This window comes from Malus sylvestris, chromosome 9, assembly GCF_916048215.2.
Source record: "Malus sylvestris chromosome 9, drMalSylv7.2, whole genome shotgun sequence".
Lineage (NCBI taxonomy): Eukaryota > Viridiplantae > Streptophyta > Magnoliopsida > Rosales > Rosaceae > Malus > Malus sylvestris.
Window position 1 is genome coordinate 16,903,333 of NC_062268.1, and position 70,853 is coordinate 16,974,185.

At 39.0% G+C, this 70,853-nt stretch overlaps 6 protein-coding genes across 8 annotated transcripts; 3 read left to right on the plus strand and 3 right to left on the minus strand.

Moving 5' to 3' along the window:
* Positions 1-585: 585 nt before the first annotated feature.
* On the plus strand, positions 586-6,464 carry LOC126634361 (beta-galactosidase 17). The gene is made up of 19 exons (XM_050304869.1): positions 586-821; positions 1,202-1,312; positions 1,830-2,025; positions 2,328-2,416; positions 2,805-2,885; positions 3,076-3,170; positions 3,408-3,478; positions 3,596-3,686; positions 3,753-3,870; positions 3,954-4,049; positions 4,139-4,187; positions 4,297-4,475; positions 4,578-4,652; positions 4,810-4,959; positions 5,081-5,131; positions 5,280-5,451; positions 5,574-5,719; positions 5,826-5,891; positions 6,052-6,464. Exons 1-19 carry the CDS (start codon positions 669-671, stop codon positions 6,154-6,156), a joined length of 2,094 nt encoding a protein of 697 aa, XP_050160826.1. The 5' UTR covers positions 586-668; the 3' UTR covers positions 6,157-6,464.
* Positions 6,372-7,654, minus strand: LOC126634366 (uncharacterized). 2 transcript variants are annotated; one of them, XM_050304877.1, is made up of 3 exons: positions 7,507-7,644; positions 6,998-7,099; positions 6,372-6,728 (listed from the first exon to the last, which is right to left on the minus strand). In XM_050304877.1, exon 3 carries the CDS (start codon positions 6,711-6,713, stop codon positions 6,534-6,536), a length of 180 nt encoding a protein of 59 aa, XP_050160834.1. In that variant the 5' UTR covers positions 6,714-6,728; positions 6,998-7,099; positions 7,507-7,644; the 3' UTR covers positions 6,372-6,533. The 2 variants fall into 2 exon arrangements, with proteins under 2 accessions (XP_050160834.1, XP_050160833.1); XM_050304876.1 differs by lacking the exon at positions 6,998-7,099 and having other exon boundaries at positions 7,507-7,654.
* Positions 7,655-7,683: 29 nt separating this feature from the next.
* On the plus strand, positions 7,684-9,500 carry LOC126634365 (mediator of RNA polymerase II transcription subunit 9-like). Its single transcript, XM_050304875.1, has 6 exons — positions 7,684-8,154; positions 8,284-8,346; positions 8,464-8,544; positions 8,807-8,865; positions 8,979-9,049; positions 9,280-9,500. Exons 1-5 carry the CDS (start codon positions 7,774-7,776, stop codon positions 9,034-9,036), a joined length of 642 nt encoding a protein of 213 aa, XP_050160832.1. The 5' UTR covers positions 7,684-7,773; the 3' UTR covers positions 9,037-9,049; positions 9,280-9,500.
* An 815-nt stretch (positions 9,501-10,315) lies between these two features.
* LOC126634363 (LOB domain-containing protein 22-like) lies at positions 10,316-11,475 on the plus strand. The gene has a single exon (XM_050304872.1). The coding sequence runs from the start codon at positions 10,384-10,386 to the stop codon at positions 11,251-11,253; it is 870 nt and encodes a 289-aa protein (XP_050160829.1). The 5' UTR covers positions 10,316-10,383; the 3' UTR covers positions 11,254-11,475.
* Positions 11,476-19,637: 8,162 nt separating this feature from the next.
* Positions 19,638-25,056, minus strand: LOC126634362 (chaperonin CPN60-like 2, mitochondrial). The gene is made up of 17 exons (XM_050304871.1): positions 24,890-25,056; positions 24,350-24,481; positions 23,910-24,069; positions 23,611-23,786; positions 23,089-23,184; positions 22,877-22,981; positions 22,410-22,496; positions 22,202-22,291; positions 21,871-21,951; positions 21,721-21,789; positions 21,572-21,649; positions 21,185-21,280; positions 21,010-21,109; positions 20,824-20,927; positions 20,623-20,728; positions 20,124-20,202; positions 19,638-20,033 (listed from the first exon to the last, which is right to left on the minus strand). The coding sequence occupies exons 1-17, from the start codon at positions 24,947-24,949 to the stop codon at positions 19,928-19,930; spliced, it is 1,725 nt and encodes a 574-aa protein (XP_050160828.1). The 5' UTR covers positions 24,950-25,056; the 3' UTR covers positions 19,638-19,927.
* A 29,979-nt stretch (positions 25,057-55,035) lies between these two features.
* Positions 55,036-57,992, minus strand: LOC126634364 (NDR1/HIN1-like protein 13). Of its 2 annotated transcripts, none has more exons than XM_050304874.1 (2): positions 57,018-57,992; positions 55,036-55,503 (listed from the first exon to the last, which is right to left on the minus strand). In XM_050304874.1, the coding sequence occupies exon 1, from the start codon at positions 57,825-57,827 to the stop codon at positions 57,063-57,065; it is 765 nt and encodes a 254-aa protein (XP_050160831.1). In that variant the 5' UTR covers positions 57,828-57,992; the 3' UTR covers positions 55,036-55,503; positions 57,018-57,062. The 2 variants fall into 2 exon arrangements, with proteins under 2 accessions (XP_050160831.1, XP_050160830.1); XM_050304873.1 differs by having other exon boundaries at positions 55,036-55,673.
* Positions 57,993-70,853: the final 12,861 nt, after the last annotated feature.

Consider the following 70,853-nt stretch of genomic DNA (forward strand, 5'->3'; position numbering starts at 1 on the left):
CACCTTTTTAATTTTCAACCGTCGGATCGGATGAATTGAAGAAGATTAACAGATAAAAATTATTAAAGGATGTGTGAGAAGTAAAATAAAGTGTGTGGATAGCACACCCCTATAAAATATCATTTGCAACAAAATTCCAAAGGACAAAAAGATTAGTTGAAATGTCAAGTAAACGGCATTTCACAGCAAACATAAAAGATCCACAATAAAAAAGAATAAGGCTTTTCTTTTGTCCAATAAAAGAAGTATGTGCTATCTACGTACCCCATTTTACTTCTCACATACCCTTGATAATTTATAACCGTTGATCTTCTTCAATTCATCTGATTTGATGGTCGAAAATTAAAAAGGTATGTGAGAAGTAAAATAGGGTGTGTGGATATCACACCTCTAAAAGAATTCATAGGGGACATGAGGATCCTCTTCAGATTCTCTTTGTAAGAATATTAGAAATTCTCAAATCATGTCCGTTTATCATATATTGTGCGGTTAATTCCATCATGAATTACTGATGTGGAGCATTAGCGGTTAAGGTAAGTTGACTGTTGACACACTTGACAGTTAAGTGAAACATGTGAGAGAAGACAGACCCAGTTGTCCACCAATAGGTAATGAAGTAGTATAAGAAGAAGAATCATAGCTCAGCGTCAAGCTCCAAATTGTCAACAATGGTGAGGAGGAGAAGCACGACGCTCACCTGGTTTTTCCTCATCTTTCTCTCTCTAATAGCCTTTGGCATCTTTGTCCCTGTCTTTGCTCTTCTACCTCCTCTTTCTTCCCACTCTCCCCACCAACTGCAGCACCATCCCAGCTCCAAAAGGGTAAGTCTTTTCAAAATTTTCTGGTATTTTATGAAAGTTGAAAAATTGAGTCGAAATAGATTCTGGATTTTGATTTCTGGGTCTGTTTGGTTTTTGGGTTAAAAGGAAAGTGCATTTAAAGTTTGAACCGATTGACAATCCAAGCACATGTTTGCCCAATTGGGTTGAATTTTTTCCACTTGAAGTTTTGAAACTATAAATACGACTTTTGAGATTGAGATTTTACTTTTTGAACTGTGTTTCAGCTACCCAATAGAGGGATGATAGTAAGAATCTCCTGGTTGTATGTTTAGCAAAAAAATTAAAAAACAAAAAATTTCCGGGTGACAGTTGATCATCTAGTGATTGAGGACTGAGGACTTTGGTTGATTCTTTTTCAGAATCAGGATCATGCCAGAAAGTTTGAAATTTCAGAGGACAAGTTCTGGAAAGATGGTCAGCCTTTCCAGATCATTGGGGGTGACTTGCATTATTTCCGGGTTCTTCCTGAGGTATTAATCTTAATTATGTCCTGGTGGCTTTCCTGCATATGTTATTTGATCTTATACTGCAAAGAAATATCTGCTTGCCAATGAATCCTAGTAAATCATGTCCCTGAATGTATGAACAAGTTGTGAAATCTCTAGAGTTTTTTTCTGAAAATTTTCATTTGAGAGAGAAAACTGTAGTGGGAAGCAATGAGATAAATAAAATCTGTGTTGTTCTCCTCCTTAAAATCACTAAGTTATAGTACTACAAGGTGAAATCTACAGGCATATACATTGTATTACATGAGCTAAACAGTGGAACATGGATTAAAAAGTCCATGAATCGAAGACGACTTCAGAAAAAATTCTAGGTGAACCTAGTCGTGGATCATATTCCACGGATGCACTACTTAATTGAAGCATTAAATGCACATTAAGTTGAAAAAGCATCTCGATCATAGGCCGTTCCATATATTTATGTTTAGTGAAGGCTTTCTTCTATTGGTGTGGTGATCTGGGACATTATATTTTATTAATGCAGTACTGGGAAGATAGGTTGTTGAGAGCAAAGGCATTGGGATTAAATACGATTCAAACTTATGTTCCCTGGAACCTACATGAACCAAGAGCTGGTATTTTGGATTTTGACGGTATTACTGATTTGGTTGCATTTCTCAAACTCTCCCAGAAGCTGGGTATTCTTGTAATGCTTCGACCTGGACCATATATATGTGCAGGTCAGTAGTGACTAACTGTGTCAGATTTAGGTTAAATATATACATGCCCTCTGCCCCTGTGTTACCCTACTATGCATCTTGTTACTGGAGTGTTTCTTGTATGGAACCTAAATGGAATCCTTTAATTGGTCTTTTAATTCATAGCTCTAACTGTTCTACTGCCACGCTTGAATGTCTGAAAATTATTCGAATATTTCAGTCCCTGTTGTTTTTGCATTTGTTAATCATTTAGTTGCCATTAATTTTGGTGTTAGTGATGATATAACCAAACTGGTGATAATAATTTTGTGCTTATATTGCAGAGTGGGATTTGGGAGGTTTCCCTCCTTGGTTACTTTCCATCAATCCAGCTCCCAGACTACGATCATCAGATCCCACTTTCCTTCGGTTGGTATGTTTTCCTTTTGGATTATCTTTATGTACTATTTAGAATGCATTGGTCTAGTCTAGTGAATGTAAGTTTTCATTAAAAGGTACTGTCTTCTGAATTCTGGTGATTTCAGTTTGATATTCAAGTACTTACCAAAATAAACAAATAATGAAATAAAAAGAAATCGTAATTGCTACTTTTTACTAGATTCTATCCTCTTATGGTTTTATTCTTAGTTTCCGATTTGTTTCTTTGTTTTTGTTCCCGCATTGTAACCCTGTGGCACATTTCAGTAAACTTATTACTCATCAAAAGAATCTTTGTGCACCATATCTTTGATCATTTCTCTTGGTGCAAATGTCTGATAATTCTTCATGGTTTTGATATGGGACTCAATGTGAACTTTAAGGTTGATACATGGTGGGGAATCCTGCTTCCAAAGGTAGCTCCCCTTCTTTATGGAAGTGGAGGTCCTGTTATAATGGTTCAGGTATGTGGATCTTTAATTTTCGGCTTGGCCTTTCTCCATGATGCTTAACAGATAGCATTACTTTGATCTTTATATCATCTTAGAGGTGTCTTAGTTATAGTTAAAAGTTGTCAAATTTGATTCAAAATCTTTGATACTTTGAGATGGTATTCTTGGAAAGTTACAGTAAAATAGTATTTTTTTCTGACAGATTGAAAATGAATTTGGATCATATGGGGACGACAATGCTTATCTTCACCACTTGGTGTCAGTGGCTAGAAAGCACCTTGGGGAAGATGCAATTTTGTAAGTCATTCAGCTTTATGTTCATTGTTCTTCAGAGATGTGTTTTATTGCTATTTTGATGTGTATGCCACAGAGCAGTCATGATTCATTCATGGTGTTTGCTAATTTTGTCTATAAATATGACCTAGTTTTAAGTTTTAACCGTTATCCAACTATTTGGATTCCAATTTCCAACTAAAATATACGAAAGAAAGGTGCTATAATTACACCACTTATAGAAAATGGAATGGTTTTTAGGTATACTACGGATGGAGGTTCTAGGGAAACACTTGAGAAAGGAACAATTCGTGGAGATGCTGTCTTTTCAGGTAAATTCAACTTCAACGTAAACTATTACACATTATACACCTTGGTGCATATAGCTTGATCATTAGTTTATCATTATTGTGTGTGTTCTGCTTATAACCTGACCTTTATTTTTGCAGCTGTTGACTTCACTACTGGTGATGATCCTTGGCCTATATTTGAGTTGCAAAAGGAGTTCAATGCCCCTGGGAAATCACCACCACTTTCTTCGTAAGTTTCATGTTGGTCAAATAATTTCATTGGCGTCAGTCAAAATGTTCATAATGTTTGCATCAGAGAGTTTTACACAGGCTGGCTTACACATTGGGGAGAGAAGAATGCGCAGACTGATGCTGCTTTTACAGCAGCTGCCTTGAAAAAGATTTTGGAAAGAAATGGTTCTGCAGTGCTTTATGTATGTTCTAAAAGTCATAGTTTTCCTTCTTTCAATTATATCTTTATGGCAAAGCTCGTTAACTTTAAAATTTTAAATTCCAGATGGCACATGGGGGAACAAACTTTGGGTTTTATAATGGAGCAAATACTGGTTCAGACGAGTCTGATTACAAGCCCGACCTCACTTCCTATGATTATGTGAGGAAGATTTTTCTTCTTTGTTGTAACTTGATATTAATTTGAGCTACAAACTATAAACTCAAAACTGAAACACCTTATTTTCCCAGGATGCACCGATCAGGGAATCTGGGGATGTAAACAATGCAAAATTCAAAGGTATCGCTGCAAGCTGTAAATTCGTTGATACAAGAGTGAAATCCTCTTGCTATGTGATACTGAAAATTTGCAACAAGATTGCTTATCATAAATGTTGTACTGCTTTCAGCAATTAGGAGGGTCGTAGAGCAACACAGTTTAGGATCTATCCCTGCAGTTCCAGCCGATAATGAGAAGAAAGCATATGGATCCATTCACGTAACTAAAACAGGGACTTTATTTGATATGATCCACTACTTTGATGTGGTTGAATCCGAGAGCCCAATATCTATGGAGTCAGCGGGACAGGTATGTAAAATTATGTCTTTGTAGCTTTATACTTGTTTGCAATTGCTCATGGTGATCATGTGATATAATTATTACACTGAGATGAATGCTTCTTATTTTCAGATGTTCGGATTTATGTTATACGTGACTGAGTATGCTGCAAAAGACAATGGTGGCGGAGTTGTATCCATACCAAAGGTGCAGCTTTCCCTTACTATATAAAGTTAATTACCTGTTCATTACTGTAGACATTACAATTATTCAGAGTCCAAGCCACACATCTATCTACCATATGTTGAGTGTGTATAAAATAGCCAACAATGTTTTACTAATTTTTTCGGGTTTGAACTTGCAGGTGCACGACAGAGCCCAAGTTTTTGTAATGTGCTCTTCTGAAGATGGTCATGGAAGACCAAAATATGTTGGCACTTTTGAAAGATGGTCAAATCAACCTCTAACCCTTCCTAATACGAAATGTCACTCTAACATCAGCTTATTTGTGTTGGTACTTGAATATCGTCTCTATTTGTTTTTCTGTTCATTCGTACTTTCATTTCTTAATGTCAAATATGCCTCAGCAGATTTTTCCCCCTAATTTGATATATTCTGTTCTTCTGTTCTTATAGGTTGAAAACATGGGCCGTCTAAATTATGGACCATATATCTTTGACAGGAAGGTAAAGTCAGTACTCAATTGTACCATTTGGCATCTAACTGAAGTCTAGAATTGCAGTTCTGTCAGTTTATCTCTTGACATCTGAAAAGCAAGGTGCTTCCTAGCGTAATTGACGATATTTGACTGGTATTTCGTACTCTCTTTTTCAGGGTATTCTATCTCCTGTTTATCTTGACGGGAGAATTCTCCGAAGATGGAAAATGCATTTGATACCTATAGGAAACCTGAATGAGGTTCCTAAAATCAATCCCATAATTCAGGCTTCACATTCTGGAGTCATTACTATGTCAGCACGCAAAAGATTAAAACCGAAAAAGTCTGGTATGGTCCCAAATACATTCTCCATGTTCTTTCCCATACAATGTTGCAAAACCACGACATAAGCTAGGTCACAATTGTAATCAAGAGAAACAATGATTAAAAACATTTGCTTTCCTTTTCAGGGAATGATTCGAACGTGCCAGCATTCTATGCTGGATATATTTCTATCAGCAAAGAGGACGAAATCAAAGATACATTCATATCATTGAGTGGCTGGGGGAAAGGGATAGTAACTATTAACAATTTCAACATCGGAAGATTTTGGCCGGTAAAACAATGCTTTCATTTCCCTTGTCGTACAAATTTTCCTGTGTGTTGGTTACAGAACATTAATTCTTTCTCTTTAAGATTTTGAAATATGTTTCATTTTGCAGTTAAAGGGACCGCAGTGTAACCTCTATGTTCCCGCTCCTGTCCTTCATCGTGGGAATAATGTTGTGGTATGAGATCCAAAAGTTATTAATCTGTCACTTATTTTGAACTGAGTTTTCTTCTTCTGTTTCCAGTGGCTGCAACAAAAAAACATTTCGTTTCTCCTATTTTTTTTCAGTGCTTACTTCGGCTTGAACATCCACTTGTTTCTGTTTTACGATTGCACAGGTCATATTTGAGTTAGAGTCCCCAAACCCGGAGCTTGTGGTACGCTTTGTTGATCAGCCAGACTTCACTTGTGGTCAAGGGAAATCGAATGTGCATCAGCTTTAGTGCCACTGTTAACATGAGATGTTCGTGTATGAAAACATGGAGAACCGGACTGTAGATCTCCATTTAGAAATGCTGATCATTCGGAAAATTTTACTACAGTGTTTGTCAATAATAATTAACAGAGTGGCAGTGTACACGGTTTCTTGTTCGGTAGGAAAAAACGAGAAAATAAAAGAAACCTGTGTTGTACAGATTGTATGTGGAGTAAATTGAGATTAATTAGGAAGTCATCTCGTTTATTTCAAGTGTTTCAACATTGTCTTACATTCAAAAATTCCAAATCAAATGCAGCAAATCTGTTCCCGCGACGCACCAGGACAGCCAACACTAATGCTACAGAAATTACAGATTACATCTAAAGAAAAAACTCATTCCGTTTACTTCTTCGCATCGTCTTGTCTTGTTCCTACAGCTGCAGTTGCTGCTGCTGTCATGGCAGCTGCCGCCACACCCACCTTGGCACCACCGGCAGCCTTGACTGCACCAGCTACTTTGGCAAATGCAGCTATCCCTCCCACTAACATAGCTCTCAAGGCAACTGTTGGTTTTACTGCCATATCTTATCCCGCTACCTGCAAATTTCCATCGGTATTAGACTCTTTCTTGTTGGGCCAAAGCAAACCTCAACTTAAAAATTATGCATTCCACACCAGGAATTGATAAATGACGATGATCATGCATTACACCGTATACTCCTGCTATAAATTTAGCAGCAATCACAGATTACGCAGCACCGCATCTGAAACTGAAGGGGGCATATGCTTCAAATGGTTCTCATGTCCTACATGAATGCACGATAACCGAATGCGTCTCCCAAATGGAAATCTCTATAAATGCTAACCTTCTGCAGAATTTCATTTCATGGACCTCCTACTCCTAGAAAATATTCTCATCATACGAAATTCTTAGACGAGGCGTTTTCAGCAACACAAAAGCCTTCAAACTAGTTGAAACAAAATGGTAAAGAGTCCATCAACATACAACTTTCGCAGGCATGGAGTTTGTTGCAGACTGCAATTTACTTGGCGCAATGTTGCAGCATAACATGTATAGCTCAATGCAAAATATCACATAAGAAAATAATAAAAAAATCACAGAGAAATCGAATGGGTCAACAGACAGCATTTCTCCTTGCAACAATTTCCCATCTTTCAATCAGACTCCTAACCTCAGAAAGTAGGTGTCTTTTGCATAAAGCAATCAAATCACAAATACCCAGATGGTAATTTCACATATCATCATAAAATTTCATCACCCAAAATCACAAAATTCCCAATACCAACATCGCAGACATGCATTCATCCATACATACTTGCATACATACATACATGATGGAGGTAGAAAACGAACCTCCCAAAGAAAAGAAGCTCGATTCCTGCGCAAGTTAAAAACTTTTTATTGTCTGCAAGGAAAATTTGGGGAAGATAGAAATCCAAACGCTGCCCCGCCTTTTATATAAATCCCAACTCGTCGGAAACTAGAATTGGGGTCTGCAACTCTTCACAAGGGCAATGCCCTCAGTCCTCTCTCCTACAAACGACGTAGTTTCTGCACCGGGCTGCATTTGGGCTAAAGGCCCAATCTTTATCGGCCCAATTAGTCATATAATCGTACGACATGTCGAACCGTACCAGGTTCCTTCTTGTTCGATTCAATCTCTGCTGTCTGCAGTGCACAAATCAAAGTTCAAACCTTTTTCCATTTCCGGAGAATCTGTACGGCGGAGAGAGAATGGAACATTCGTACTCCGGTGGCGGCGGCGGAGGAGGAGGAAGCTGGAATATGATTCCAAGCGTGCCGACTCACAGTAACCCCTCTACGCCGTCGAGCCAGGACCATATGTACCTCCATCATCAGCAGCAGCAACAGCAACAGCAGTTTCAACAGCAGCAGCAGCAGCAGCGTCTTCTTCTTCAACAACAACAGCAGCAGCAGCAACAGCAACAACAGCAGCAGCAGCATCACCAGTCGCTCGCCTCACATTTCCATCTCTTCCATGTACCCAAATTCAAAAACCCTAACATTTATATATATATATATATATGTATGTATGTACGTACAATCATACATGCTTATTGGTTTTGAATTTTTGCTTAGTTTTGTTGGGTTTGGTTTGGTATAATGCAGTTGGTGGAGAAATTAGCTGACACGATCGAGAATGGAACTAGGGATCAGCAGTCTGATGCATTGGTATTATTTTGTAATTGGGGTTTTTATTTGAATATTTTTTTTTGTTAGAGTTGTTATTTTGAAGTTTTGTGATGAATTTAGGGCTGAATTTATGAGTTGTGTTGTGGGTTCTGATAGGTTAGCGATCTGAAGAACCATTTTGAGAAGTGCCAGCAGCTGCTCAACTCCATATCTGGATCGATCGGCACCAAGGCTATGGTAATTGAGTTGTTTTGATTGTTTGGTTGCAGAATAATCAATGGGGTATGACATTGTTTAGTGTGATAGTTTTATGTGTAATGTGGTCTTGCTTAAGGTATCCGGCATGTTATGTTGTCAGTCCATTTGGTTCATGAATTTAAACATGGCCAATGATTCGGGTTAATAATTTGGTAGCGGAACATGCCACACTATATAGCATGGTAGCATTTTCTTAGTATTGGAGTGGAAGGTTGAAGATTTGTGTGGCTTTTGGTTGTAGACGGTTGAGGGACAGAAGCGAAAGTTGGAAGAAAGGGAGCAATCGTTGCATCAGAGGAGGTGTGTACACTCGAGTGCTCTGTTGGATGTACTAAGACTACGTAAATATATTGGTTTCTTGATTCAATTATATGACATGTTGCTTTTGTTCTTGTTATCGAATTGAATTCCAGGGACTTGATGACCAAGTACAGAAAATCTGTTGAAGACCTCCTCAAGTCTGAGCCGTAGCTGTTTGTGAATTGTAAAGCCATCTTTCCTTCCTTCTAAAAGTAGAACCCGTAATTTTTTTTTCCTTGGCATTTGGCGCCTTGCTGTTTCAGAATTTCGATCAAGTAACTATATATATGCTCTTTGCTGTTTCTGACTTCACCCGTCTCAGAAATCAGAATAAGGAATTGCGTGTTTATTGTTTACGATCTCCAAAGCGTTATGGAACAAGCTACTTACCACCATTTTGAAACATGAATTCAGGTCACAACTGCCGAAATTCTAGAGGAAGCATGGGCGAGCTTTGGATAGTTTTTGTTTTCTGGTGTACTATATGTTCATTAGTTATTGAGCAGATTTTTAAAGTTATTGTTGTACATTGAGGCTGATTTCTGTATCTGATTTTAGCTGCTGAGGTGTTGTCATTTCTTCTGCTCTTTGTATCTATAGACAATTTCATGGAACGAGATGGAGGTTTACTGACACTTTTTGGTTCCTTCGTAAGCTATCAAATCTCCTGCCGTTGTTTTTGTGCACGTTTTAGGCCGATGATACTCGAATCACGAACATAAATCCCAGACTTTTAGTCTAAAACCTCATGTCAAAATTCTCCCTCACGGTGCCAACGTTGATGTGAAATGCATTACAAAACATACGCAAAACTTGCCCTAATCTCTCTTCTTTTTCGCATTGTGTACTGTCAAACCCAAGCCGATTATAATTTCACTCGAGTTTGCTACTTTGTTCATCAGACCGGAGACCTGGACTGACTCCTGTGCACACTCCTCTAAGCTCTGAACTTAACATACATTGCGCATGGAGAAATTCTTATGTGTGGCCGCGCATAAACACCCACACCCGCACCCTCACAAGGGGTTAGACCATGTGCGAAACGTGTAGTAATATTTTCGATACCTCAACGCTTATTAACTCGTTGATCATAAGTTTTATTGAAATTAAGATTACTTGCTTGCACATATTGTGTGATAGTTCTGATTTGTGCAATGCTTATCTGGTTTTACCCAAAAAACAGACCAACAACCTCTCTCTATTTTTGGCTAATGATCAGATTAAGACACCAACCTAAATTAATCACATTTCATTAGCCAAAAATATCAAAAACTTCCCAACAGAAACCGTTAAGATCTATGCCCTTCTGTCTCTCTTATGTGTCCACCTTTCCTCTCATCTCTCCCCATCCCTCATTCCCCCATCCCTCTTCATTTCCATTGAGAAAATAAGGGAAACCCCCAGAAAAAAAAGCCTCATCAAGAAAAAAAACCGCCTCTACCACCCCCGCCGGAAACGCATCCGATTCCAACAGCACCAACAACGCATCAACCCCCCAAAAAAGCAAAGAAATTTATCATGAGTAGTAGTAGCCATAGCCATAAACACACTCATCACATTTCCACGACAACAACCACAACACCACCAACCAAAGGCAACGCCAACGCCAACACGCAGGCTTGCGCTGCGTGCAAATACCAGCGCAGAAAGTGCGCCTCCGACTGCATTCTAGCCCCCTACTTTCCCCACGACCGCCAGCGCCAGTTCCTCAACGCTCACAAGCTCTTCGGTGTCAGCAACATCAAGAAAATCATCAAACACCTTGACCAGCCGGACAAGGACGATGCCATGCGCACCATCATCTTCCAGTCTGACGTTCGCGCCAACGACCCTGTTGGCGGTTGCTACAGAATCATTCGTGAGCTGCAGCGCTTGATCGAGTACAACAAGGCCGAGCTCGACATTGTTCTTCACCAGCTAGCCATATGCAGAGCACAGGCACAACAAGTTCATCAACAACAACACCAAAACCAGATTCCAATAGGGCATTTTTATTACATTCAACAACCTCAGCCTCCTCACCATGCAGTTGCACTGCAACAAGAACAACAACAACAACAAGTGCCTTATGTGCTTGTTCAAAACAATACGAATAGCAACAACAATAGTGACATTACTAATGGGGACCCACATCCATATCCACATCAGCATTTGCATGAAGACTTGAGCATGTGGGCCATGCAGGATTCTGTCTCTTGCTTGGGTATCAAGCAATGTGGTGGTGGGATGAATGGGATTACCAATGTATGTGAGGATTTGAAGCCGTTCGTTGATCAGATTGCTTGTGGTGACGATCATGAGAGAAATAATGGGGAGGTGATCGATATTAATGGTGATCATCAACAAAGGTTCTTAGTGACAAACACAGAATTACTCATGTCATCCTAATGTTTTTTATTTATTTATTCAGTTTTTATTTTTAAATTGAGGTAGATAGTTGGGTTAGGTTTGAGGGTAAAGTTGTTTTACCACTTGAGCTAGAAATCCCTAGTTGCCCCACACGATAAGAATTTCTTATTCATCCTCACATATTTTACCAGTTGTTGAGCTCGCACAGAACCAATCATCTTTTTTTAGCTCAATTCTTTTAATTAATTAGTATTTTTCCTATTGGTGTTATTAAGTTTGGTAAACGGATATGAGAACGCACAATTTCCCCCATAAAGAAATTTTTAATTTTGTAGAATAAGACCATGTCCAATGCTTAAGGGTCTAAACCCAAAATTTAGGACATCTAAAAACAGATTTTGGCCCTCCAAACAATGGGAAAATTAAACCAACACTACTTAAACATTACAGATCTCAGTTAAATTTTTGTTGCATTGTGCCACCTACGGCTAACTTCATCAATTTTTCCATTCATAAAGTTGCATGTGATTTACGCATGAATGTTCAAACTAAGTTGGTACCGATATTCTAGACATTAATAAAAAGGTCAAGTGCGAATCACTCACAACTTTTTGGACGAAAGAATAGATGGAGTTAGGCTTTTAGGTGGCATACCGCAACAACATAACAAATTAATGGACTAGTTTTCTTTGTTGGGGGTGGCAAATTGCAACAATGCATATAGTATGGTCACATTGATATTGATAGTATAACTGAAGTTTCCAAGAATAACGCAATCCAATTTATCATTTGGAAATGTTTACATTTGTAGCCAGCTATGTTGAATCATTCTCTTATTGAGCAAATAACCCTCACTCTCCATCTGAAGCGCCAAGTCTTGAAGGATACCTCAAATCAACTCAAAGCCTACTTGCATAGTGTCCCCTGCCGAGAACATAAAGAACTTATCGTTTCACCTTGATCCAACTCGCCCCGGATGTTTTTCAACCCTTTTGTCTTCGCTGAGATCCTCAACTTTGATGACTCCTCCCATCTCCCGCTAGCAGCATAAATAATCGACAGCATAATGTAGCTCCTGGTCATTTCAAAGTTCATAGTGATAACGTTGATGGCGATTTCTTCTGCAATATCTGTATTCTTGTGCATCCTACAAGAATTAAGGACACCAAAAACACAAGCATTGGGTTCCATTGATATGTTTTTCACAATGTGGCTTCCTTCCTGCAATAACCCACCACGGTCGAGACCTTGCACGCGTAGTGTTCCATTTGGGGTTGCAAATTTTTGGAAGCTTCCATTTTATAACCCTATTGTTGTACAATTTCTCGCTCCGCCACTATCATAGACAAAGAAAACATATACGATAACTGATAACTTTGATTGGAAAAATTGTTTCGTTTTCCTTCCAGGCATACACCTGAAGACGGGGGAACATTAAAAGACCAGCGTAAAACATTCGCGTAATAACTTTCATTAGGGAAATTGTTTCAAACTCACACGTACACAACTTGTACTATAGAACATGGGATTAAACATTTTAAATTTTTTTAAGCATATTCCACCAACACCAACTCACTAGACAGCAATCATGTGTACAGTAATGGTAGCACCAATCATGTATAGAATCCAATTATGTGTACAAAAGGAACCTCAAGTGTGTACGTAAATGGTAACAGAAATCATTGTACAATAGTTACTGGAAAACTGGCATAAGGTTACTTTGTGGGGCTGCCTGTAATATAGTTGACTCTGTTATGTTATCGTATGATTTCTACTACGAACTATCTTACCGTTCAATGGCTCACTCTACACAGTAAGCACAAACCAGTAGCGGCCGCTTGACAACCCGTTCCGCTTCTCAAGTACAAGAATTTGAGAAAATATTTGTACCAAAAGGTCTTTTTAAGAACACATCAACCAAAAGAAAGCAAAAATCAGAAATGGCTTTATATAATTTGAAAAATTTGAAAATAGATAAATCCATGGAGATTAATGGAGTTCCACATACTCCATTTGAATTTTGGATGAAATCATTAGAAATCTTCTGGGAGAGACCTGATTTCCTAAAGCCTAAAAAAACACTATAAAATCCCTCCAAATCCATTAAAATCTTGCATCTTTTAAAATACTTTAACATCCAATCAAACGAACACATGAAGTTTCATAAACTACTTCAAATCCATAACAAATACACTCAGATTTCTATTGAGTTTTATAAAGTCTTTCAAACTCTTGATTGAATATATATCCCTGGACTTCCATGAATTCATTTAAGATCTTGATGAAATACATGTAGATTTGTTAACTCTTTTAAAATCATTTAAACTCCTAATCGAATACACCCTTAAAGTACAAAAACTGAGTAATAATTCTAAACTTAGCGAGCATCGACTGATTGGGGCGCTTCACCCTTGCAGGGGCAGATTCATAGAGGGACCGGGGTGGTCTCAGGACCATCGAGGTCTGGGAAAAAACATCGATTAAGGTCCTTCGAGGACTCTCCAAATGTTTGGCAGGAAGGACCGTTCTAGTACCAGGGCTATATGTTCTACATGCAGTCTAAGCAATTTTATTTGTATTGTTAAATGCCACGTAGTTATGGAGCTTATAGTCTAAGCAGTTTCATTCAATGAGGGTGAATGAGTTGCAGGCTTACAGCATACACCTCGTGAGAAAGAAGACCCATATAAAACCTTCATTATTCATTTGAACGTCGTAGTTTCTTGGTTTGTCATACTAATTTTAATGAAATGGTACGTTTATGTTTGAGCTTTTTAACACAATGATTACGACAAAAGAATAAATAAAAAATAAAACACATGGAATCCCACTTTACCTTGACCAACTAAGTTAAGTGATAAAGCCCTAGTTAATAAGTTCATTTTAATTAAATATACAACAATAACAACAACAAAACGTTATCCCACTAATAGAGAAAACTTCTTTAATACCACAAAATCCTAATATAGAACAACTATCTTCATTTGACCAAAAAAAAGAACAACTATCTTCATTTCTTTTTAAACACACAAAAAAAAAAAAAAAAAAAAAAAAAAAAAAACAAAAAAAACAAAAAACAAAAAAAAAAACCCTCTTGTTTTTTTTCACCCATAAAATGTAGAGTAGCTATTATGTGCTCAAAATTTGAGGAACAGATTTTTCTAATGACCTTGCTGTGCTAAAAAGATGTTTAGTATATAAACTTTGTAATTACTATCTTTGATCCTTTTACATTGGTACCCATGACCTTAAAATTTTGCATTTGTCACTGCCCTTGGCGTTTTTGGTTGCCAGAAAACGCAGGAAACGGAGAAGAAGGGAACAGGGGGAAGGAAGAAAAAGGAATTAGCGCTATAACGGTGCGCATTGGTTTTCCCTTTGCCGCTTTTATTCTTTTTTTTTCCCTCCTCTCACATCTTACTTTTGTTCTTTTCTCCCTTTCTCAGTGGAATTAAGTTCTATATAGGAGTTAGCTTTGTTTTGTGGAAAGGAAACTAACCTACAAGAAACTAATATAGATATATAGATATATAGATATATAGATATACAGATATATAGATATATATCTATAGGTGTTTGTATTCTCAACGAGCTCACCATCAACCTCGTCGAGTATTTTGCTTTGGATGTACGTCTTCAATTGATCTTGAGTTTGTTTATTGCTGTGTAGTGTAGTTGTTCTAGGTGATTTCAGCAACCGAGATGAAAGAAATAGATTCGGCAACCCGAAAAACTAAGGGAAGCAGACCAGAAAAAGTGACGTGCCCAGCAACGCTGAGACAGCCTACTGCCGAGGGAGTTGGGTCTAAGAGGTTCAATGCCCCAAAATGTGATTTGGAAGCATCATTCAACAATGAAGCTTGTACACAAAATTGAGTAGTTGGAGCTGTGTTTAGGTTGGACTTAGGAGTCCCGTTTGATTTGTTGTGTTTCTCTTTTGGTTGTTCTATTAGGTTAATTTTATCATGTAACTTTTTTTCATTTGTAATAAGAGGAAATCAGTTCTATGAATAAAAGTTCTAACGGTTTAGCAAAAACAAAAGTTTTACTTGTTATTTTATGTAATGGTTATTCTGTAATTATGTTAAATTTTACCCGTCAACAAGTTTGGCCTCGTATGACAAATGTATCATTACATGAACCATACTTGTGAAAAAATGCCGGTTGATGTATTTGCTCTAGCCAACATAGGATGTACACAATAAGTTCGATCATATCATCCACTTCTCATTGTTGGGGGACTTTTAGGTCGAGGTGGATTTGGGCTTTGAAAATATCCTCTTGTCTTACTTAGTGCGGATTCGTGACAAGTCCCGGAATATCTCGAAAGAGATAGCTTGTCTTAGGAAATTTCCCGGTAATATCAACGGCTCGAAGATAGCATGATTGATCAAGATAATGACTTACTCAAGCGAAGCGTCGTGTGGAAGCTAGAAGATTATAAGTTTACATGAGAGAGAAAGGGTTTGCATGGTTGCATGGCATTCTTAGCTGCATGATTTAGGATTCTCGGGGTGATAGTAAGGCTTCTAATGGTTCAGATGTTTGATGGAAGGTTGTGGGAATCACTAAGGTTGCATGAATGGTGATTCTTGAGACTTGGAGTGTGCTTCTGGGCTAAATGAAACTCTCTCGGCTTCTTCCTAGGTGGTTTTCTCTCACTACGTTATCTCTATTTCTCCATGCGTTACTCCAATCCATCCTCTAATGGCTTATCTCCCTCCTTTTGTAGATGAAGGATTTTTCTTTAGGCTTCAAAGGAATTTCCTTTTGTGGCTTGGTCTTCCCTTTCTTTCTATTATTCCCATTTTGGTGTAAGATAGCTGCACTATTGAGACCTGCATTTTTCTTCTTCTCAAGACATGGCTTTCTCAGGGCGGCCTTCCGCAGATGCTACTTCTGGTAGCGTGCCTCATGTCTTTCGGGCGTTGGTTGTGTGAAACCCCATCCCAAATTTAGTGTATTTTCATATTAACGGACTTATGAAATTACCATTATGCCCTTGAGTTGACTTTGTTTGACCATCTTTTCGAAACGCGTAGTTTTAATCTTATTAAATGATTCTTAATGTCTTTATCGCCACGAACGTGTAGGCGCAAAGGGTCCACATGATTCCTTCCTTTCCCTCCCCATGACCCTCTCTTTCTTATTTTCTAGAAAGCAACACTTTCTCTATCTCTCACAACACTTTCATCTCTTTCCCTCTCTACACTTTCAAGTCTCTCTCAAACCACCCTTTCCGAGGGCTTTTCACACAAACAAACCACACAACAACAACATCAACATCCCCACCATCATCTTAGTGAACTCAGATTCAAACGAGAACTCTCTAAACCCTCCCAAACTTGCTGCATAGTGCTTGTACTGTTCACCGAGTTTTCCGACGAGTTTCCATGTTCTCCGGCGAAGGTAAGCCTTGAATCTTATCCAAAAATTGTAGATCGTGTCTTGGTGTATGTTTGGAAGTAGTTTCGAGAAGTTTTGTTGATGTTTAGACGTAGGAATCTCATAAGGAAAGCTTCCCTGGCAAGCATCACCACTTTCGAGGCAATTTTTGGCTAAACTACGACGAGTTAGCATCGTGCAAAGTACCATTTTCTTCGTCTCGTTGAATACTATAACTTTTGTTTTTGAATCACTTGATTTGGTTGAGTATCGAAGAAGTTATGGGCGTTTGAAGTTCTACCCAGAAACAAACTAACCCGACCCGATAACCCTTAAACCCAGACCCAAACCCAAGTTGAAAACCGACCCAACCTTGCTGCCCAACCCATATATCTTTGGGCCAAGCTTCTAAGCCCAGGCCTAAGCCCAAAACCCCAAGCCCAAACCTAGTCGAAGCCCAGATCCCAGTCGGCGCGTGGAGCACACGTGCCTCCATGGGAGGTACTATGCTCCACCGCCGTCCCCGGCAACGCTAGCGACTTTTTCGGCCAACTTTTTGACAACCTAAATCGGCACGTGCGACTTCACGTGGCCGTCAGAGCAGCCACCCCGTGGCGGCACGTGGGGGGTACCCGAGGTCCCCTTTATGTTTTTCGATTTCCTGAATCCGTTTATGATGTCCATTTTTCGAAATTCAATCGTTATGATAAAGTTTTATTAATTGGACCCTTTATGTGCTTAGTTGCGTTTATTAGCGGTGTTTCCGTCCTTCTTAATTTGCACAGCTCTTCGACGACGGAGTATCTGTGAGTGGACCCTTTAAAAATGCATGATTTTACTATTAGAAATGCATACATGAAAAACATGATTTATGGATACATTTTATGAAACGTTTATGAGTAAATTGGTTTCACGCTTTACGAATTATCATGCTTTATCGACTTTACGTTATTCATGGTATGTATGATTGATGACTATATACTATGAACATGATTTATGATATGATGTTTGAGCTACTGAGCTCCGTTGAGATATACATACTTATACTTTGGAAAGATTATGTTCAATGATTTTTGTGCTTATGTAGTGGTTACTCATATGTCCTACATACGAGAGAATGTCTTGCCTACGGGCGAATGATTTGCCTAGTAGTGAATGTCCTGCCTACAAGCATATGTCCTACCAATAGGCGAATGTCCTGCCTATGGGCGTATATCTTGTCTACGAGGCCATCCTGATGTCCCTTGGACATCAGGATCGGGGCTTGTTAGGTTGGCTGTGCAGGCTGGGAAGGGAAAGTTAGCATTAAATGCCTGACTTGTTGGGCTTAACATGCATTTAATGCAAGAACCTAGTTTAGTCCTAACTAAAGGAGTTGGCTTGCTAGGGAAATGGGTAAACTAGGCTAATTCTCTCTCAATGAGGCATGCGTGAGATACAAAGGGTATGGGCTTGGATCATTGGGCTCCTAAGCAGCCCAAAGTCTTCCATGACCCTGATTTCACGTAGGCTCAATAATCTTCCGTAACCATCCACACCACAATCCACTTGACAAGCCCTAAATATGTGACTTGGGCTTAAGCATGGCAATGACTAGCATGAGAAGCATGGCGTGATGAATAGGTATAAGCATGACATGAGTATTCGGCTTAATTATCGTGGCATGGCATGTTTGTAAATATATTCCTCGTCAATCCCGTGCCTTGGCATGTATTTAGGCTTGAATGTAAGTTTTGCATGACAATTGGGCCTTGAGACTCGTTTGGATTGGTGTGTGACATTTTTAAGCCTTAACACTCACTTTCGCAACGTTTTGGCACGTAGTTGCTAGAAGAACTGAGACAAATATACAACCGTCTCAACCACATCGTGGTCCAAGTAGGGCCGAATTCCAATCAGAAAGAGCCATTGCAATAAGACATGATAATCATGACTCTTCAAACTCGACAATGTCCTAGCGTTCGAAGCTTCACTGTTGCCTAAAACTTTCTTACAAGTTCCTCTATAATGTTGTTGTGACACTAAAATCTTAATAAAATAATTGAGTTGTGTAGCCGACAGTGTTTTAAAAAACTCACCCCAAGGCGCGCTTAGGCGGCCTTGGAGGTGGGTGAGAAAAATCGCCTCTGTTTTGTGGGAGTGGGCGAAAACTTGCCTAGGCTTCGTAGGGGGCGACTGGGTGGCCGGGGCGTGCCTGAGGCATTCAATTGGCGTCCGCTTTTTCTTTTTGGAGTTGCCCATATCTGAAATTTTCTGATCAGAGGGTCGTCTGTCTAAAGAAGATGAAGAAGTTGCAGTCTTCCAACAAAGAAGATGAAGTCGTGAGCGCTTTTTTTTTTTCCTTTTTTAATATTTTTTTCTTTTTAAGTTTAAAATGACCTTACTTTGTTGACATTTATTTTCCCACCATCTTCCTTTATGTTCACTTTTTGTTTTATATATTATTTTTTTTCTCAAATTCAAAATAGATAAGCATCTTTTAGTTTCAGTTTTTTTTTTTTTTTAATTTTTTTTTAAGATAAAGAAGCATATATTTTTTATTTTTTTTAACGTTATATTATTTAAAAGGAAAACTAATGAAAATAGCTTGAAAACTTTGAGTCTTAACGATAAGGACAAAATAAAGGGTAAAGTGAATAGTACCAGATTTGACTTTTTAGTGTAAAAATGTGATTTTTCGTTAAAGTGAACAATACCGCGAGCTTTTTGTTAAAATTCCCTTATTTAAAAGATACATTATCTTATCCTTTTTTTTTTTAAGACTACATACTTTATTCAAATATTCCACTCTATTTGTTTGATTGTTGATTAATTTGATTGCTTGGTTAAACTTGTTTGTGATGTGAGTTCAATTTGTTTGTGACATGTGCACTTTTGAATAACAATGAATATTTATTTTACAAAGTATTATATTTTTATATATTATATATAATTGTGTATAATATATATTAATCAAATTTAGGTCTCATGAGACCTCACGTCTTAAGGCTTTCGCCTAGGAGAGACTATTTATGAGACGCCTCGTCCACGCCTCCGCCTTTTAAAACATTGGTATCCGAGTACTATTATCTTTTAAAATTATACTCTATTGAATTTCCACAGTACAATTTTATTCCTAGTTCTCAAAAAATAGATGACAGAAGTCCCCAGATACTGTAAAAACAACAATTCATGTTTGACAAATTTTCTAAATACACCGGAATACGCATACATACTCCGACACTCAGAACCATTCAGTCCAACTCTTGGACCGGATCTAACTGGCGTATTCCGGTGTATTGTAACCAGACCAAGTTACCACCACTAGATTTGAGAATCTCATCTACGATCAATATCCCCCCAAAGCATCCATATCAGGGACACGGCTAGGAGGTTTCTTCTGATCTGGATTGTCCACCACGGCAGCCTCCGTTGTCGTCAATAGCAACGAGACGCTGCAATAGAGGACACATACTGGTTTGAGATACAAGAACACCGCATGATTAAAGCTTTTTATTTATCACAAAACCGACTACTGATTTCACCTGGCAGCGTCTACCAAGGCGGTTCTGATGACTTTTAGAGGATCTATGATTCCAGCCTTCACCATGTCAACATATTCGCCTATTCACAAGCACAGTGATTAAGTGACGGGGATAACAGCAGAGAACGTTTAGAACAGCCAAAAATACGGAAAAAATGCGTACACTGAAACTTTGATAAGCTACCACCAAAAAACATAAAGAAAAATAAAAACGAAGGCGAGTATTGGAAGCTGGAAGTTATTTTCTGATGAGTACTGTCATGGATGTATAACATATTTAAAATTTTATCCACCTCTAATTGGGAGGAAAGTGTTTAAGAGCACCTCAACTTAGCCAACTAAAGCTTGAATCCTCCATATTACTCAATTGAACCAAATAAGAACGTTATCAATATACTTTGTAGGCCAATACAGCTCAATCACAGTGAATAAATGTCATAAAGTTAGCAAAAACATTAGTTTAGAAATAAATGAAAACAAAAAGGAGGAATAAAACAAACCTTTGGCAGCATCGTAACCCATTTTAAGATCATCTTGTTCCAACAATTTACCAAGAACAAGTGCACCATCAAAACCAGCATTCGAAACTATAGTGAACGTGGGCGCCTGTTTAAAGTAAACGATGATACACGAGGTCATTAAAACAACCTAAAATAAGCCCCCAAAAAATTAATGCCAAGTGATATAGTCGATCAGTAAACCTTAAGAGCATTCTGGATTATTTGTACTCCTCTTCTTTGGTCTTCATTTTGCATGTGAAGGTTCTCCAAAGATTTTGTAGCATACAAGAGAGCAACACCGCCCCCTAAATATAACAATCATATGGTTTTATTCTGCTGGGATATATGAGAATATATTTAACCAACAAACTGCGAAAATCAACCAACCTGGCACTATTCCCTCTTCCACGGCTGCTCTTGTAGCATTCAAAGCATCGGTTACCCTATCTTTCCTCTCCCCAACCTCTGCCTCGCTGACCCCTCCAACCTGTTAAGAAAAAGATATACTAGCGTGTGAGAGCATAAAACACACGAGTGCAATTCATAAAGGTGAATAACTTACCTTGAAGACGGCAACTCCACCAGATAGCTTTGATAGCCGCTCCTGTGCTTTCTCCTTGTCAAACATGGCATCACTCTTGTCCATTGCTGTTCTCAACTGTAAAAAAAATATATGCGATGTTTAGACTGCTCAAAAACATTTGATGGAGTTTCACTAATTTATGGGTCGACATTATCACTAATAGAGTTAAGCAGCTCCCCAAAATAGCACAACTTAACACATTCAATATTTTTATTGACGATTTCAGAATGTATAATACAAGAAACATGGGCTTTTTGCAAAGAAAAAGCTTGAATAACAAATCTGGAAAATCTTCATATGATTAACATATCAAAAGATGTTTGACTGACAACATTACAAAGCAGAATCTATGTGATTCAGATATACCTCCTCACATCTTTCTTCAATCAGCTTCTTATCCCCTCCTCCATGTAGAATGATTGTGTCATCAAGAGAGACAGTCACCTGTTAAAAATTTGGTCATGATGTGCAAGACATACAAGTGAAGCATGACAAGAGGTGAGGTGAATGCAAACCTTTTTTGCATAGCCAAGCGTTTCATATTTGACTTTGTCAAGAGTCAAACCACGATCTTCACTGACAACCTGCATAACGAGTACATAAATACACTATTACAACCTACAAGTCAATGTTTATATAATTTAACGTTTTGAATACTTTATTACCTCTCCCCCAGTAAAAACGGCGAGATCATCTAAACTAGCTCTCCTGTTTTCCCCAAAACCGGGAGCTTTGATGGCACAAACCTGCATATTCCACTAGTTACAATTGTGCATGTTGACATAAAAAGGTATACAATTTGTGTTAAAACATCATGCTGATAAGAAAAACTCAAATAGTTATGTCCAACTGCAACAGTACAAAAGAAATGTCTATGTACATCGGGATACATCTAATTACCTAGCCAATTGATAATTGAAATTGAAAATAAGAACACGCATACTTCATGTATTATCCAAAACATGATGAACTTTGTACGGGAAGTCTAAGGCATACCTTAACTCCAGCATGATGTTTGTTGAGTATAAGCATAGCAAGTGGATCACCTTCGACATCCTCGGCCACAATAAGAAGTGGTCTATTTTTCTGTTTAAAATTGGATACAAGGAGGTATAAGAGATGACGATCTTTATCTACAAATTTCAAATGATTATTCGCTTACCGTTGTGGATAAAAGGTAAACAATCAGAAAATGGAAACTTACATTTACTGCCAGCTCTAGTATTTTCACAAGTGAATTCAGGTCTGAAATTTTCTTCTCACAAATGAGGATCAGTGCATTTTCCAGTTCCTGCAGCATAAAAATTATGGTTTCCCAATTGCAGGTCAAATCAAATTATGGGTGAAGACGGAAGAAGAAAGCATATACTGTCTATGAAATTCACATTGAGTAACCCTAACACTATGAGATAAACCTCCAACTCAATAAAGATGGCAACCCATAAATAAAGGGACTATGAGACCAGGACCCTACATTAAAAGGTCGTACCAGGACCATACATTAATTACAGGAATAATAGGATAAAGGTTGAGATGTTTGCAGCTTCTCTGGTGCTCAGGGGAATAAAAAGATAATTTACTTTCGAAAGAATAAACAGACATGTGATGATGTTGTCCTATGATTAGGAGCTAACCATTACGTGAAGTAGAGTTACAAAGATTTAAACTTACACATTTCTGAGTCTTTGGGTCGGTGATAAAATAAGGAGAAATATAACCTCTGCCTAGCTTCATCCCTTCCACCACTTCCAATTCATTATCCAAAGTGTTCCCATCCTACGAAAATAAGCAAATTAGAGGAACAGCCTAACAAACACTTAACACGTTTGTCAAACAAAATAATTATGTTATTATAAATAAAATAAAAATAAAAAGATGCTCACAGCAACAGTAATGACTCCTTCCTTCCCAACTTTTTCCATTGCTTTTGCTATCAGTTCTCCAATCTCTTGTTCACCATTTGCAGAAATAGTTGCAACCTAATTCATAACATATTCAAACACAAATGTCCAATGAAAAGATTCAGTGCAACTTATTTATCATATCAAAATCTAGTCACATCAATGAACAAACATGCATAAGAACACTGAAAACCATCCACCTATGTACTAACTGGTATTCAATAGAAAAACAATTAAGATCCTCAGCATGCCTCAAAAGTTCACTCTGCCCTCATAATGCTATGGACTGTTGGAAAGAAACATCGTACGAGAGAAAATGTGGGCAAGAAGACTAGATAAAGAACACTACTTTCACAAACTTATAGGCAGAAGATTCAATCAATTACGAAAACAAAGAGGTTTATGAAGTATATCCCATTTATTCCCTGCCCTCAATTCAGAATAGTAAGGTCTATAAAGTATGACTTAGCAATTCAACATTTTTTATCCAAGAACCCACATCACCTGTGTAATCTCATCCGGTGTGCTTATCATCAATGCTCTGCTTTTCAGATCGGTAACAACAGCATCAACTGCCGCATTGATACCAATGCGCAAATCCATTGCATTTACCCCAGCAGCTATTGACTTGCAACCTTCTATGAGAATTGCCTGGGTCAGGACAGTTGCACAAGTCGTACCTGCAATCAGATGGTTAACACCATGCCATGAAGTTGAGGGATTTTCAAAATGGAAGCAACATTTGTTCTTCAAAGTCAATAATTTAGAACATGTATCGAGGCTTTCAATTGAGAAATAAGTACCATCTCCTGCAGCAGTATTAGTAGCTTTAGCAACCTGTTTCACAAGATCTGCACCCACATTCTTGTACTTCCCCTCGAAACTAATGCTTTTTGCAACAGTAACCCCATCCTTGGTGACCTTGGGATCCTTATGAGTGTTCTCAATAATCACATAGCGACCCTAAATCAATCAGCCAGCAAGAAATAGAAGATAAAACCTTAGTGAGTGTACCATTTCGTTCACTTTTATTGAAACAAATCAAAGGCACATGTAGGACTAAAGGGATTCCAAATCAACGTTTCGCTACTTTGAGATTTTCGTTCCCACCGTTGCTCCTTGTACTTGCAACTTATATACTAGTAAAGAAATTTCTTATACATTGAGGTCTGCTGGTAGACATTCTAGTAATGAAGTATGACAACATAACCACACAAAAAATTTAAGAATCATAATCCAATACCTTTGGTCCCATTGTAACTTTGACAGCCTCGGCAACCTCAGAGACACCTTGCAACAAAGCGGCACGAGCCCCAACCCCGAAACTGATATCTTTTGCCACATAATTCCTATTGCTTATAACCCTACTGCCCACCTTTCCAATTCATAACATCATCCAACAAAAACAAAAAGTTTATGAACATCAATTAACAAAGCCTTCTAGAACAGTACAGTAAATAAAGAAAACGTCAAAATTTTGAATTCTTTCATTTTGATTCGCTCCATTCAATTAATGACCAAATGATCCGTTTGGTTGCTAAGAAAATGCAGGAAAAGAAGAAATCAAACTGAAGTTATAAACTTTGTGGCCAAATTTCATAACCCAGAAACCAAAAGTATAGCATGAACACTAAAAATGCAACATTTTTTCTCAGCAAACTTTCCCAGCAACCAAACGGTGTTTTAAGAAAAAGAAAGAAATGAAAAGCAAACGATACGAAACGGAGAAGGAATGGAAAATTGAAATCTTGTGAGAAAATAAAAGAGAATGGGGTGCAGGTACCAGTTTCCTGGAAGTAGAGGAAGCGACGGAGGAAGCTAATTTTGAAGCTATTCGATACATGGTCGGAAGGAACTGCACTTCTGCAGAGAAACTGAGTTGAGTAAGGGGTTCTTCAGTCTCTTTGGGTTTGAAAGTGAGGGGATTTAGTAGGGTTTTAGCCTTTTAGGATGATGAGTCAATATGGGTTTGGGCTGGTCATTGAGCTTTGTAACCCTTTTTTCAAAGGAGTATTTGGCCTTTAGGAAAGAATAAAATTACAAAGAAAACCTACCAGCCAGCTAAAATTATAAGCCATGCCATTTAGTTTACAGTCTAGAGGTATTCTTCTTCAGTTGTAGATGAGAGATTTTAGGTTCGATTTTCACCAAAGGTGAATTTGAACCACATTATTATGGCTAGCCTAGTGTGACGCTTAACCCACTCATCTACTCCCTCAATGTAAATAATATTGTTTGTTCAAAAAAAAAAAATTTATAAGTCTCATTACTACGCTAATATTTTCTCTTTTTTTTTTTAATATAAACAATATTATCTACACTATGGGTGGGGGAATGAGCTAAGCTGGCAATAGGCTGGCCACGTAATAATTTGGTTCGAATTTGTCTTTAACGAGAAATGAACCTAAGATCTCTCACTTACAAGTGAAAAGTGAAGAGAATTGTCACTAGATGGTAGTAGTAAGTGAAGAGAAATAATTTGGTTCAAACATACGATGTTATACTCGCCTTAATAGCAAGATTTGTAACCATACACCATTAGTGGAGAAGCGTTACCCCACGTCCGCAAATTCATTCACTACAAAATTAGACCTCATATAGGTATGATGAAACGAGATGGCCTGGAATCTACTGTTAGTCGTGAGTCAATATTAGGAAAAAAGGAATGTAAATAGTAGGAGTCCTTTATTAGGTAGGTTTGTTTATAAGCTTTATTATTTGTTTCCTTGTTGAACAATGATTGTACATGTATATATTTCAAAAGAAGTAATACAAGAAACTATCCCGTGAAATTCTATTTGGTATCGAGAAAATAAAGATGATTTGAAGTGTACTTTCTGTGGACAAACCCGTCATACTGAGGATACATGCTTTGCTAAGCATGGGGTGCCTGATTGGTTCCCAGAATTGAAGAAAAAATTGCGTGCCAAGGAGCGTGGAGCAGTAGGGTCCAGTGGAGGCCGTGCCTCCCTTGCTGCGGCTACACCAACAGTACAGGAAGCCGTGCCTAGCCCTAGTGACTCTAGTCAAAATTTGTTGACTCGTACTCGGGGTGACTCGTCTTCCAACACAGGTATCTCGGGACGTGTTCTCTTAGCCTCCGAAATTCAGGACCATACAGGTTGGATTCTGGACTCTGGGGCAACGGATCATATGACATATGATTAAAAATATGTTTCAATACATGACTACATCTCACAAGAAAAACATAACAACTGCCATTGGTACTTTGGCACCCGTGTGTGGTGCAGGCACCGTGCATCTCACCCCGTCACTTCCCTTACATCATTGCTTGCTTGTTCCTTCTTTAACTCATCAATTATTATCCATACCACAGGTTACTGAACAATTAGATTGTGTTGTTCTAATGTATTCGTCCTTTTGTCTACTTCAGGATATTCAGACCAAGGAGATAATTGGGCGTGGCACTAAGAGAGAGGGGTTGTACTATGTGGACGACGTCGTTCCTGGCAGAGCTAATGCCGTTCGAGTGTCCCAGTCTAGTAATTTACAAGAAGTGTGGTTGCTGCATCGTCGGTTAGGGCATGCATCTTTTGGGTATTTACGGCATATGTTGCCTAGTCTATTTAGTGGAATAAATGAATCAGACTTACATTGTGAAGTATGTATTCTTGCTAAAAGCCATCGTGCTTCGTTTCCTCCTAGTATGAATAAAAGAGTTTTACCATTTGAACTTGTGCACTCTGATGTTTGGGGACCTTCTCCTGTTGTTACTTCTTCTGGGATTAAGTGGTTTGTTACATTTGTGGATGATTGCACTCGTATGACGTGGCTATATGTGTTAAAAAATAAAAGTGATGTTGGTATGGTATTTCGATCTTTTTCTCAGATGATTGGAACACAATACTCGCATGTGGTTAAAGTTCTCCGTTCTGATAATGGTGGTGAGTATCTTAATCTTGAGTTGTCGAAGTTTCTTGGTGATCACGGCATTCTCCATGAAACAACTTGTCCCCATACTCCACAACAAAATGGGGTGGCTGAAAGGAAAAATCGCCATATCTTAGAAACGGCACGTGCTCTACTTCTAGGAGCATCTGTTCCTAAGGTTTTTTGGCCTGAAGCTGTCACTTATGCTGTCTATGTGATTAATCGTATGCCCTATCGGGTGGTTGATTTTCGCACCCCTCTTCAAGTCCTCACTCAACATGTTCCAGTGGTGTCTACTAATACTCTCACCCCTCGGGTATTTGGGTGTGTGGCGTATGTGCATATTCAAAAGATTCATCGTACTAAGTTGGATCCAAGTGCTCTCCGATGTGTGTTTGTTGGTTTCTCCTCTCACCAAAAAGGGTATAAATGTTATCACCCTGAGACTCGTCATATGTATGTTACCATGGATGTGACCTTTTTTGAGTCGGAGTTGTTTTATGCTCCCGTATCTTCATCTTCAGATCACCAGGGGGAGAGCACTAGTAGTGATCTGGAATGGTTGGATCTAGACAGAAACACTATGGTAGAGATCACACCTGCTGTGACTCAGGAGAATGATACTATAGCAGAGATTTCAAGTGTTGCAGTACCATCAGAACAACCACTACAGTCACTTGCCGAGAACCGTATGAAGTCACGGCAACCACCTGCCGAGAGCAGTATGGAGTCGCAGCAACAGCTTGCCGATTTTGATGATGTACCCCTCTCTCTCTCTAGCTATACAGTGCTGCCCAATGAATCTTCTCTGGATATACCTGAGGTAAGTATTGTGGATGATTATGTAACTAGTGCAAGTAATGATGTAAATACTTATAAGCTGCCACCGAGACAAAATCGAGGTGTGCCACCTGACAGGTTTTCTCCGGAAGGTAAAGTGAAGTATCCAATAGCTAACTATGTCTCATGCAATGGTCTTGCACCAGAGCGCAAGACCTTGGTGGACAATATGGAGTCTATTCGAGTACCAACCCGTGTGGATGAGGCTCTAAAGGATCCAAAGTGGGCAAAAGCAATGGATGAGGAAATGTTGGCATTACAGAAGAATAATACATGGGAGGTGACGTCTTTACCAGAAGGAAAAAAACCAGTGGGATGTCGGTGGGTGTTTACTGTCAAATACAAAGCCGATGGATCGATAGACAGGTACAAAGCAAGGTTGGTAGCTAAAGGATACACCCAAACATATGGGGTAGATTATCAAGAAACGTTCTCTCCGGTTGCCAAGATGAATACGGTACGTGTCTTGATATCTTTAGCTGCTAATATGGACTGGCCATTAAAACAGTTTGATGTGAAAAATGCTTTCCTCCATGGGAACTTGGAGGAAGAAGTATATATGGATTTTCCTCCTGGGTACAGTGCTGGTAGGAATACCGGAGTTTGTCGGTTGCGTAAGTCTCTTTATGGACTTAAGCAATCACCTCGTGCGTGGTTTGATAGGTTTACTCAAGTTATGAAAAAGATTGGGTATTATCAGAGTCATTCTGATCATACATTATTTGTTAAACGAAGACAGGGAAAAGTGACAGCCTTAATTATCTATGTAGATGACATGATCATCACTGGAGATGATTTTGATGAGATTTCAAAGTTGCAGGGTAATCTTGCGGCTGAGTTTGAAATGAAGAACCTAGGGGATTTGAAGTATTTTCTTGGAGTTGAAGTTGCTCGATCTTCGAAAGGTATTTTCTTGTCACAACGTAAGTATGTTTTGGATTTGTTAAAAGAAACTGGTATGCTGGGATGTAAACCAGTAGATACTCCTATTGTTGAAAAACATCATCTATGTTTGGATCCGAATCAGAAATCAGTTGATAAAGGGAGATATCAGAGACTTGTAGGGAGATTAATTTATTTGGCTCATACACGACCAGATATTGCCTATGCAGTGAGTGTAGTGAGTCAATTTATGCATTCACCGAGTGAAGATCATATGGCTGCTGTTATGCGTATCTTAGCATATTTGAAGTCTGCACCTGGAAAAGGAGTTTTATATTAGAAGCACGAACATTTGAGGGTTGAGGGGTTCACAGATGCTGATTGGGCAGGAAGTGTGAGTGACAGAAGGTCTACTTCGGGATACTTTACTTTTGTAGGAGGAAATTTGGTTACATGGCGAAGTAAAAAACAGAAGGTGGTGTCTAGATCCTCAGCTGAGGCTGAGTATAGAGGGATGGCTCACGGCATTTGCTAGATTCTCTGGCTTCAAAAACTTCTTGGGGGACTTGGGTTTAAGCCTAAGGAGACCATGAGACTATATTGTGATAATAAGTCAGCGAGAGATATAGCTGATAATCCGGTACAGCATGATAGGACAAAACATGTGGAAGTTGATCGACACTTTATTAAAGAGAAACTTGAGAGGAAAATTGTGTCAATACCATTTGTGAATTAAGAGGAGCAACTTGCAGATGTTCTAACTCATGCGGTATGTAGTCGAAAGTTTGATGACTCACTTGTCAAGTTGGGCATGTGTGATATCTATGCACCAACTTGAGGGGGAGTGTTAGTCGTGAGTCAATATTAGGAAAAAAGGAATGTAAATAGTAGGAGTCCTTTATTAGGTAGGTTTGTTTATAAGCTTTATTATTTGTTTCCTTGTTGAACAATGATTGTACATGTATATATTTCAAAAGAAGTAATACAAGAAACTATCCCGTGAAATTCTATTTCTACAAGCAAGCTTGTGGATGTTATACACTAGGGTGCTCAAACACTAGGGGTTGGTAATGGTCCCGTTAAACACAAAGGGACCTTGAGCAGTCTCCCTCCACTGAGTAAATGAACCCTTTAAAAGAGCCGCTTGAAGACCATCAACTAGGACTTGCTCTTCTGCAACAAGAATATTTGAAATATTTGATTTGTCCATCCTCCGCGGAGTAATTGCAGGGAATACCACTTGAACTAGAACCACAAATGCAGAAATTAGCTTGGTGAGAAGTAAACAACTGAACCATTAAAATTCAGCTTCACCTTGTGTCCGTCTGGAGGCCTCCAACTAACGAGGACAAGTATTTTCTGAGATAATTTAAAACCAAATGCCACTTAGTACTACGGTTTAGTGATATTCATCTTTACCTGTAAGTGAGAGGTCTTAGGTTCGATTCTCGTGTAAAGGCGAATTTGAACCACATTATTATTATTCCATTATGAGGCTTAACTCACTCTTCCACCCCCTTAGAGTAGATAATATTGTTTGTTAAAAAAAAAACAAAAGCTAAATAACATTGTTCTATCGCCATTTCCTTAAATGTAGGTACAATTTAATTTACTAATGGGGTTTTTTTTCTTCAAGCGAGTGTTACCTCATGCAAGAAGAGATTAGAAATGCACTTCGCATTACAAAAATATAAAAAAGAATCTAAAAATTATTACTTAAATTTAAAGGACTGGTTGTAAGTCTAATGAGAGATGCACACTTGTTTAGCATGTGCATGATAGATTGAGATCATTAGAGTTTATGTATAACAATACTTGTTGGTTATTAAAGAATGTATAAAAACTAAAATATAACCTAAAGAAGTCCCGGTGCAATTGGTGTTAACCATTCTGATATGGATGCTTTGGATATTAGTGATAAGGGTTATCAAATTGATGACTTTGATAAGGATTACATGATTGGAAGTATCCTTATCAAAGACCACTGTTTACATTATAAATAAAGGGTCCCTACTCTCGCACAATACGCGCAAACAGAAATATCAAGCCTCATTGATTGACAGTGCATACAGATAGTGTTGAGAGGAGAATAACCTTTATTTTTTGCTACTATGACTTCACAAGGTTAGTGGTTAATGATATGTTGAGTTCTTTTGTTTCTGCTATATTTAAACTTACATTTGGTATCAGAGCTATCGCATATCTCTTTAACCTTATGTCAAAAGCATGAAGACCAAATCTTGTGCAGGTTACAAATTGACAATGGATTAATAAGAATGGTTTGATGTGTATCAGCTAAAGCTTTTCACACATTAAAACTATGCCCTAATCTTGTCATCAATATTTGCATTTAATGTTAATAACTGAATGATGATTATCTAAAGAAAATTGTTGCTCAGGTTCTGAATATTAAATGGCATAATATTCGTACATTCTTGATTGAATAAAAAACCATGTTATCTAAATCACAAAGACTTGTTAATATGGCTACAGAATATCCAATCTTGATTACGAAAGTATTATGATTAAGTTCTTCGTTCACAGTCTTCTTCAATCCAAAGAGTTGAAGGTTGTGACATGGTTTTGGGGTATAAAGATTAATCATGCATGTGTTGTGATTCAGTGATGAACCCTAGCTCCATGAGTCTCAACACGGTGGAACCACTTAGTAGAATGAACTACAAAAATTGGAAGCAGGACTTGGAGATTGTGTTGGGAGTCATGGATATGGATGTTGCATTGAGAACAGATGAGCCTCTCATGCCAGCTGAAGGATGCTCTTCGAACCAAAGGTCCAAGTATGAGAAGTGGCAAAAATCCAACAAGATCTCTCTCATGATCATTAAGAGATCCATGACTCATGTCATGCATGATGGATTTCCAGAGGCCACGAATGCTAATGAGTTCTTGAAATTAATTGAAGAGAAGTACAAAGAGTTTGATGAAACCGAGACAGACAACTTAATGAATTCACTCACAACTTTGAGGTATGATGGCATTGAAAGTGTACGTGAGTATATTCTGAATTTGATTGATATTGCTAGGAAGTTGAAGGCTTTGGAGGTACCTATATCTAAAACCTTTTTAGTGCTTGTCGATGCTGCCAAAGGATACAATGCCAAAAATGTTCCTTCTCCCCCTAAGAGGACTTTCAAACCTAATAACCTATCGGTTTTCAAATGCTCTTTTTGTAAAAAGTTTGGTCACATGAAGATAAAGTGCCCTAAGTATAAGGCGTGGCTATCAAAACAAGGAGCCAAGAAAGGTAAAAATATTTTTTCTTGTTTTGCAAATAATTTAATTGATATGCCTAGTGATGCTTGGTGGCTTGACTCTGACTCTTCTGTTCATGGTACGAACTCATTGTCGGACTTCATAACAAATAGAATTCCAACTAAAGATGAAGTCAAAGTGTCTGTTGGCAATGGAAGAAGAGTTGAAGTCAAGGTTATAGGCACCGTTAGGCTTAAGTTTGATTTTGGTTTTTATTTAGATTTGGAAAATGTCGTTTATTTACCTTCTATGAAAAGGAAGTTAGTTTCAATTTCAAGACTAGTATTATTGGGTTTTTATTTTACTATAAATAAGATTGGCTTCAACGTTTTTTATAATTCTTCCCATGTTTGCACTGGTTCACTAGTTGATGGGATGTTTAAGTTTAAATTAAAACTTGATCAAATTGTTTTAAACGTGGAAGACCAAAAATTTATTCCACAACAATCTTCAAATTTTGGAATAAAAGGCTTTGTCACATTTCAAAAGGAAGAATGGAAATTTTGGTTAAAAATGAAATCTTGCTTTCGTTAAACTTTGAAGATTTTGATTTTTGTGTGGAGTGTGTCAAAGGAAAATTAACCAAGTCTAGAAAAGAGGGATCAACTAGTAGTAATCAAATTTTGGAAATTATTCATACGGATATTTGTGGTCATTTTCCAACAAAAACCATTGAAGGAAACAAGTATTTTATCACCTTCATTGACGATTGTTCTAGGTTTTGTTATGTATACTTAATTTCTGAAAAATCTATGGCACTTGAGTATTTTAAAATTTATAAAAATGAAGTTGAAAACCAATTAGAAAGGAAAATAAAGATTGTAAGGTCCGATAGGGGAGGGAAATACTATGGCAGGTAGGCATCCAGGGCCTTTTGCCATTATTACAAAATAACGGGATTGTTGCCTAATATACTACCCTAGGAACCCTTGAGCAAAATGGGGTGGCGGAGAGAAGAAATAGGACATTACTTGATATGGTGATAAGTATGATATGCAAGGTAAACTTGCCAGAATTTCTATGGGGCAAGGCTTTGAAAACTGCAAGTTATGTCCTTAATAGAGTTCCTACAAAATTAGTGGAAGGAACACTGTTTGAATTGTGGGCAGGGAGGAAGCCCAGTTTGAACCATCTCCACGTCTGGGGATGCAAGGCAAAGGTGAAGATTTACAACCCAAATGCCAAGAAGCTAGATGCCAAAACCATAAGTTGTTATTTTGTGGGGTATGTAGATAGATCAAATGGGGATCGCTTTTATTGTCCTAATCACAGTAGCAAGATTGTTGAGACTGGAAGGGCCATATTCTTCAAGCATTTACAAGAAGAAGATCCTGTAATATATTTGAAGGGTTTTATTCTCGAGGAGATAGCCACCAATAAAACTAATGTTGAGAAACTTGGACCACAAACAATAATGATCGACATCACTGGGTAAGCAGAAGAAGAAAGAGACATTGATGATCATGAAGCAGTAATTACAAGTGAAGTGGAAGAATTTCAAAATGAACATGTTCAAGATGATGTTGTAGCAAATAATGTTGATGGATGCACAAATGGGAATAAGCAGCAGCCCATTCAAACCTTAATCCTAGTGCAGCATGTTGACATTGCTTTGAGAAAGTCTACTAGGGTAAGAAAGCCTGCTAATCTCAGTGATTTTGTATACTTGGCTGATTGTGAAGAAAATTTATCAGAGTTTAATGACCTTACTACCTTCAAGGATGCAATCTCGAGAGACAACTCAAACAAGTGGATTGAAGCCATGAAAAATGAACTCAATTTGATGTACGACAATGGTGTATGGGAATTTGTGGAACCTTTTGAGGGTGTTAAACCAATAGGTTCAAAATGGGTGTTTAAGATGAAGAGACTCCAATGGTAATATCAAAAGGTACAAACCGAGATTAGTGGCGAAAGGATTTACTCAAAAGAAGGGTGTGGATTATAAAGAGACTTTTAGTCCAGTATCAACTAAGGATGCTTTTAGAGTGATAATGGCTATGGTAGCACACTTCAATTTGTTTTTGCATCAAATGGATGTTAAAACGGCTTTCTTCAATGGTGATTTGGAAGAGGACATATATATGAAACAACCAGAAGGGTTTCAAGAAAAGGGGAAAGAGCACTTGGTATGTAAGCTTAAGAAATCCATATATGGATTAAAACAAGTGTCATGACAATGGTATTTGAAGTTTCACCGTGTAGTTAAAGAACATCGTTTTATGGAAAATCCATTTGATGCTTGTATTTATTTAAAGACCAGTGGGAGCAATTTTGTAATCTTGGTGCTTTACGTTGATGTTTTTTTGCTTGCTACCAACACTCTTAGCATGTTGGATGACACAAAGTGTTTCATGAAAAGGAGCTTTGAGATGAAGGATTTAGGTGAAGCAAGGTATGTGTTGGGAATTGAAATCAAGAGCGACAGACAAATGGGCTTGCTTAGATTGTCACAAAAAGGATATTTAGAGAAGGTTATGAAGAGATTCAACATGTTGGCTTGCATCACTATTGAGTTACCTATTTCAAAGGGTGATAAGTTAAGTACAGAGTAGTGTCCAAAGAATGATTTGAAAAAAGATGCAATGAAAGATAAACCATATGCATCATTAGTAGGAAGTCTAATGTATGCGTAGGTTTGTACAAGACTAGACCTTGCATTTACAATAAGTGTTTTGGGAAGATTTCAGTCCAACGCTGGAGAAGCACATTGGAATGCTGGGAAGAAGAGGTTTTAAGATATTTACAGAAGATAAAGTCCCATATGTTAGTTTACAGGAAGACTAATCATTTGGGGCTTGAAGGGTATAGTGATTCAGATTTTACAAGGTGTTCGGATGACTTAAAATCAACCTTTGGATATGTTTTCATGATGGCTGCAGGAGCTGTTTCATGTGATAGGAGCATATTTATGCGCCTTAGTTAGCTAGTTCTTATGCATTTTCGTTATGTTTTCTTAGTTTAAGTAGTCTTTTACGCTAGTTTCATGTGTTTTCAGGTTTTAAGGGCATATTACATAAAAAGATGCAATTTGGAGCTTTTTGGAGCAAAAGTGAGCTTAGAGTGAATAACACATGCTTGGAACAAAAGGTTTGGATGAAATTGAAGATTTGAAGATTTGAGGAATCCTAGTCCACGAAGGAATCCTAGTCCACGAAGGATTCCTAATCAACGAGGGATTCCTAGTTGAAGATGGATTCCTAGAAGAATGAAGATTCCTACTCAAACAAGGTTTCCTACTTGAAGTAGGAAAGTTAAGCCTAAAAGTTTCTACTTTGGGTTGATCTTTCCTAAACCTAGATGGCCTTGAGTTTCAGCAACATTAGAAGGTTCCTAAGCGTTAGAAGACATAAAGAAGGGTTTTAGAATATTTCCTTATCCTTACCGTGGGTTAGGGCTTATTTCCTCTTGGTTTTGGGCTTTCTAGAAGCCCTATCCTTAATTCCTAAATCCATGCCACACCTAGCCCTTGTTAGAATCTGTTTTCCTTGCCTTGCAAGGCTTTCTAAAAGCCTTATCTCAGCCTATCCATATCTGCCGCACCTTGTGGACTTTTTCCTTCTCTAATTCTGATTTCTAGGCCTATTTCCTGATGGATTTGGGTTATCCTAGTCCATATCTGATTTACCTAGGGTTTTAAGTGCCTATATATATATATATATTCATAATCAACCCTTGGCCGAATTCACCACCTCCCATATTCATAAATCACGCCAAAAACTCATTTACCCTCTCTGCCGCAACCCTCACTCACCATACTCCATATTTTCTGACCCTAAACACCTTGCCGCACCCCCCATCAATCCTAAACCCTTCCATACCATTCCCTACCCATTCTCCCATACAAATACCACCCAAACCCTGCTCTTAGACCAAGTGCCGCAGCAAGGAGGAATGAAGACTCGTGGATGCACCTGCTGTCCAAGTTGGATCATCTAGGTGTTTTCTTTCTTTGGATTTTAATGTCTAAATTTATGTATCTTTGCTTTGCGAGTATGCGGAACTAAACCCTCCTTGGTTAGGGGGGGATTCGAAACCACGTTTATGTTTGCTATATGATTTGATTACTTCTAATTGAGTTTCATAAGTTGTGAATTCAATTTGCTTATCTACAAGAATTAAAACTGATTTGTGTATGTTGGTTGAGAGTGCACGCTTGATTTTCATGCATAAGTTTGATGCTAGGATATAAGGGAGTTTCACCTAATCGTTATAAACTTATATTCACAAGTAGTAAAGGTTGTTGATCACAATCGTGTTAAGTAAATTCTTGGCATAAGTTTCATGCACTTTCATAGTAACAAGTGCCTCGCCAATGCTTATGATTTCCATAGAACTTAATGATCTTTGATTGTTTATCTATTATGCGCTTTCATGTAGGTAACTTTTAAGGAATAATTTGATTGTGATGCGCTATTTCCATTCAATTCAATGATTAAAAGGAAATCTGAAAGTTAATTTAAGCGTACCTAATTAACTTGGGGTGTTGGGAATTCATGGTTTATTGAGAAGCAATTGGAAATCGTTTTGTAGGCAAGTATGACATGTGTGGAGAAGAACCCCTTAGCTAGCTTCCCATCCATTCACTTTTACCAAATTCGTTTTAGAATCTGTTCAATTTACAAAGTTTTGTTTTTGTTTTCAATTTTCGTCAAAACTCAATCCCCATTTATTTTGAAGTGTTAGATTAGTTAGAAATCAATTTAGTTTGTGTTTTTAAGTGTCTTGAGTCAAGTTATAACCTATTTTCGTCCAAATTGGTGTTTGTGTTCAAAACTGCCCAGATTGTGTTTTTAAGGCAGTTTTGAGTGTTTCTGGGCTGTTTTGAGTCTTTTGCTTTGTTTTGGTGTTTTATAGTTTAGTTTTGCATTCTTTGAGTCTAGTTTAGTGTTTAAATTTTGTTTTTACGTTTTGAGTCAGTTTTCAAGTGATTTAGCAATCCCTACTAATCCCCGGCCTAGAACGATCCATACTTACATATTTTGCTACAATTGATAAAAAGAGGGTTTAATTTGTGTGCTTATATATTTCGCATCATCGTGGAGGAGTGTCAAGCAGGACACAGTGGCATCCTCCACGATGGTGGCTGAATACCTTTCCTGTTGTGAAGCCGTAAATCAAGCGATTTGGTTAAAGAATTTCATCACTGGCTTTCGTGTAGTGGACTCAATTTCAAGACATGTGCAACTCTATTGTGACAACAACGCTGCAATCTTTTTCACAAAGAATAACAAAAGGTCCAATGTGACAAGAAACTTGGATATCAAATTTATGGTTGCTCGTGAAAAGGTGATGGAAGGTTTGGTGAAAATTGATTATTTGGAAACAAGTTTAATGATTGCAAACCCATTAAACAAGGTTATCCCTGCTATGGTGTTCAAGAAACATGTGAAGAAGATGGGATATTGGCTGATTTTGATATCGAAGAATAGTGGGAGTGAAGGTGAATGTTTTTATATTTTGTTCTCTGATTACAGTATTTTAGTTTTTCATATTACATGCATAAAGACTTTGTAGCTCAATTATCTTAGCTAATAAAGTATCATGCTGCTTAGTTGCAAACATTTTCCCAGAAAAAATGCAGTTTTTAGCTATGATGTAGTACATTAAATTGTTATGAAAGAAAGCAACTTAAAGGCTTCAATTTGAAGCAATAAAGGAGGACTAGTATACTAGTCTTAAAGAATACCTTAATGGAAGATGTACTTGTTTGGGTCCAAAAACATTATTTTGGGTTGAAGGTAACAAATGGGCCGAGACTCTTGATCCGGCGGCGTAAGGGGGATCATGGGTCGGCTGGGTACTGGGAGTTGTCTAGTTGTTTTTCGATTGAGTCCCTTTGTGATAAGGATTGATTTGGATAAAGATGAATCCTTAAAACCCCAGGAGTGTTAAAGCTAAAGGTACTAAAGAACAAGGAAATAATCTGGTTTTTTGTGGAGATGTGTTCAAAGTCCTAATTAAAGTAGGATTGGCCGAGTCTTAGATCAGGATGAGGAGTCCTAGTCCGGGTAAGGTTCTAACTCGGCTGAAAGTAGGTTCGCTTATATAAATACAGAGGATGAACACACATTCAGGCCCTTCCAATTCAACTGCCTTGCGTAAACCCTCGTTCTACGCGAAACCTCTCAACAACCTTGAGATTTTTATTTTCTTTTTCCGCCGACACATCTTCAGTTTGGATAAACAGCACTGTGAAGGCAACCGGCGAATACCTTCAGTTTGGATAAACATCACTGTTGCCGTAGAATCAGCCGACTGTGGAATTCCTTCAGTTTGGATAAACAGCATTGCGTCGAGGCCGACTGGTTATCTATCCAAGTCTTAATCGAGAAGGATTTTCGAATCCTTATTGGCAGATGTCATCTCACTAGCCTTCTTGGCGAGGTGAGGTGTTACAAGTTACTGGGCTCGGCACATTGAACGCTGAGTTGTTTTATGATAAGATATTCGCAAATGAGTTTTAGAGTTCGGCATTCTGACGGCCGAACTACATTCATCATCAAGACATACATCTCTTTTAAGAACTTATGTTCGTATAGTCTGGTGTCGATTCGGTGTGCTTATATTCTTACGAATATAATCATTGTGATTGAATCCGGCGCCAACGATTTGTGAACTTCGCAGAACTAGCAACCTTATCTTCAGGCTCTAGAACCCGAAGGCCGAGACGTGTTCCTTCCTCGATCACAGTTGTGAGATTCAGAAGTCAGTAGTGCACCTAACGCAACATTAACAAATTTTACTCACCGGCCAAGTTTGGCTGACGAGTTGGCACTCCCCGCATACAACCGAATGACGTAGTTAGCTCATTAGTTATTCGGCATGCGCGCCACATAGGCTTGGTAGTTTTTAGGGTCAACATTTTGGCACACCTAGTGGGACCAAGTGCTAAAACTACGAAGTTCATGACCATCGAAACACGATCGGTTAAAAAGAAAACAATCATGGGAAAGTCAACGACTGATTTTCCAGTTCAGAGTTTTCGACAAGAAGTGCGACATGCATGAAATCCTCTTGTTGATGTGACACCTGAGGCTGCAAGTGTGACACACTGAGAAAAAGAAGTTTGTCTTGGTACCCAGCCTCGGAACACAGAAGTCCCCAACAAAACCACAGGTGTTTTCATTAAAGGGATAGTGGAGGATTGCGACGAAGATGGTGATGAAGGCTCTGACCCTCAAACGAGATTGTTTATTCGAATACGACTTGATGAGCAATCTCGACGGTTGAACAGATAGTTATCCAAAAAATGAACAGTTTGCTCGAGGTAATACGAAGTAATGGTGATACACACACCAAAAGTACTCGAATTATTAGATAGCAGAGTTTTCGAATGGGGGCCTGATGATCAGTCCCGCTAGCTTCCACTCAAAAGTAATCCGCTACAGGTCGAAACAGGATATAATCGGCTCAAAACGATTGACTTTGAAAAAAGATGAGGATTAAGCAGTGGATCAAACGGATTCGATCAGAAAGTGGAAGCAACGTCAATTGATATGATCGAGGTCCAAAGAATGATTGATTCGGCCTTGAAAAATAGGCCAAAGTTCCAAAAATTCATCCATCCATACCCAGCTTATATAGAAAAGTTCGAATATCCTAAAGGTTTCAAGATCCCAGATTTTAGCCTTTTTATTGGAGAATCGTCCCTGTTCTCGTTAGAACATGTAGCCTGGTTCACTGCGCAATGCGGAAATGTCAATAGTGACTTCCATAAACTGCGACTATTCAACTTTTCGTTGACGGGCTCGGCATTCGCATGGTACATCAATCTCCCACCTAATTCCATCCAAAGTTGGGAGGAACTGGTCAAGAAATTCCACAAGCAGTTCTATCGGCCAGGGATGCAAATGTTAGTTTCTTCGTTGGCTAGGATGACTCAAGCGTCTGATGAGTCACCAATGGATTACTTTACAAGGTTCAAATCGGCTAGGAACTGGTGTTGAGTCCCTCTACCCGAAGTCGAATTTGTTAGGCTTACTTTGAATGGGCTAGACGTGGAGTACAAAAAGAAATTCCTGGGGGCAAACTTTTGAGATATGTACGAACTGGCCCAATATCTCGAGCAATATGATTATTTGCTCCGAGAGGAAAAGCTCTCGAAGTCCTCATCCCGGGGAACAATTTACAAAAATCCCACAATGAGCTATGCATCGGCCGAAGGCGAGGATCCCCAATATGTCAGTGTGGACGCGACCGAAATAGTGTTAGATAAACCGTACATTTGCAAGGCATTGGCTCACATTAACTCCAAGGATGCTAAAACCCTCTTGGTTTCTAAAGAGACGGTTAAAACATCAAAAGTTTACACTTTCAATATCACCAAGGCCGATGCAATCTTCGACCAATTACTAATGGCAAAGATCATCAAACTTCGGCCAGAACACAACATTCATAAGTCCAAAGAGCTGAAAGGAAAGACGTATTGCAAATACCATAATTCGAATAAGCATACCACAAACAACTGCGTTGTGTTTCATGACGTTATTCAAAGTTGGATCGATAAAGGCAAGCTAAAATTTCCTGAGAAAAAGATGACTGTCGACGTTGATCCTTTTCCTTTAGTGACAGTTGGCATGGTATATGCTTATTTGCCCAAAAACAAAGGAAAAGGGAATGTCGAGTTTGTTCCAATACAACACGTCCCAAGCAGAACTATCGGCCGTGACTCAAGATTGATCTATTTTCAAACGAGCCACCTACAGAGTTTTTGGGACCAGCCATAGTCGAATCCATGTCAGACACCAGTGCAGAGGAAGCTGAGGGACCGATGGTTTTGTGTAGCCGTTGTAAAGCATGCATCATCTGAACCGAGCCAAATGATAAACTACATCAGGCTTCGACACCATGACAACCATTCAAGGTCGCAGCAACACCTTCAAAGAAACTCGGCAGAGGCTAGCGCTAGAAGGTGTTCGATAGGCTCAGCCCTCAAACACAAACAGACGACCCCTTTTTAGCTAGACGGCGTCTTGATTTTGATGCGCCATTTTATAATGAGGATTATTACTCATGTAACTCTAGCAGCTTGAGTTCATAAGCGAATCAGAAAACCTTCAAGCCATCTGAGCCACGCGACCAACGTTGGTATAGTTACAATTCTCCTACTGGTGTGTATACTGCATTATCCAAATCTCAGAAACGTTGACGCCAGCGAATAGACTGCAGGCTCGACGGCAGGCAGCACAAGCCACTTCGGCTACCAAATGGTAGCTGAAGGAAGCAGCAGGAAGCGGAAATGATCAACAAACTCCAGCAATCATCGCTGAATTACTTCAAGGGAAAAAGGTAATTGATCGTGACTTCGAAACCACCATTAAGGAATCCGAGAAGCAAATCAAACTCCTCATTCGACCCGGGGAGATGAAAGCTCGTTTTGAGCACTGTAAGGACAAAACCAAGCACCAGCAATGACCGAGCTCGAAGGTGATAACCAGAATGAAACAGGTTCAGTTGACACACCACAAGAGCATGTACCTGATGAGGCGAGAGATTATCAGGTCGAGGAAGCTCCAAAGCATGATACAGTACTCGATAACCTAGCAGACGATATGGAAATCAGCGTGGCTAATGTCCTACCTGCTGAATTTCAACCAACTACACCCCAACCAAATTCCTTGGATGTGGATGTGTTTGTCGAGGAAGCAACACAAGTTAATTTTCTAGCTACCGAAGAAGATGAGCAAACGAATAAAGCTGACAAACTTAAAACAGCTCTAGCCATACTGTTTCCCCTCTTTTCTTCGGTTAATCTTTAACATTTGAAGCCGTTATATGTCACTACTCACATCGAAGGTTATCCAATCTCCAAAATCTTTATCGATTGTGGGGCTACAATCAATATCATCCTAGTATCTGTTATGAAGGCACTACGACGGTCCAACAACAAACTCATCCCATTAGGAATAACCATGAACAACTTCATCGGCGACAAGTCTCAAACCAAATGAGTGCTTCATTTGGAGGTAAGAGTTACAAGTTGTAATCACATGATCACATTCTTTATCATCGACTCCAAGACCAAGTACAATGCATTGCTCGGTCGGGATTGGATCCATCAAACAAACTGCATTCCCTCTTCACTATATTAGGTTCTCATTTTTTAAGACGATAAATCCGTTGTGGTGCATTTAGCCGACAATCAACCTTTTGAAACCAATATGATTTAAGCATGGTATTACGATGATCAGGTCGGTTATATTACCCTACAGGGTTTGAACGAGGAATGACGATCGACTCGAATTTCGGTACAGAAAGCAATCGAGGTAAGCGCTGAGACTATCCATCAGGATTCGGCAAGGCTTAGATTGGCCGATCTAATCACAAATATTGATTTTTGAAGACTGCCTGGATAGACCACGGGTTACAGTTTCATCTACCATGGAACGACTGCTGGCCCATTGGTATGTTATCTCCAAACAACCAAATTCGGGCGTCAACTTAGTCGAATTTTTGGTCGAATGAGACAACGGCCCAGTGCTTTCACTAGACAAAGTTCAGGCTGCACCAGCCGAGCTCGACGATACTCAACCTCAAGTCAATGATCCTTTAGAGGAAATAAATGTTGGAACGGCCGAAGACCCACGCCCCTTATTCATTAGTACTTCGTTACCCCCAACATGTATAAACTGAGCTTTGTAATTTGCTTGGAGTTACCATGAGATGCCTGGATTAGATCGAAAGCTGGTTGAACATGAATTACACATCAAACTTGGGTGCAAACCATTCTGCCAAACACCTCGACAATTCTCCACCGAAGTACAACTCGACATAAAGGATGAACTCGTTCGACTTTTAAAAGATGGGTTTATTCAGACAGCTCGATACGTCGAATGGTTGGCGAACATCTCCCAGTTTTAAAGAAAAGTGGTGCCCTACATATTTGTATTGATTTTCGCAAATTGAATCTGGCAACTCCTAAAGATGAATATCTAATGCCAATTTCAAATTTGTTAATCGATGTAGCAGCAAACCATGAAATCTTATCCTTTATGGATGGACATACTGGTTATAACCAGATTTTCATCGCTAAGGCTGATGTTAATAAGATCGTTTTTCGTTGTCCTAGGGCACTCAGCACATACGAATGGGTCGTCATGCCATTCGGCCTCAAGAACACTGGTGCCACATACCAACGAGCCATGAATACTATATTCCATGATTTGATTGGTACCACCGTCGAAGTCTACATTAACGATGTTGTAATCAAATCAGAGCGTCGGCAGACACATCTAGACATTCTCTGACAGGTTTTCCTGCGCATGCGCCAACACAACCTTAAAATGAATCCGGCCAAATGTGTTTTCGGCGTATCAATTGGCAATTTTTTAGGATTCCTTATACATCATCGTGGCATTGAGGTGGACGAGAATAAGGCACGAGCAATCATCAATGCTCCAACCCTGACTACCAAGAAACAACTACAATCGTTGCTCGGCAAGATTAACTTTCTCCGCCGATTCATTGCCAATTTGACGGGAAAAATGAAAGCTTTCTCCACACTCTTAAAACTTAAGGATACAGACACCTTCGAATGGCATGTTGAATATCAAAAGGCGTTCACACAAATTAAGGTCTCCCTCATAACTCTACCCGTCCTGGTCCCACCGCGACGTGGCAGACCTCTCAAGCTATACATCTACGCAGCCGATGAGTTAATCGGATGCCTTCTTGCACAAGACAATGATGCTGGGCGCGAACAGGCCATTTTTTATCTTAGCCGAAATCTCAACCTACCAGAGATTAATTATTCTGCTATCGAGAAACTTTGCCTAGCCTTATTTTTCGCCGCATCCAAACTCAGGCATTACATGCACCTGTTGGTCACTCTAGTCATTGCCTAGACCGATGTCATTCGTTACATGCTCACTCGACCGATAGTAAAAGGTCGAATTGGAAAATGGACAATGGCGTTGTCTAAATTCAGTTTGCAATATGTGCCCCAAAAGCTATCAAGGGCCAAACGTTGGCCGATTTCTTGGCCTAACATCCTTCAACATGTGATTTTGGGGGCAATGACATGGACATCGGTATAGTGCAAACACGTGACAATTACTGGACAATGTACTTTGATGGCTCTAGTACTTCCTTCTCGGCTGGTGTTGGGATCGTTATTCAATCCCCCAATCACAACCGCTGGTATTTTTCTCTCAAGCTCGAGTTTAAGTGCACGAATAATCAAGCCGAATACTAAGCCTTCATCATCGACCTTGGTGTCCTTCACGATTTACAGGCAACTCGAGTCCTTATTCCCGGTGATTCGGAACTTGTAATTAACCAACTTAATGGGACTTTTCATTGCATGAGTTGTACTCTGGCGCTATATCATATGGTTGCCAACTATTTGGCTGAGTTTTTCGACAACGTTACCTTCAAACATATTTCATGGGTTCAAAACACCGACACCGATGAATTAGCTCAAATAGCCTCTGAAGCACAACTCTTGGGGGGCAAACTAGGCCGAAAAATACCTATGACATGACAAGCATACTCGGCCTTGGTTAATCAGCAAGTTCTCCAACGTGAGTACGTGATCTTGACAATACCTATGACATGTCATTACCATCGTTGTTAAAGCGGAATGACCCTATAGAGGTTTGCGCAGTCAAGGCGATGCCAGATGACTGGAGAAAGTCAATTATGTGGTATCTTGACAATCCCAATGGCAAACACGACTGCAAGACAAGGGTTCACGCCACGAATTATGTAATGTACCAAAATGAATTATATCAAAGGGGTGGGGACGGTATATTATTGTTATGCCTTGGCCTTCAGGAGGCTACTCAAGCAATCATAGAGGTCCATGAAGGAATTTGCGGGGCCCATCAATTTGGACGAAAAATGCGTTGGCTGCTTCAACAACACGGTTATTTCTAGCCGAGCATTCTAAAGGATTGTATCAAGTACACAAAAGGATGTGTATAATGTCAAATTCATGGGCCTATACAAAGAGTTCTGGCCGAATCACTCCATTCGGTCACCAAAAAATGGTCGTTCAGGGGATAGGCCATGGATGTAATCGGCAAAATTGCACCATCTTCTGGGTCAGTAAAGCATGCGTGGATACTTGTTGCAATGGATTACTTCACCAAATGGGTCGAAGCTAAATCATAGGTCGAGTTAACGTCTAAAGAAGTGTGTAATTTTGTAGAAGAAAACATCGTCACTAGATTCGACGTACCATAAGCAATCATAACAGATAATGGTACGATCTTTACATCCGGTAGGTTTCAGGAGTATACAGCAAATCTAAAAATTTGACTCGAGCAATCTACACCATATTATCCACAGGCAAACGGACAGGCCGAAGCAAGTAATAAGGTTTTAATAGGTATTCTGGAGAAAATGGTAAAAGAAAGGCCTAGTATATGGCATTCAAAGTTAAACGAAGCGTTATGGGCTTATCGAACTTTACCCTGATCGGCCACTAGAACAACTTCATACGCGTTAACCTATGGCCACGATGCTTTGTTACCAGTCGAGCTAAGTATAAACTCGTTGCAAGTGATTGAACAAAGTAATTTGTTCAGTGTACAGTCAGGCTATAAGACAAGAGTTAGAAGATTTGGAAGAAAATCGGTTTAATGCTTATAATTTATTGGTGGCATAGAAAAAGATTGCCAATCGAGCTTATAATCAGCAAGTCAGACAAAAAACACTCGGAAAAGGCGAGTTGGTTTGGCAAACTATGATGCCCGTAGGAATTAAAGACCCCAAGTTTGGCAAATGGTCACCGAATTGCAAAGGAACGTTCATTGATCATAAAGTTCTCTGCAAGGGGGCATACCACTTCAAGGATCGAACTGGTTTAATTCACAAGTTGCCAATCAACAGGAAATTTTTAAAGAAATATTATCCAGTCACTTGGGAAATGCGAGAATAAAATATCATTTCATTGATTGTGCAAAGAGACGTACAAGCGAAGTTACAAAAGATTCCTAAAGACCAAAATCCTAAGGGGTCGAAGGAATGAAGGCTTCAAAAGCGGCCTTCAGTTTCAACCACCTTACTTCACCCATGGTGACTTCGGCTTGTCTCGTCTTTCTATTAAGCTGAAGTTGCTGGATCTGCCTTGTGCCAGCCGAGAAATCCGTTAGTCGAGCCTTATTTGCTTCAAAATTCTTTTCGAGGTCCGAAGCAACGGCCAACCATTACCATTGAAGTTTGGCAATTTGACATTGTAACTCAACGATTTGATGATCAAAGTCGGCCAACTGCGTTTTCTTTGCTTTAATGGCCTCAACCTACGGTCGACTGGCTTCGTAAGCAGTCTTGGCAGCTTTTAAGTCATCTTCAGCCCAGAGAGCTCGTTCAAATGTAATAAAGAACTGCCGAGTTCGCTCTAGGATATCGGATAGGTGGACGACATTCTCGGTACTCAGCAGACCACTAGCTGCAAAAGCGTTCAAGCACTCTCCTACAGAGTCGAGGCCTTTGCATTGAAGGATTGGTGAAGCAGAGAGGGATAAGAATTCTTGCAACTTGGCGAGGGCATTGGATTCGACCTCGGTTGTCGAAGGTTCGGCCGACGTAGTAGATGATCTGGCTACTCCAGTAGTATTCAAAATGAGAACGTCGAGCTCGGCTTTCTATGAAGGCTGCACATGAAAAGGTTTTAGGCTAAAGGAAAATCACAAAGAATATAACAGAGAGAATTTACTTTAAACCTACCAGGAGGAGACTTCGGCCATGTCCTCTGGTATATTTCTCGAACCTAGAGAGCTTAATGGTCGAGCCCAGTATTTAAGACTGCTTCTCAATTCACGCAGCCGATGAAGGTTATCTATGTTCGACGGCCACTGAGGTGGCCAGGAAATATAGATAACACCCTTCGGCGTATAGAATTTTTGGTGAAATGAATAATCGGGCACCTAACATTTAATATTATTCTCGGTTCAAACTTCTTATAGTAAAATCAACGAAAGAAATGGATCGAGCTTTACAAAAGCCGAAGTAACCTCTTGAGGAGAAATGACAAGGTCCTGATCTTGCTGATGGATTGGTGTCTCCACCGTCGCTTCAGGCTAGACAAGGGGAATTTTTCCACGGTCGACTGTATGAGGATTAACCTGGTCAGTCGCCTCACCCACAGGTGAATGATTGTTGGTAGGAAGTTTAATTAGTTGAGGGTGACTCGTTAGCAGAAGTTCTTCATTGTCGTCGTCCTGAAATAAGAATTGTTTAGGATTCAGAATCTAGTGGAAGGAAAAGTTACCAGCAACATAGTCATACCTCTTCCTCCAGAACGATCGTTGTTTTTGTTTTTGGATTCGGGGATAGAGTTTTCTCAGCCAAGGTGGCCGTTTCCTTCAAGATAACAACGACAGACCCTGAAGCTGCGGGTTCCTCGACCACCTGATCAACGGTCGGCTCGACCATCACTTGTTCAACGAGATGAACCTCAGGAGCTTGACCGGTAGGGGGTTTCATTTGCATATCCATCGAGGGTCGAACGGCAGGAGCGCGATGTGACTCAACGGTGGCTCCTGTGGTCTGGCTGAAGATGACATGAATCTCCCACTCCCCTTTTCTCACCAACTTCGTGACACATCTTTTAGGAAGGGGAGCATCGCCAGCCGTTTCGGCCTCTGGGCGAGACCGTTTACTCGGTAAGATTGGTGAGGTGGTAGCAGTTTTCTTTAAAGAATGAGCAGGTTTTTTCTTAGCCACAACCGCGGCTGCCACGTACGTATGAATACCTGAAAAAGCTAAAATCAAATCAAAAGGGAGTTTAAATAAACGACCAAAAGAGAACGCTAAACGAAGACAAATATCTTAAGCTGTCTCTTTGGATTTTGGGGTAAGGGTTTTCTTCTCCCCCTTCCGAATGTTTTCTTCTCCTCGGCCAGCAAAATGAAGGATGAGAGTGTTGTAGTTGAAGAAATTCTTGTGTAGTTTTTTAATCTCTTCTTTTAAGGGTTCTTGACCCTCTTTACTCAACATTTCGATAGCCCGCTCGTCGAATAGAGCTTTGAGGTAGAGGATAGACGGATGCCCAGAGAAGGCGACATTAACAGAGAAGCCAGAATGAAAGGTCTCGAGGATAGCTGAGACGTCGAGAATGGTGGGGCCGATAGAGCCGAGGGGAAGAACAATGGTGTTGGTGGATGAGCATCAAAAGCACAAAGCTGCCATAAGAAGTTCTTTGTCCTTGACGATTTCCACGGTCGATAGTTTAATGACATCATAGATGCCAAGAGTCTTCCATTCTTGGTCGAAGATTTTTTCCATCCGTTCGAATCAAGCTACCCAAGCTGTGGTGGTTAAGGGCCAGGCTCCTTGGGGCTTGGTCAGGTCCCACTTCGACCAATCGAACCCTTGCAACAAGGGTGTCAGGCAATGATTCTTGAGGGGAGTGGTGATGGACGATGGTACGACATCCTTGAAAAGTGGCCCCAATATCTGGTGGGAGGCGGTCAAATCACATTCGAAGCGCAGAGTTTTGATGGCGCTTTGATCGATGAAGCCTTGGCATTTGTTGCATTCGTCAGAAAGCTTGGAAATGAATGAAACTATTGATGAGGAATCGAAAAAATTTTGGGTTGAGAGTTTTCTTGGTTTTCTGGGAACCCGAAAGCCAGAAGCAAGAGAGGTTCGCGAATTAGTAAAGCGTATAGTTTGAATGAAGAATATATGGGTATTTATAGGGGTTTTGGGCTGAAAACCCAATGATTTAAAGTTTCGAATAAAGGATAAGACTAGTCAGATAGTTTAACAATCATTATGGAGATTTGGGAAACCCATATGAAGAGGCCAAGAAATTCGCAGATTGAGGCTACACGATGACATGTGACGACGTATTCAATGATGAAGAGACGTTTGATTATGTGCACGACTCAAACAAACCGAGAAATTCACGTATCGAGGTTGCACGATGGCGTGTTGCAGCGAGTTTAATGATGAAGAAATGTTTGGGTATCTGTACATCTCAAAAAGACTACAATTTCATAAATCAAGGTTACAATGATGGCATATGGAAGGCTAAGTGTTTTAGTCTCAAGTACGGACAAGCATGCTAGGAAGTTGCCACGTGGCAGGGTGTCTGACAAAATTAAGATCGTGCAATTGTGCTTCATAAATAAGCTGGATAGATAGAATATTCGAATTGTTTAGAAAATATACCCTGGTTTGTTTTCACTTCTTCAAGGTCGAAATTCAGCTAAGGAATTCTAGGTCGAAGACCTCAGAAGCGATGGGGCAATGTTTGGGTCTAAAACATTATTTTGGGCAAAAGGTAACAAATGGGCCGAGACTCTTGATCCTGCGGTCGTAAGGGGGATCATAGGCCGACTGGGTACTGGGAGTTGTCCAGTTGTTTGTCGATCGAGTCCATTTGTGAAAAGGATTTATTTGGATAAAGATGAATCCTTAAACCCCCATAAGTGTTAAAGTGAAAGGCACTAAGGACCACAAAAGAATCTAGTTCGCTGTGGAGATGTGTTCAAAGTCCTAATTAAAGTAAGATTGGCCAAGTCTTAGTTAGATCAGGATGAGGAGTCCTAGTCTGGGTAAGGTTCTAACTCGGCCAGAAGTAGGTTCGCTTCTATAAATACAGAGGATGAACACACATTCAGGCCCCTCCAATTCAACACACAAACTACCTTGCGCAAACCCTTGCTCTACGCGAAACCTCTCAACAACCTTGAGATTTTTATTTTCTTTTTCCGCCAACATATCTTCAGTTTGGATAAACAGCACTGTGAAGACAACCGGCGAACACCTTCGGTTTGGATAAACAGCACTGATGCGAAAATTAACTGAACACACAAATTAAACCCTCTTATTGTCAATTGTAGTAAAGAATGTAAGTAGGGATCGTTCTAGGCCGGGAATTAGGAGGGATTGCTAAAACACCTGAAACTGACTTAAAAATGTAGAATTAAGTTTAAAACACCAAACTAGACTCAAAAGATGCAATACAAACTAAAAAGACTCAAAATTAGTTTAAAAGACTCAAAACAGCTTAAAACAATGAATTAGACACTAAACTGACTCTAAGGATGGGTTTGGACGAAATTAGGTTCTAACTTGACTCAAGACACTTAAAAACACAAATCAAAACAGATTTTGACTAATAAAACACTTTAAAGTAAAGAGGGATTGGATTTTGACGAATTTGAAAACAAAACAAACAGATTGTAAGCTAAAACATATTTTGGACGAATTTGGGTAAACTATGGATGATGGGCTAGCTAGAGGGTTCTTCTCCACACATGACACACTTGCACATAAACCAATTTTCAGTTGTTCTTTCGATGAATCATGAAACTCAACACCCCATGTTAATTAAGTCTGCTTAAATTAACCTTCAAGTTCTCCTTAAGTTATTGAAATGGATGGGAAAACGCATACAACAATTCAAGCATTCTTCAAAAGTCCTTTACGTGAACAGCACAATAAAGAAACAATCAAAGATCATTAAGCATTATGAAAACTATAAGTATTGACGAGGCATTCGTTACTATGATAAGCATGAAACTCCTGCCAAGAATTCATTTAACGCGATCATTTATAAGCGACCTCCACTACTTGTGAATATAAGTTTGTAACTATTAGGTGAAACTCCTTTATACTCTAGCATCATATTCATGCATGCAAACTAAGTGTGCACTTTTAATAAACATACACGAATAAGTTATCAATCAAGCAGTTAAACAAATTGAATTCATAACTTATGAAATCACAGCTGAAGGTAATCAATTCATATTGCAAGTATGTTCATGGCTTTGAATTCCCCCTAGCTAAGGGGGGTTTAGTTCCTCATACTCACAAAGCAAAGATAAACAAATTTAGACATTGAAAACAAAAGAATAAAAACACCTAAAAACGCTCCAACAATCCAACTTGAATGGCAAGCACGTCCAAGGGTCCTCTTTCTTCTCTTTGTTGTGACACAAGGTGTGGTTTGATGGATGCATATGGATATATGGAAGGGAATGGCTGAATGTGTTTAGGTTGGATGGAGGTCACGGCAAGGAAAGGGAAATGAAGGTGCATGGAATTGTGTTTTTATTGTGGGAATGTGTAGAATGGTTAAGAAGAAAAGACTCTGCCTTGCGGCAGAATGTGTCTTCCTCCCTTCTCCCTAAACTATCCCCCCAAATGTGTGTTTGGATTGATATATTTATAGGCTAGGGAGAGGATGTAGTGGGTGGTGGAAATGAGTGGATGTGTTAGGTGAAATGAGTGGATGTAGTGGTAGGTGAATGGATGTGTTGGGTGAAATGAGTGGATGTAATGGTAGGTGAATGTGTTGGGTGGTTGTAATGAGTGGATGTGTGGTAGGTGAATGTGTTGGGTGATTGTAATGAGTGGATGTGTTGGGTGAAATGAGTGGATGTGTTGGGTGAAATGAGTGGATGTAGTGGTAGGTGAATGGTTGTGTTAGGTGAAATGAGTGGATGTAGTGGTAGGTGAATGTGTTGGGTGGTTGTAATGAGTGGATGTGTTGGGTGAAATAAGTGTGCTAAAATGGTTATTTATAGGGAGAGGATGATGCACAAACTTCAAATTTCATCCATTCCTTTTGCTCCAAGCATATGTTATCCATTCCATGCCCAAAAATGCTCCAAAATGCACTTCTTTGCCACATTAACCCTTTTGGACCTACAAACACACGAAAATAGCTTAAAATACTAAAATAACTATGAACTAACAACATAAATGCCAAGAAACAAGCTAACTAAGTCGCATAAATATGCTTCTATCAAGCACTGTTGCTGTAGAATCAGCCGATTGCAGAGCACCTTCAGTTTGGATAAACAGCATTGTGTCGAGGCCGACTGGTTATCTATCCAAGTCTCAGTCGAGAAGGGTTTTCAAATCCTTATTGGCAAAGGTCATCTCACTAGCCTTCTCGGCGGGGTGAGGTGTTACAAGTTACTAGGCTAGGCACATTGAACGCCAAGTTGTTTTATGATAAGATATTCGCAAGTGTGTTTTAAAGTTCAGCATTCTGACGACTGGACCACATTCACCATTAAAACATACATCTCTTTTGAGTACTTGTGTCTGTATAGTCTGGTGTCAATTCGGCGTGCTTATACTCTTACGAATATAATCACTGTGGATTTGTGAACTTCGCAGAACTAGCAGCCTTGTCTTAAGGCTCTAGAACCTAAAGGCCGAGACGTGTTCCTTCCTCGGCCACAGTCGCAAGATTCAGAAGTCAGCAGCGCACCCAATGCAACATTAACAAATTTTACTCACCGGCCGAGCTCGGCAGACGAGTTGGCACGCCCCGCATACAACCAAAAGACGTAGTTAGCTCATTAGTTACTCGGCCTTCGCGCCACATAGGTTTGGTAGTTTTTAGGGTCAACAGTACTACATAAACATTACATTTTATATATCTTTCATTATTTTCATATCATGTTGGAGTTTCTTGTGATTGCTGATTTCATGATTGTAATTCTGGGGATAATATTTGTGCATTAAGATATGATTCCCTTTAGTTCTTCATGGATATTAGTTTTTACTGAAACTTGTAATCGTGGATTTTGTTAATACTAAACTCATGGCCATTTAAATATGTTCTCATATCAATAAGTATTTGTATTAAATAAGTGTTGGCTCTAGTGGGAGAATGTAAGTCTAATGAGAGCTGCACACTTGTTTAGCACGTGCATGAGGGATTGAGATCAGAAGAGTTTATATATGACAATACTTGTTGGTTATTAAGGAATGTATAAAGACTAAAATATAACCTAAAGAAGTCCCGGTGCAATTGGTGTTAACCATTCTGGTATGGATGCTTTGGATATTAGTGATAAGGGTTATCAAATTGATGACTTTGATAAGGATTACATGATGGGAAGTATCCTTATTAAAGACCATTGTTTACATTATAAATAAAGGGTCCCTACTCTCGCACAATACGCGCAAACAGAAATATCAAGCCCCATTGATTGACAGTGCATACAGATAGTGTTGAGAGGAGAAAAACCTTTTATTTTCTGCTACTATGAATTCACAAGGTTAGTGGTTAATTGGATATGTTGAGTTCTTTCATTTCCACTATATTTAAACTTACATTGGCTACAATACTTCATGTATTTAATACAATCATTATTTGATGATCATATGTAACTCATATGAATATATGTGTTTAATACAATTACCATTAGAACCGTCGAGATGATTATTATATTAAATACATATAAATATTATAGTCAAATTCCTGAAAGAAGTAGTGATTAACCAATTTCTCGTATGTCCTTGTATAAGCCAACGGTGAGAGAATGAAGATGATTGCATCAGACTTACGATTTATCTCAACCCAAGTACTCCAAACAACAAGCTTTAAAACAAATCACAAGCCTAAATCATGAGCAATACGGTCCCCACTGATGACTTAGAGGAAACAGAAAGCTTATAACAATGGAGAAAACTATAAAGCTAAGAAGAAGCTATCGAAGAAGAAAGAAAGGTAGAGAGAAGGACTTATTATATTTCTTTATTCACAACACAGATGATCCTTAGAGTCTTACATTTCAGATTATATATGGTATTCTTATCAGCTGTACTATTACAAAAATACCCTTCAACTACCTCTTCTTATCACAACCGAACTAACCAACAATACTAACTAACTCATTAGTTCTAATCACCCACCTACTAGCTAAAGCTCTCTAAAGTGATACAAATTAAGGTTACAACCTTAAAATAATAGGCCCCGACACCACCTGAAGTAATAACCAAAACTCGGTAGAGTCCCTCCCCCTAGGATCATGCCCATCATGCAGGCTATTACAAACCGTTCTGTTTTTTTTTTTTTTTTTTTTTTTTTTTTTGAAGAAGAAGAAGAAGAAGAAAGTGACAGACATACAACTTCGATGCCATGCCATTTGTGACTTGAAGGGGAAATAAAAAAATAAAAATTTCGTCACAGATTACGTAGCGTACATGATAAAATAAGAGAAAAATATATATTACGCGTGAAGTATTGCATGAAAAGAGTAGTTACCCCTTAATCGTAAAAGGGAGTGTCAAATAATTAAGATTGCCATATATATGTTGAGAGTGTCCATAAGAAAAAGAAATGCTCGTAGGTTAGATATTTATCCCTAGACATGTGGCACAAGCACTATCGCATCATATCGACAAGTCTACAAGGATCATGTGGATCTATATGCAGCATGATGTATAATTTGTGTTCCAACAATCCTTTTGGTCTTCCTGATAAGATAAAGCACAACTTTAATCAATTAGTTGCGGTAGTGCTTCTTTCATCTTCGATATAACATCACAATCAAGGTTACGATTATGATTGGCATCTGTCACCAAACACCATTTTTATTACTTATAAACTCGGTTAACGTTTATAGGAAAACGATTGTTATTCCTTTTATCTTAATTGGATCGTCTGGTGTATAATCTCCTTATGGGGGAGGCATAAAAGGATAGATTGAGGAAATAAAAAAGGAAAACTAATGAAAAGGGCTTGAGAACTTTGAGTTTTAACGATAATGACAAAATAAAGGGTAAAGTGAATAGTACCAGGATTGACTTTTTAGTGTAAAAATGTGGTTTTTCATTAAAGTGAATAGTACCGAGAGCTTTTCGTTAAAGTTCCCAAATAAAAACTTAGAAATTGAAAGAACTTGTAATTGGCCTTAGAATTTAACTTTTAGTGTTCACTTCAATTATAATTTTTTTACACATATTTTCGCCAACCATCCTTCCTCAACATGTGCTCTTCATCCTTCTCTTTTTTCATTCTCCCATAAAATTAAGAAACATAATCGAAAAGGTTACCGACCAAGACTGTTTTTTTTTTAATATAACGAAATAAAATTATAATTATATAAAGAGGATGAGAGATTTGAGTTAAGCTACATAATAGGTCAAAAAAAAAAAATTAATATTGAACTCGTCAAAAACAAGATTTGAACAAAACAAATTTACCACTTATAGGTCGAAAATAATATTGTTAGATCGTAAAATTAAGTGACTACCGAGCAGAACTCTTAAGCGTACAGTCTAGCAGCTATTGGATGAAATTGGATGAGCTTGAAGGGAATAATTTGTAGACGATGGGAGTTTTAAAACAATATCTTGTGCTCAACTGAGTAGTAGGGTTTTTTTTTTTGGAAACTAGAAATGTATAACCAGGGCGAACAAGCCAAAGAAAGTACAAAGAAAGCCTCCAAAGAGACCAACACACTAGATAGCAACAAACGCAAAGTAGTGAGGGGTTAAGAGTAAAGACAATCGAACCAAGTTCGAGTGTCACCCCGACAACTAACTAAAAAATCAATGGGAACAAGGTAAGCCGTCTTTGTTGAGAACATGAACCAACGAAAATGGGGCCCTGCTGACCCAAACGAGATCGCACATCTCCGTACAACTACATGACGCTAAGGAATGCGCCACCATATTAGTTAATCTTGAAACCTAAGACCAATGACAATTCTGAAAGGTCTCCCCAAGCCGTTTAGCGACGGTTAAAGTAGGGTCAGCCTCCCAGCTGCCTGCTTCCAAGAAAGATGATAAAGAGGAAATCAACGCCTGCGAATCAGATTCAATGATAAGACACTGGTAGCCCAAATCCGTAGCCAACTGACATCCCCGCAAAATAGCCAAAGCTTCAGCCGCAAGTGCTCAAGTGTTTTCAGTTAATGGTTAAGGGATACATGATGAATCATGAGCCATGACATGTTTGTCGCACATATGGAACTCTGTCATTTGGCAGCAGAAAGTCAGTGGTTCCCACGTTTCCAAACACATGCAGGCCAAAATTAAAAAATACTATCGGGGCCCTACCCTCCCTACCTTGAACTCTTCTAAATTCAACTTCAATTATTGAAGCCATGTCCACCGACACCGACGAATTTTTTTGTCACAATTTTTTTTATTTTTCAATTGCCAACGTGGTTTTCCCATTACTCACAAAATTGATGAATTGTATTGTACCATACACAAAACACGAAGAAAACGAGTAGAACAAAATTTTGAAACTATATGTAGGTATATATATAAATGATGTATAGGTTCTAACTTTTATACATGACACTAAAAAAACTTCATGATCTCATCTAATGTTAGAGTTATGTGTGAAAGGATTTTCTTATACCCTATATATTTTGGACGAGGGATTTTCAAAGTACTAAAAAATCATAAATGTCAAAAATATGTTGTAAAAGTACTATCAATTATGTGCATGTTGTCCAATATTGTAGTAAATAGAAGTTTCTATCTATGCATCCTTTCAACTCACCGCTTTCCTTAATAATAATAAAATAAGATAAAACAAAAACTCTCTCAGCTTTTCTTAATAATAATAAAAATAACAAAATTACTATCAATGGACTATCTCATGCACTATACATTTACACACCATGGGAGACACCAAACAAAAGACTTTTATACGACACCTTTCAATGAGTCATTAATTTGGATTCTCTTAAATGTAATGTATCTAGTCATTTTCAAATTACTCCCATTTTCTAAAACTTTAAAATTTCTCGTCCAAACACACTAATTCTTTTAGAATAATATTAAGAAGATCAAATTTTTTAAATCAATTATGATGTGGTTATTGATGATTATATCATTACTTAACCGTTGATTAACGTGCTTATTTTCGATTGATGATATATCATTTGGTTTAAAATTTTGATTCCCTAGCATTATTCATTATTTTATGGGTTTTTTTTTCACTTTTAATAAGAATATTTGACTTTTGCTAACACAGCTGACAGCACATTTACAGTTCATAGTATGACTAAATGGAAACTGTACAGCTACAGATTACTAATTATCAGCTAACATATACTTCTCCAAACAAACAGACAATACTAATTAATAAGACCCAATTTTTTTTCTTAAAATAACATTTACATAATAAGAAACTTAACAACTTGCTTTCCTAGCACACTGTACAATATCAACCCCCACCTCCATTTCTTCCAATAACAAAACGTAAGAACAAAAATCAGAGAAAATAAATTCGAAATATATATAACAAAATCATGAACAATAAAAACTTTGAAATTAAAAATAAAAGAAAATATATCACACACCTTTTCCTTTTTCTTTCTTTAATTTTTCAATTAACCACTTTCCCCTCACACAGTCCATTTCCAGATCTTGACTCGAAGATTAACCTTACACTTGGCGTTGGAGGTAGACGCAGTGGCAGGAGCTTTAGCAGTAGGAAGAGAAGTGACCCTAATCCCGTCACACTTAACCCTAATCCCCATTTTCGGAGTCTTTAACCCGAAAACCTTCACTCTTACCCTGGTGTCCAACCTCATCCTCAACGGCAGCCCGTTTTTGCTCTTCATTTCAGCCTTCAAAGTGCTCACTTCGCTGCTATCGAGGTCTTTGCCGCTGCTAGAAATTTTAGCCTTCAGCAGCGTCGTGTTCTTCTTCCCATGCACGAAGGCGGGAATGACTCCGTCGGCGACATCTACGTCGTTAGAATAGATGGAGACAGCGATGGGGTTGTAGAAGAAGACGAGTTTCTTGTTAGGGTTTCGAGCAGTGATGTTGAGGTTGAAGCTGGAGGTGAGCTGGTTGTTGGTGGTGATGTTTAGGGTTTGGAGTTTGAGGGCGGTGACGGAGAAGGTGGGGCGGTGAGGGCGGTAGAGGACGTAGAAGACTGCGCCAAAGATGGCCGCAATGACAAGTTGGAGGAGGATGATGAAGATGATCCAGAGGCAGCAGGAGCAGCAGCGGCTGCGGCTGCGGCGGCGGTGGTGTGGTTGGGGACGGTAGGCTGGGCGCGTGTTGCTGTAGAGTTGGGCCTTTGTGGCGGGGAAGGCGGGGTTTGTGGCGGTGGGAACGGCGTCGGTGGGGGGTTTGGCTGCAGGGTAGACTCTGTCAGCCATTGTGTGTTTATGGGAGAGAAGGAATGGGAAGGTGTTCGATAGTTTTTGATAGATAATACTCAAAGATAGGGGGACGAAATGTTCGCTTGGTTCAGAAAGAGAGGGATTTTGAGAGAGAGAGAGAGAGAGAGATGGGGTGGGTAGGGTGATGTAAGGTGGAATAGCGCAATTGAAAAAGTCCGTGGCAGCAACTTTATAACTAAAGCCTAATTAGAATCTTTAGATCATACCCACACTTCTATCTCGGCGCGTGGAGAAGAAATTATGTAAAAGTAATTTTTTTTTTAAATATTTTTCTTCATTCGTATATTGTAAGTAATAAGTTTTATACTCTATTATGTGAATCATGAGTTTGATACCACATTATTATGTTGAACTTACTTGTGAATGATAATTTTTTATGATATTTTTTTTCAATTGTAAATACAGATTAACTCAAATCTATCAAAATTTATAATGTGTAAAGTATCACCGAATAAAAATTAAAAAATAATATTTTTACTTACTTAATTTTCGTTAAAACTGTACTTTTGGATTTTGCAATGACATGATGTGCTTTGCACACGTTTCTAGTGCTCTACATTCTCTTGATGGGGAACTTTACATGCCCTTATATATTTAAAAGAATTGTTTTTTTTTAAATGGATAACTGGTAGCAAGTCACAGTTATCCACCTCTTTTGGGACCGGCAAGACTTACAGAGGCATTTCAGCCTCCCCATGACTACAAGTCTGGCTTACCATATTTTTAATACCATATTTGTGCCACTTTTCTAATAGAGGTAAGGCCTACAACACATGTAAGGATTTTAATGAATTTATAAATCCATAAATTTTGATGGAGTTTAATTGAATTCCCCTCAAATTCTCAAGGGAGAGATGAAACTTGAGACTGCTTAAAATACACTGTGAAATTTCTCAAATTCCCAGCCTTTTGAAAAAATTTAAATCAATTTCTAATTGCATACACCTGAAATGTTATAAACTCCTTTAAAATCATGGTTGAATTGCACCTAAACTTTGAGATAATCACTTAAAATCTTGATTGAATACCTCTAGGTTTGTAAAATGAATTAAAATCTCTCAAAATCTCAATTGAATATACACCCTCTTAGAGCTTTGTAAGTTTGCGTATATGTTTGACTTACAAATCGAATGCTAGCATGTGTGTGTGTTTGTGTGTGTCTATATATATTTTATTTAAGTAAAAGTAATTTATGAATAAAATTGAGATTCCACCATAAAGTTAATCTGCAACATGGAGAGTAGTCAATTTACTTATAAGACATAACCCACAGGTCCTTCATCCTATAAATGTAGGATTCATTCTCAACACACCCCATCACGTGTGGCGAATTTTCAAACCTAATACGTGGAAAACACAAACGAGATAACGTGGAGCCCGTGAGGCTGTTGAGCTTCCCACGCAGGACAACTTTTTCTAATACCATGAAAAGTTGAGGTTCTACCATAAAACTAATTGGCAATATAAACAGTATCTTAACTTACTTATAAATCTATGCAAAATTTATTCTCTCATTAACATAAGATTTATTCTCAAACTAAAATAAGAGGAGTTCACGAATGAGAGATCCTTCAAACCAAAATAAATCACATATGAGATAAAAGCCAATTTAACTAATCTATGTGCCACAACGTTAAATTGGTTGGGAATTATGGTGTGCACCTAACGCGCCTGGATAAAGTGAAGAAAACGTATGCACAGATATTTCCACTTTACCTGCTTTGGATTGGTCTCTCCCACACACACACACAAAAAAGCTGGGTATTCGTGGGGCACGCGTGAAGTTGATGTTCACTGTTCATCATGGAAGTGGAGGACAAATTCTCCACGACGCAGATTTATCGTCTACCTGTTTGTATATAGTAATCTATTTCTGTATAACCTGTTGGCAACTAGTACAGTCATTACCATCCAACCGACACAGATAGAAAATATAGCAGTCATCATAAGCAGGTAAGGTCAACCTTTTTCTTTATGTTTTTTTTCATCACAAAGATAACTTTTATTATATTAAAATTTAGTACAATACTTAAAAAGAACCAGGTAAGCAATTATGTAGAAAGTAAAATGCCTAAGCAAAATGAGAGTGGAACTCAATATACAACGGGAAGCTCACACAAGTTTAGGCTCGAAGGTTGCAAAAACAAGCAATAAAAACTAGGGGTGGTTTGGTATGGGATACCATACCGAAACTAGTATCCCGAATCCCAAACTGAAAATTTTCGGGACGGGAATTTGAAGACCAATCCCAAACCAAATTTTTGGGAATCCCAAATTTCGGGAATCTCGAAATATGTTTGGGATTTCTGGACAAATCGGGAATCCCAAATTGAAATATGAAATTATGAATTGTTCTTCAAATGTATAATTCAAGAACATTCATGAACTAGGAATGTCATTTCATTCACACTACCATTTAATCGAACATTGGCATGCCTGACTGTTTTTATTAGAGTCAAAATTCAAATTAATTAAACCCTTTTTGCAATCTATTGAGAGACAAAAAAATCAAGTCTTCTGAAATCATCAGCCATGGTAACAGCAATAATAAAATCCAAATTAATATCAAACAGAACATGAAAAATATGCAAGGTGTAGGGCATTCCAGGTTGCAGAGTATGAATTAGAAACTACTAGCATCAATTTTAAAAGAATAATATATATGTATAAATATATATGTATATAATAATTAATATTATATATTTTCGGTTCGATATGGGATTCCCGAAATATCGAGAAGCCAATCCCGAATCCCGTACCGAAATTTTAGGATCGGTTCAGGATAGCATCCCAAAAATTTCAGGAATTTCGGTTTGGGATTGGAATTTTTTCGGTTCGGTTCGGGATTTTTGGGAATTTTTTCCACCCCTAATAAAAACCCTACTCTCTAGCAGCAAAGACCACACTGTCGTCGCCGTCATCGTCACATTCTTGGAGGAAGCCAAACTCCAAACCAAGAAAGTAGACACCATATCCAAGTCTCCTTCACAAACCCTACAAATATATACAAACAAAGTAACATAAGTGTAGGGAGTGAGGATAGGGGTATGTAAAATACTCAACACTTGGCCATGATGGGGATCCAGCATGCCAGTTGGGGGAAGGGAAGTGAGGGAGAGAAGTAGATCTGATATCTAATTTCTGATCGGAGCTCGCGATCCGAACACATGGTAGGATGGGGATGAAGTATCACAGGTCACAGATAGGGAGGGGAGGAATGAAAATTAAAAGACAGAAAACAATAACAGCAGGTGAAAAATGTCGGATAAGGGGCATGAAGCTCAGGATATATGAGACTCGGGTCAAGGAAAATTGAGATTAAACTTAGGGGAGAACCGAGAATAAAAAAGGAAGGATCCTCATTTTTTTTTTTCAAAAAATTTGGGATTAGTTGTGGCGCCTACATCATGTCGAATTTCAACGATTCAAACAATCTATTTTTCAAGTTGCACCTCATAGATCATTATTACAGGTTATTAGCCAAATCGGAAATATTTGAGGTATCTACTTGAGTTCAAATTTTGGGATTAGTTGTGGCACCTACATCATATTGAATTTCAACGATCCAAATTGTCTATTTTTCAAGTTGCACCTCATAGATCATTCATTTAATTGAGTTCAAAAAAATTGACGAACACTATCATTTTTTTTTTTGTCAAACAACATATTTTGTTAGATTAGGTATTAGATTAGTCACCGACGGGGGTTCGAACTCATGCCCTCATAGAAGGACTTAACTCTTTTCCACCACTATAAAAAAAGGACCACTTGCTCACATCTGCATATTCCATATATTTACGTGTAATATTCTATGTTTGTGCATTTAACATCGATGCATTTATCTACATTTAATAAAATCATAACCATTTGATTTATTTAATGAATTCAACTATCTCACATCTACGTAGTCATCATTAAATTGAAAATTCACCTTCTGTACAGTATCACTTACTCCGTTCCATCCCAATTCACAAACCCTAATGATTCAGTTTTCCTTTTACCATCCCTACGACTCCTATCGCACTTTACAAATTCTTGTTCCAGATTTCCATGGCTGCAACTCTCTTTCCGACAGTCCAACATCTCCAACTCCAACCTCTGCTCCCTCCTTCCTCGTTAGTCTCACCTGCACCGGCGTCTTACTGAAATCACCCGCACCGATGTTAAATGTAGAGAATCGGATAAATTTACCATGTATATGTTTTTGCTTTTGAAGTGTTGAGAACAGATAAATTTTCCTTCATCAAACCTAACACATACATGATACATCAAACTGGCAAGCTAACGTGGTTAAAACTTTACCCTCGTAAAATCACTTACGAAAAATTCGATAACGGGAAAGCATTCATCCATGCATGATTAATCATAATGAATATCTTTGTAATCCTTTGTTAAGATAATGAACAAAATTACACCAAGAACAACCATTCTATTTACGATTCAACAAACTCTAAAAAATCTGTAATGCTTGTTCAAATACAGATGTTGATCTGCATATTTCAACTCATTAGTCAATAGCCATATGTATATGAAAATACTATAGAGATCAAAATTTTAGACCATCTTTTTTAGATTACATAATGTGGCAGTTGATCGTTTGACTCATTTTTAATGATTTAAAGGAGTCCAACCATCAATCATCATATTATGTGGTTATAAAAGATGGTTTAGGAATTTGAGCTCTCTAGCATCACTCATACATACAAACATATATATACATATATATATATATATATATTTACGTGAATGCGACATATCAAGTTATTGACACACAAAGTCGAACTACCACCTCAATATGTCCCCATTATATAGTGTAAAGTCTGATTTATTGTCTAATGAATGTGTTGAAAATGTCTAATAACCTCTTAACAACTCCAAGGAGCCCAACAACAATGCTTGCAACTTACGTATTGATACTACAACTCATTGACAAAATGGAAGTCAAGCACTACCCAATTAATTAATTATGTCTTGATCACCTTGCCTAGCTAGAGTAACTTATTTCCTTTTGTTTAACTTGTCCTTGGTGTTTGTATTGATTTCTCTCCAAATAAGAAACAATAAGAAGATTTATTTCAAACCTCCACAAAAACAAAAATCCCATTTACTTACACACCACTCTATTTTTTTTATAATTTTTCCACTTATGGTTGGGATGTGGGACAATATTCTAATTTCAATCAAAAGATATATGCCTAGTCTTCGACCGACAGTACGTTCATGACCGAGGGATTGAAGTACTTTTCTCTTCTTATGTGCCTTGCCTTTTCCCTTTAGTGATTGACCAAAACTTTAAGCAAAAGTTTGGGTTTGATTGTGCAACACTTTCTCTACCCCAACTTTTTCTATCCATTACTTTTCTTATTGTTAATTAATGAAATTTATTTTTAATTCTGATCTCAAATTAAAGAATAATATATATATATATATATATATATATATATATGTATGTATATAAGAAAATGCCACACATTATGTGTGTGAAAATTTGAAATTTTATGGGAGCAAATGAGGAGAGCAATGTGGGAGAGGAGATAGAAAAAACGTGGGATTTGGAGAGAGATGTGAGGTGGGATATTTTGGGATTTAAAGAGATGTGGGTGACATGTGAGTGAGGGAAGAAAAAAAAATCAATAAAAAAATTTGTGCGAAAGAAATTATCTTAATATTCATGTTTTCTTTAAATATTTTTATTGACCATCTTTTAGTTGATAAAACGAAATTTATTAATAAATAGTATATTTTATAACACCAATTTCTTTCTAATTATTTAGCATGTTCGTTTAGAAGTGTCAAAAAGGCATCATTGACTTACATGCACGTAGGGGGTAACATTTGAAGGATGATTTTCTCCTATTCTAATCTCTTTCTCATTCTCTCCCCTATTATTTAAACGGTTCGGTTAAGCCATGTCAACATCTCATAGTGATTTTTTTTTTATATAGAAATAATAAGACAAAAAACAATGTTTGAGATGAGGGACAGAAAGAGGATGAGAATAAGAGGGAAGAGAATCCTACTCCGTAACATTTTCAAATCCAAAAACCCACCACTGTAAAAATAAATAGGGTAAATTACATTTTACTACCTCAATTTTAGGTCACATAACAAACTCATACCTCATCTTTTAAACATTGCAATATCATACCTCATCTTAAAAATTCATTACAATGTCACACCTCTGTTAAATTTTCTGTTAAATGATGACGTGGCATGTAACATCCCACATCGACCAACGAAGAAGGGGTGATGTGCCTTATATGTACATGCTCCCCTTCCTATAGCACGAGGCTTTTTGGGAACTCACTAGCTTCGAATTTCATCGAAACTTCAAAGTTAAGCGAGCTCGGGCGAGAGCAATCCTAGGATGAGTGATCCATTGGGAAGTTATCGTCTGAGTTCCCAAAAACAAATCCATGAGGAAATGGTAAGTTCAAAACGGACAATATCGTGCTACGGCAGAATCGAGACTGTGATGTGACATGGCAAGTGTGAAGCCCACATTTTTGTTGATATAGATGTCAAGTTTAAGCCACATGGACAAAAAACTAATTAAAAATTGTTATTATTTATAAATATTTGAAAATAATAAAAAGTATTATAAAATTAAAAATATATATTTACAACTTGGGCCCTAAATTAATGAAATTCACTCCATAGCCCCCTCTTTCTCTTCGATCCTCTCTCTACTTCCGACGACATCAGCCGACAGCATCCACTGCTATTGTTGCAGACCTCTACACCAGATAGTCGTATGATCCATATTTAAGAGTTGACCCGATAGCCGCATCTGATCTGGAGAGAGAACTGAGAGAAGACCCGATCGCCGACGACGCTGCAAGCGACGAGCTGGCGACCAGACCGCCGTGTTTCCCTTGGACGTGGTGGACGAGGAGTCACCCGCTCCAGACGATCCGCCTACTGCGATCAGTGCCAAGTCGTTGGTGAGTCCACTCACCCACTCTCACTTCTTCCTCTGCCGCTAAACCTCGCCGTTCTCCACCTCCTTTCTCATCACCAAAACCCCAAAAATTAGGAGTAGTGTAATTGCGGTGTGGATGATTCGGTGGGGGGGGGGGGTTGTTTTGGCTGGATGATTCTCGTGGATTGCGCAACGGAGGGTCGAGAGGGTTGGGGTTGGTCGGGGAAGATGGGTGCTGGGAAGGTCTGCAACTTTTTCTTTTAAAATGATTAAACTTTTTTATATTTAAATAGATTTTCTTGTTTTTGGCATTGCTAGATTATTATTAAACTTGATTGAAATTATTTTTTTACGACGTGACACAAATTTGATGATATGCTATTAATTTGTTGACACGTCAACATTTAACAGATAAATTGATAGAATTTTTAACAGATGTATGACATTGCAATGGATTCGTAAATTAAAGTATGATATTTTAATGTTTAAAATATAAGATATAAAATTGTAATACGATTCATAATTTAAGTGGTTTTTTTTGTATTTTACCCAAATAAATAAATTTCAGAGGAAGGAACTCAAAGAAAGTCATCGAGCAGCTGAAAGAGGAGATTAGAACGGCTTATATGTCTACTGATTTTGCATCGGAGGTGGTTAAGATGAAGGAGCGAGAGCTCAGGGCCGCCCATCGAAACGAAGAAGCTTACTGGAGGGTGAAGTCGCGTGCCCAATGGTTAAAGGAAGGTGATAAAAATTCTAAGTTCTTCCATGCTCAAACCCTCAAAAGAAGGAGGCTCAACCAAATCAAGGGGTTGGAGGATGTAAATGGAGTGTGGCAGGAGAACGAAGCAGCGATATCTTCAATTGCTACCTCCTATTTTGAGGCTTTATTTAAGTCGAGCAGCCCTGGGCAAATCTATGAGATTGGGGACTGCCTGGCACCACGTGTGTCTGCTGAGGACAACCTTGCCTTGACGGCAGCGGTGACTGAGGAGGAAATCAAAATGGTTGTCTTCCAAATTCCTCCGATTAGAGCCCCAGGCCCGGACGGGTACTCCGAATGCTTCTACCAGGATCATTGGGATACTGTGGGCAAGGATGTAATCAAGATAGTCAAAGCCTTCTGGCATTCTGGTACTATTCTGAGGAAACTTAATCATACTAACCTTGTGCTTATCCCTAAGGTCAAGTGCCCAAAGAACATGACGCAATACCGGCCTATTGCACTATGTAATGTAATCTACAAAGTCATTGCCAAGGTCCTCACTAACCGACTAAAGACGGTGATGCCAAAGGTGATTAGTGATAACCAATCTGCCTTTATGGCGGGGAAACAAATTCAGGACAACATTTTGGTGGTCCACGAGATCCTACACTCTCTGCTTCATAAAAAAAAAAGGTGACCAGACTGGCATGGCTATTAAGCTCGACATGGCTAAGGCGTACGACCGCGTGGAGTGGGTGTTCCTCTTATCCATGATGGCGAAATTGGGGTTCGCTCCCATTTTTTGCAACTGGATCAAAGAATGCATTTCCACGGCCTCATTCAGCATCCTAGTTAACAGGAACCCGACTGGGCTTGTTCTGCCGGAGCGAGGGCTGAGACAAGGAGATCCCCTATCTCCCTATCTCTTCCTGCTCTGTACGGAGGGTCTGTCCATGCTCATCAGGCGTGGGATTGAGCGGGGTGCCCTCCACGGGTTTAGTGTGTCGGCAAATGGAACCCCGATCTCGCACCTATTTTTTGCGGATGACTCGGTGTTATTTGGGCATGCGAATGTAGAGGAGGCGAGAGGCATGGTAGAGGTGATGCGAACATATGCCCGTGGCTCTGGTCAAGCTGTTAATCTGTCCAAAAGCTCGATTTTCTTCGGCTCGAAGACCTCGAACCGGGTGAGGATGAAGATTGGCCGGACCATGGGAATCCAATGTAAGTCTGGTTTTGGTAGGTATCTTGGGCTGCAATCTGATTTTGGTCACTCTAAACGAGTGGTTTTTGATGAGGTGCGGGACAGGCTTGAATCTAGGCTGGCGGGTTGGGCTGAGCAATTTCTATCACAAGCAGGAAAGGAAGTCCTAGTCAAGGCAGTGGCCATGGCTATGCCAAACTATGCCATGAGCTGTTTTAAACTACCCATTGGGGTATGTAGAGACCTGGAGAAAGCTATCCGGAATTTCTGGTGGAGGGGGAGCGAGCAGAGAAAGGGGGTCCATTGGATTTCATGGGAGCGGTTAATGAAGCAAAAACGAGTCGGTGGGCTGGGCTTTAGGGATATCCAGTGTTTTAACCTGGCGTTCCTTGCCAAGATTGGGTGGCGGCTCATCCAGAACCCGGGGTCTTTGCTCGCTATTGTTCTGCAAGAAAAATATTATCCTGGGAAGTGCTTTACTGAGGCGGGAAAGGGTAGGAATACGTCGTGGGGTTGGAAGGGTATTTTTGATGCCCGAAAGGTGCTCCTACACGGACTACGGTGGCGGGTCGGGGACGGGGCAGGCATCAACATTAGGGAGGACCCGTGGTTTCCTAGGCCCTCTACGTTTAAAGTTAAGCCTTTAGTAAGCCTGCATGCTACTATGGTAAGCGAGTTAATTGACTCGGAGACCAGCTCTTGGAAACGAGATCTGATCCTGGAATGCTTTCACCAGGATGATGTGGGACCTATTTTAAGCATTCCCTTAAGCAAAACTGGGTGCCGAGATCGGATGGTGTGGCACCACAATGCGAATGGGGTCTATTCGGTTCAATCGGGGTACGGAGTGGCTATGAACCTCATGGAAAATGGTGATATGGGAAAGAAAGGTCGTGGGTCTGCCAGCGACAAGCCAAAGAACTGCTATGCTTGGAATCTGATCTGGAAGTTAAAGGTACCTAACAAAATTAAAATTTTTATCTGGCGTTGTTGTAACAATGCTCTGGCTGTTCGTCGTAACCTGAAGCGGAGACATATGAGGGTAGACAGCGTCTGTGGAGTTTGTGGTGCCATGGATGAATCGGAAACTCATCTTTTCTTCCGATGTCACCTTAGCCACCTATTCTGGTTCTCCTCTCCGCTTCAGTTGAATTCCTTTGTGCTGGCAGGGGCAGACTTCCTATCTAGCTGGGAGTTGTTCTGGACTCGGGTTAAGGGGAGGGACAACGCGGAAGAGATCATGCAGGAGTATGCCTTTGGGTTATGGAGACTGTGGAAAAACAGAAACGAGGTGGTTTTTAATGGGGTGCACCGGCAGCCCTCGGAGCTTTTGGAGGCTTGGAGCAGGAACATCTCTGAATTCAGAGATGCTAATCTCTGCGAGCCTGTGGGAAAGCAGCCTGGGAGCCAGTCGAAGTTTGCTCCCCTAGACCGTGGGGCCTGTAGATGGAAGAAGCCGGCGTTTGGGATCCTCAAGGTCAATACGGATGCCTCGTGGTGCAAGACCACCCTCTGCACGGGGGTGGGCTGGGTCTGCCACGACTTCGCTGGTTTGCTTCAAGGTGCAGGAGGCTCAGGGGCTGCACTGTGTCACTCTGCGGCTGCTGGGGAAGCTACTGCGATCAGGACTGCCCTCTTGGCCTGCATTGACCACGGGTATGATAATGTTGTTATTGAATCTGATGCCAAAGTGATTATTCAGATGATCAAGCATGAAATTGATCTGGATTTCAGTATTGAATGTATTCTTAGTGATATTGAGGTGCTAGCGCGTAGGTTGAGGTCAGTTTCGTTCTCTTACGTGCCTAGGGAGGGCAATGCTGCTGCTCACTCGGTTGCTAAGTTTGTTTTCAAGGAGGGTCGTGAATATGGGTGGGACTGTATTGGGCCTGAATTTTTGTTTAATATCCTAGCCCAGGATGTAAACTTTTCTATTCGTATCTAATATATTTCTATCTTCGGGGAAAAAAAATAAATAAATAAATTTCAGATTCCTGTTCACAAAGCAAAAAGGCACTGCTTTATAAAATAACGCTCAAAAGTAACCTCATCCAGAGAGTGACTAACTTCTGGATATCCTTTTTATCATGTCTTTATTACTTCTAGATATCCTTTTTATCATGTCATTATAGCTTTCTATCATTTCTGTTTGCTTAAAGTTTTGTAATCTGTAGCTAAACTCTAGTTGGCATGGTTACCTGTCTCGTGGATGGTCGATAACGTCAAACTAAAACAATAATGCTAATCAAATCTTTATGAAATATTCGCTAGTTGAAGATGGATTCGGACACAGAGTTTTGGTGTAGAGTTAGATGTTCTTAAGTATTTGAGCTATAATGTTTTTGCAGTTAGAAGATAAATTAGAAATTTAAGCACAATGACTAAAATAATTCTTCTACTAATGGTTAGTGTGAGAGCATCCAATGGAGATTAACATAATATTATAATAATGACATTGTTAATTGTATACTAAGTCATAATTAAGCAAGTGGTTTAGCTCAAACTGATGACAACTAGTGCCAGCTGAGACATATACGGTAGGTAAACTGTTTTTGTTATAATTTATTTCTTGGCAGATTATGAGACGGTTTCTAGACAAAACGGTGGCTTATTATGACCAACGCCGATTGGACCCAAACCTTAATATTTAAGTTCTAAAAATGCTATTTTATTATTTATTTATACTATCATTTGTAGATAATGTATCCACATTTGTTGATGAACACTACTTCTATTAGAGAGATAATACAAGTAAATGGTAAGTGTAGCATTACTCTTTATGTTCATTAGACCATCTCCAACCCTTAGCTTAAAACCTAAAATTTTTCGCCCAAAAACAACAAAACTTATCTTTAGAAAACCTATATCCCAAAACACGGGTGAACAGTGCCAATTAAACAATTTTTCAAAATGGCTATCTTACCCTTTCTTTCTCCTTCCTCTCAACTTTGGTCTCCCGCTCTGGTCTCCATTGCAACTTGTTGTTACTGCTTGACCACTGCCACTGCCTAGTCTCTATCTCCAACTATAGTCTCCATGGGTATTTGGGACTTTCTTTTCCTAGAATTCCAGAACTAAGGAATCCATGGATCCAAGCAGCCTTGCCAAATCACCAAGCTAAAACCACTATTTTTGTTTCGATTTTTTTGAACGCCCAACGCTTACCCCAAATCAAGTCACAGTAGCCGGCGAAGATTTTTCTTTCTTAAAAAGCAAGTTGCGGCACTGAGCTCGGAGGCGAAGACACTTAGAAAGAGCTTAATTCGACATAAATCATGTCTATGACCTTAAACTTCACAGCCTTAATCTGCTTCTGCACGGTCTCTAGGTCTGGTCCCAAACAATCTGTGGATCTCAAAACCAAAAACGGATCATTTTCTTTCTTTGCCTTTGGCTTGCAATGGTCACTAGCAACGACCCACCGTTACTGCTTGACCGCTACCACTGCTAATGCCTGATCTCCATCTCCAACTCTAGTCTCCATGGGTATTTGGGATTTTCTTTTCCTATAATTCCAGAACCAGGGAATCTATAGATCCAAGCAGCCTTGCCAAATCACCAAGCTGAAACCACTTTTTTTTTTTCAATTTTTTTGAAAGGCCGACTCTCACCCCAAATCGAGTCACAGTAGCCAGCGAAGATTTTTCTTTCTTAAAAAGCAGGCGGCGACATTGAGCTCGAAGGTGAAGACGCGTAGAAAGAGCTTGATTCGACATAAATCGCGTCCATGACCTTAAACTTCGCAGCCTTAATCTGCTTCTGCACGGTCTCTAGGTCTGGTCCCAAACGATCTGTGGATCTCAAAACCAAAAACGGATAATTTTCTTTCTTCGCTTTTGGCTTGCAATCGTCATTAGCAACTACTCGTCGTTACTACTTGACCACTGCCACTGCCTGGTCTCCATCTCCAACTCTTGTCTCCATGGGCATTTGGGATTCTCTTTTCCTAGAATTCCAGAACCAGGGAATCCATGGATCCAAGCAGCCTTGCTAAATCACAAAGCTGAAACCACTATTTTTGTTTCGATATTTTTAAATGCTCGACGTTTACCCCAAATCAAGTCGCAGTAGCTGGCGAAGATTTTTCTTTCTTAAAAAGCAGGCGGCGACACTGAGCTCGGAGGTGAAGACGCGTAGAAAGAGCTTGATTCGACATAAATCGGGCATATG

What these genes read in the sequence shown, in the direction of transcription:
- LOC126634361 (XM_050304869.1), top strand. Translation starts at nt 669, where the DNA reads ATGGTGAGGAGGAGAAGCACGACGCTCACCTGGTTTTTCCTCATCTTT. An exon ending in ATTTCCGGGTTCTTCCTGAG is followed by an intron (nt 1,313 to 1,829) that starts GTATTAATCTTA and finishes TTATTAATGCAG; the next exon opens with TACTGGGAAGATAGGTTGTT. An exon ending in TGGACCATATATATGTGCAG is followed by an intron (nt 2,026 to 2,327) that starts GTCAGTAGTGAC and finishes CTTATATTGCAG; the next exon opens with AGTGGGATTTGGGAGGTTTC.
- LOC126634366 (XM_050304876.1), bottom strand. Translation starts at nt 6,713, where the DNA reads ATGGCAGTAAAACCAACAGTTGCCTTGAGAGCTATGTTAGTGGGAGGG.
- LOC126634365 (XM_050304875.1), top strand. Translation starts at nt 7,774, where the DNA reads ATGTCGAACCGTACCAGGTTCCTTCTTGTTCGATTCAATCTCTGCTGT. An exon ending in CACATTTCCATCTCTTCCAT is followed by an intron (nt 8,155 to 8,283) that starts GTACCCAAATTC and finishes GGTATAATGCAG; the next exon opens with TTGGTGGAGAAATTAGCTGA. An exon ending in CAATCGTTGCATCAGAGGAG is followed by an intron (nt 8,866 to 8,978) that starts GTGTGTACACTC and finishes ATTGAATTCCAG; the next exon opens with GGACTTGATGACCAAGTACA.
- LOC126634363 (XM_050304872.1), top strand. Translation starts at nt 10,384, where the DNA reads ATGAGTAGTAGTAGCCATAGCCATAAACACACTCATCACATTTCCACG.
- LOC126634362 (XM_050304871.1), bottom strand. Translation starts at nt 24,949, where the DNA reads ATGTATCGAATAGCTTCAAAATTAGCTTCCTCCGTCGCTTCCTCTACT. An exon ending in CACCGGATGAGATTACACAG is followed by an intron (nt 23,185 to 23,610) that starts GTGATGTGGGTT and finishes GTTATGAATTAG; the next exon opens with GTTGCAACTATTTCTGCAAA. An exon ending in AAGGAGTCATTACTGTTGCT is followed by an intron (nt 22,982 to 23,088) that starts GTGAGCATCTTT and finishes TTATTTTCGTAG; the next exon opens with GATGGGAACACTTTGGATAA.
- LOC126634364 (XM_050304874.1), bottom strand. Translation starts at nt 57,827, where the DNA reads ATGGCTGACAGAGTCTACCCTGCAGCCAAACCCCCCACCGACGCCGTT.